This window comes from Medicago sativa, chromosome 8 (assembly GCF_051527215.1).
Source record: "Medicago sativa cultivar Bolivia chromosome 8, Bolivia_mono, whole genome shotgun sequence".
Taxonomy (NCBI): domain Eukaryota; kingdom Viridiplantae; phylum Streptophyta; class Magnoliopsida; order Fabales; family Fabaceae; genus Medicago; species Medicago sativa.
This window is the reverse complement of record NC_140756.1, coordinates 49,734,390-49,806,478: the sequence shown is the minus strand read 5'-3', so window position 1 is coordinate 49,806,478 and position 72,089 is coordinate 49,734,390. Positions and strand designations below refer to the sequence as shown.

At 35.3% G+C, this 72,089-nt stretch overlaps 3 protein-coding genes and 1 pseudogene across 3 annotated transcripts; all 4 read left to right on the top strand.

Moving 5' to 3' along the window:
* The first annotated feature begins 11,992 nt into the window (after positions 1–11,992).
* On the top strand, positions 11,993–12,090 carry LOC146899332 (small nucleolar RNA R71; annotated as a pseudogene).
* A 9,000-nt stretch (positions 12,091–21,090) lies between these two features.
* Positions 21,091–23,408, top strand: LOC146899331 (uncharacterized). Its single transcript, XM_085735329.1, has 2 exons — positions 21,091–21,492; positions 22,520–23,408. The coding sequence occupies exons 1-2, from the start codon at positions 21,255–21,257 to the stop codon at positions 23,305–23,307; spliced, it is 1,026 nt and encodes a 341-aa protein (XP_085591455.1). The 5' UTR covers positions 21,091–21,254; the 3' UTR covers positions 23,308–23,408.
* A 3,826-nt stretch (positions 23,409–27,234) lies between these two features.
* On the top strand, positions 27,235–27,755 carry LOC146899330 (uncharacterized). The gene is made up of 2 exons (XM_085736748.1): positions 27,235–27,366; positions 27,411–27,755. The coding sequence occupies exons 1-2, from the start codon at positions 27,235–27,237 to the stop codon at positions 27,753–27,755; spliced, it is 477 nt and encodes a 158-aa protein (XP_085592874.1).
* A 5,109-nt stretch (positions 27,756–32,864) lies between these two features.
* Positions 32,865–38,780, top strand: HL (HAL2-like protein). The gene is made up of 3 exons (XM_085734863.1): positions 32,865–33,374; positions 36,851–37,538; positions 38,212–38,780. The coding sequence occupies exons 1-3, from the start codon at positions 33,230–33,232 to the stop codon at positions 38,513–38,515; spliced, it is 1,137 nt and encodes a 378-aa protein (XP_085590989.1). The 5' UTR covers positions 32,865–33,229; the 3' UTR covers positions 38,516–38,780.
* Positions 38,781–72,089: the final 33,309 nt, after the last annotated feature.

The window sequence follows — 72,089 nt, the reverse complement described above, 5'->3', positions numbered from 1 at the left end:
AAGCCGATGACCGGTGGGTGAGCCTCCAACCTACCATAGAGCAAGATGATGCGAGTTATTACTTGGGCCGTGTTTAAGAGAGAGTTCCTAAACGTATATTTTCCCGAAGATATTCGCGGAAGAAAAGAGATCGAGTTCCTTGAGCCGAAGCAAGGAAACATGCTCGGTAACGAGTATGCAAAGCAAAGTTTGTGGAGCCGGCTCGGTTCTATCCACACTACACCGGGGACAATGCCGAGTTCTCTAAGTGTATCAAGTTTGAGAATGGTTTGCGTGCCGATATTAAGCGAGCCATTGGTTACCAACGATCCGTGACTTTTCTCGCTTTGGTGAGCGGATGCGAGAATCTATGAAGATGACAAGAAAGCTCATTATAAGATTATGAGTGAGAAGATGAGTAAGGGCCAACAAAGTCGCCCAAAGCCTTACGGTGCTCCCGCCGACAAAGGAAAAGGAAGAGCTAATGATGAGAGGAGGTCAAATAAGAAGGATGTTGGTGCCGAGATTGTTTGTTACACTTGTGGCGAGAAAGGCCATAAGAGTAATGCTTGTACTAAGGATATTAAACGGTGCTTTCGTTGTGGCAAGAAAGGACATACACTTGCAGAGTGTAAGCATGGGGACATTGTGTGTTTTAACTCGCAAAGAAGAGGGTCATATTGGGTCTCGGTGTACGAATCCGAAGAAGACTCGGACTAGAGGGAAAGTTTTTGCTTTGACCGGTACTCGGATCGATAATGAGGATCGCTTGATCGAGGTACTTGTTATATTAATGATACTCCCTTAGTTGCTATTATTGATACCGGTGCTACACATTGTTTTGTTGCCTTTGAATGTGCTTCTAAGTTGGGTCTTGCCGTGTCCGATATGAGTGGAGAAATGGTTGTCGAAACTCCGGCTAAGGGTTCGGTGACTACTTCTCTTGTTTGTTTACGATGTCCTTTGTCTATGTTTGATCGTAATTTTGAGATTGATTTAGTTTGTACGCCATTTCCGAGTGGAATGGATGTAATTCTTGGTATGAACTGGTTAGAGTACAACCATGTTCTCATTAATTGTTTTAGTAAGTCGGTGCGTTTCTCTTCGCCGAAGAGGAAAGTGGAGCGGAATTTTTGTCTACTAAGCGGTGAAGCAATTAGAACGCGATGGGATCTTAATGTTTTCCTTGATGGCATCCTTATCTTTGGAGAATCAAGCGAGTGGTTGATAAGTTGCAAGTGGTGTGTGATTTTCCCGAAGTTTTCCTCGATGAAATTCCCGATGTACCACCGAGAGAGAGAAGTTGAATTTTCTTTTGATCTTGTTCCGGGAACGAAACCTCGTGTCTATGACACCTTACCGTATGTCGGCTTCGAGTTGGCCGAGTTGAAGAAACAGTTGGAAGATTTGCTAGAAAAGAAGTTCATAAGACCGAGTGTTTCACCGTGGGGAGCGCGGTATTGTTGGTTAAGAAGAAAGATGGAAGTATGAGGTTGTGCATTGATTATCGACAACCGAATAAAGTAACTATAAAGAATAGATATCCACTTCCTAGAATTGATGATTTGATGAACCGAGTGGTGGGTGCACGTGTGTTCGGCAAGATTGATTTGAGGTCGGGTTATCATCGATTAAAGTAAAAGATGAAGATATGCGTAAGACGGCTTTTAGGATGCGATATGGTCATTATGAATATAAGGTGATGCCTTTTGGTGTGAGTAATGCGCCCGGCGTGTTTATGGAGTATATGAATCGCATTTTCCATGCATTTTTGGATCGCTTTGTGGTTGTGTTTATCGATGATATTTTGATTTACTCTAAGACGAGAAGAAGAACATGCGAAGAACATTTGAAAATCGTTTTGCAAGTGCCGAAAGAGAAGAAGTTGTATGCTACATTGTCTAAGTGTGAATTACGGTTGAATGAGGTAAGTTTTCTCGGGCCATGTTATTTCGGTAGTGGTATTGCGGTCGATCCATCTAAAGTTGAAGTAGTATCACAATGTTAGACTCCTAAGTCGATTACAGAGATTAGAAGCTTTTTGGGTTTGGCAGGATACTACCGAAGATTTATAGAAGGATTTTCTAAGTTAGCACTTCCGTTAACACGGTTGACGTGTAAAGGTAAAACCTTTGTGTGGGATGTTCATTGTGAGAACAGCTTTTAATGAATTGAAGAAGCGTTTGACGACGGCTCCAGCTTTGATTTTGCTAAAACCCGATGAACCTTTTGCGGTGTATTGTGATGCGTCCAAATTGGGCTTAGGCGGTGTGCTTATGCAAGATGGTAAAGTGGTTGCTTATGCCTCAAGACAAGCTTGAGAACTCATGAATGAAATTATCCTACTCATGATCCGGAGTTAGCTGCAGTTGTATTTGTGCTTAAGATTTGGAGACATTACTTGTATGGTTCGAGATTTGAGGTGTTTAGTGATCACAAGAGCTTGAAGTATTTGTTTGATCGAAGGAATTGAATATGAGACGGCGAAGATGGCTCAAATTGTTGAAAGATTATGACTTTAGTTTGAATTACCATCCGGGTAAAGCCAATGTTGTTGCGGATGCCTTAAGTAGGAAGAGTTTACATATGTACGCTATGATGGTGAAGGAATTTGAATTGCTTGAACAGTTTAGAGATATGAGCTTAGTTTGTGAAATGTCGTCTCGAAGCGTTAAGTTAGGAATGCCGAGAATTGATAATGATTTCTTAAAAGATATTAAAGATGCGCAGAAAGCCGATGTTAAGTTTGTGGACTTGTTGGTTGCTAGTAACCAAACCGAAGATAGTGACTTCAAGGTAGATGATCAAGGTGTGTTGAGGTTTCGAGGTAGGATTTGTATTCCGTACAATGATGAGATAAAGAAGATGATTCTTGAAGAGAGCCATAAGAGTAGCTTAAGTATTCATCCGGAGCTACAAAGATGTATCATGACTTGAAGAAGTTGTTTTGGTGGTCCGGATTGAAACGCGATGTAGCACAATTTGTGTACTCTTGTCTCGATTTGTCGAAGTCGAAGCTAGAGCATCGAAACCCGCCGGATTGATGACACCGTTAGATGTACCAGAGTGGAAATGGGATAGTATATCCATGGATTTTGTGACGAGTTTGCCGAATAATCCTAAGGGGAATGACGCCATTTGGGTGATTGTTGATAGATTGACAAATTCGGCACACTTCATTCCGATCAATATCGGTTTTCCGGTAGCTCGGTTGGCGGAAATTTATATTCGAGACATTGTGAAGTTGCATGGTGTTCCTTCAAGCATTGTGTCGATAGAGATCCAAGATTTACTTCGAGATTTTGGAAGAGTTTGCAAGAAGCTTTAGGCTCTAAGTTGAGATTGAGTTCGGCTTATCATCCCCAAACAGATGGTCGGTCGGAAAGAACGATTCATCACTCGAAGATTTGTTGAGAGTATGTGTACTTGAGCAAGGTGGAACTTGGGATAGTCATCTTCTCGTTGATAGAGTTCACTTATAATAACAGCTATCATTCAAGTATTGGGATGGCACCTTTCGAGGCTTTGTATGGTCGGAGGTGTAGGACTCCGTTGTGTTGGTTTGAGACGAGGTGAAAGTGTGGTTTTAGGACCGTAAATTGTTCACCGTACTACCGAGAAGGTGAAAATGATTCAAGAGAAGATGAAAGCGTCACAGAGTCGGCGAAGAGTTACCATGATAAGCGTAAGAAAGACCTTGAGTTTCAAGAGGGAGACCATGTGTTCTTGAGAGTTACTCCAACGACCGGTGTTGGTCGTGCATTGAAGTCAAAGAAGTTGACTCCAAAGTTTATTGGTCCTTATCGATATCCGAGAGAATTGGCACGGTGGCTTATAGAGTTGGCTTACCACCGCATTTATTGAATTTGCACGATGTGTTTCATGTGTCGCACTCGAGGAAGTATGTTCCAGACCTGTCCCATGTGATTCAGAGTGATGATGTGCAAGTTAGAGACAACCTTACGGTGGAGACCTTACCCTTGAGGATTGATGATCGCAAGATGAAGACGTTGAGAGGCAAGGAGATACCTCTAGTGAGAGTTGTTTGGAGTGGAACGACCGGTGAAAGCTTGACATGGGAGCTAGAGAGTAAGATGATGGAGTCTTACCCGAGTTGTTTGCTTGAGGTAAATTTTCGAGGACGAAAATTCTATAAGTTGGGGAGAGTTGTAACGCCCGTCTTAATTATTTGATTATTTAAAAATATATGATTCATGAAGTTGAGTGGTTTATATGATTTATAAATGAATTATGTGGGGTATATGTTGTTGTGAAGTTGTTATGTTGTTATGACTTATTTTATTATTAAATAAAATAAGATATGATAAAGAAAATAATAATATTAGAATTTGGGCTGTGTTGTGAGATGAGTAATTTAGTAGTGAGAAGAGTAAAAGGAGAGATAAATAGACGTACATAAGTTAGAAGAACAAGACGTACGTTTTTGGAGAAAAAGGGAGAAAAGTCGAAGAGGAGAACAAAAGAGTGAGGGCTGCGATTTCGCAATTACCGAGGTAAGGGTGAGACTAATTTTCAATATTATTAAGAATATAATTTTGTAGAATGAATTTAGCATGATTAGGTTGAGTCTTGGTGAGAATTGAAAATTAGGTTTAAGACCGAATTTGATGATTGAACCATGAAAAGATGTTAGATTGATGCAAAATTAGTGTACATACCTTAGATATTGCTTAAGATGATAATTAGATGCTATTTGGATGAAAGAATCATGAAGATAGGTGAAAAGTTGTAAATTTTAGGTTTCGGCCGTATCTGACATTCATTGCTCGCAACTCGCGAGCAAGAACACTCGCATCTACGAGCCAGGACCCGAGCTCACCACCGCGAGCAATGCAACTCGCAACCGCGAGTGACCCGTAAGCTCGCCATTGCGAGCGAATAGCTCGCCATTGCGAGCAAGGACTTAGGGACCCCGAAATGCACGCTTTGCTCGCCACCGCGAGCAAAGTTACTCGCCACCGCGAGTTAGACCGTTAGTTGCCCAAAATTGTTCCGATGCGATCCTTTCGCACGTGTAGACATGAGTTGACCTTAGAAGTAAGAAAGAGAGTTGTTTAGGATACTTCCGAAGCTCCGAAGTCCGGTCTGTGTGACCGAGATTAGTAGTGATGTTGCATGAGTGATATTATGATGCTTTATGATAATTATGTTGATGTAAATCATTCCTTAGATGATGTTAATGCATTCAATTGTTATAATATGTTGTATCTTGCCGTCGTTTTCCGTTGTTGACTATTAATGTCTTGAAGCCGCATGAGTCGATTTATGTTGTCGAATGTAAGAAGTTGTCCATGATTATGAGTTATCTAAGTTGTCCACGATGTTGTCTAAGTTGTTGGAAGGTTGAGTCCATTGCATACTCATTAAAGTTGGGGGCTTTAGGCCCGGCAACCTTTGTGCTCATTAAAGTTGGGGGCTTTAGGCCCGGCAGCCTTTGTGCTCATTTATGTTGATGATTGGTACCACATGCATTTGCATATCAAGAAGTTTCATGATGGTTTAAGTTGTTAAGTTGTTGAGTTGATAGAGTTGCATTGTCAATATGAGTTGTGTTGTCAAGTTAAGTGTTAAGTTAATTATGATTTAGTGATGATATTTAGTACCGGTATTTGATGATTGTTTTTGATTATGGAATGAAAATATGCTAAGTGTTAAATGTTGATATGTCGATAATATTTTATGTTGTTTAATGCATTTTATTGAATTATATGCTTAATGTATTGATTTGTGAAATCTCACCCCTTCGCGTATATGTTGCCTCGACCGTGGGTAATGTGCGAGGTAACAAAGATTAGAAGTGTTCGTGAGAGGACTCCTCACTTGTGTCTAGGTGCTCGATACGCAACGGGATGGGGCTTGCCTTCTTATCTATTCCTTACGTGTCTTTATGAACTTTTCACGAATAAGTATTGAACTAATTTACGAGATTTTGATAAGGCCTGCGTGCCAAGACTTTAGTATGCCGAACTATTTTCCGCCGCATGATTTTATATTTTGATGTTGAATTTGAGAGATAATTATTATTATCCATTTTATGTTTTGAAAGAAGTATGTGACATTCCGTTTGTGATTTAAATACTCGATTTATGATGAAATTTTTATGTTGGGAAAACGGGGTGTTACAGGTAAAGCAAGAACACTCAAAACACAAGAATTCACTTTCATGTACAAGAAACAACCATTTTAGAGATGACAACAAAAATTAATGTCATAATTTTCAATAAAAACAAGCCGCTTAATCATGCCTTTCGAAATAAAACATAACAAAAGAATTAAAGTTCAAGGGAGTTTGGAAACACTACGACTTAAGACACTTTATTAGCCCCCCCCCCCCCCCCCACACACACACACACACACACACACTTGGGAGAAGCATTGTCCTCAATGATTCAAGAAGAAGAAGAAGGAGGAGGAGGAGGAGGAAAGCTCACAATTTTATTGAGGTCCATAAGGTGGACCTTGGTGGTGAAGGTGTTGCATCAAGTTCCGGAGCATTTGATTATTTTCTTCATTTATTCGATTGCCCCTTTGGACATCATTCCTTAGCTTGGCCATTTCAACACCTTGTCTTTGTTGCTCGGTGCTTATTCTTTGAACTTTGGTTTTCATCCATGCCCACCATTCATCATTATAGTTTCCACCGGCTTCTTGTTCATGGTGTTGTGCACCTACTTTCTCTTCATCATCACCATCATCTTGTACCTGTGGGTTAATACCAACATAAAGCAAATTTTCCACCACCTCCGGATTAGTTATGTCCGGATTAGGTAGAATAATCAAACAAATAGCTCTAATAATTCTCCATTCATATTGGTAGTTGTGAGTAGGGTCATGGGTTCTAAGGAAGGACATAGTAGTGAGAGTATATAAGTCTAGATAATAGTTCCCCTCTATCCTTTTAATCCCTTGATTCACATTCACCCCAAACTTCCTAGTAATAAAAGTGATTATTCCACCTACCACTATATCACCTTTATCATTCGGTTTCCTTCTAGCAATTGAAACAAAATAATAAGCGAATAATAGCAAATGTTAAAATGGTGGTTATAAAGCATAGCCCACAACATAAACAACTCAACAGGTCGTCATCATTCCCTACCTCTTTCCTACTCTATGGTGTAAGCTTCCCTTTGAAGATACCTAAGCACGGGGTTGTGTTATTCAACAGCCTAATCACATGTTCCTCTATTTCTAGTTTATCCATAACATTAACATCAGGGTACCTACAAGGAGAGATAGTTCTAGAGATTAGAGATTGTACCTATTCCTTTGCTCGGGATCCTTGAGTTCGACCCCATGATTGTGGGCTGTTGATTGCTTCTTCGCACCACTTCAATTTCCTTTCCTCTTGGATGCCATTGACCTTAATTTGACTTGGTGTAGATTTGGGTTTAAATGAGGTTTAAGAGTTGAATGATGGAGACCGGTGAAAAAAATTTGGCTTTGGGTTAGGGTTAAAGGGATTACGAATTTGGTGAATTTGTGGTTTGGGTGGATGAATGTTGGTTTATGTTTGGAGATGATTTGGTTTAGAAATTGTGATTTGGTGAAGTTTGGTGAGAGTTATGGAGGAATGATGAAAGAGGTTATTTTGGTTGAATAAGGGAAGAAAAAATAAAAAAATAATTTTTTTTAAATTTTTTTTTGGGCGATGGGTTGGCACGGCAGTGCCAACTCTAAAAAAAGAGGGAAGAAATTATTTTATTTTATTTTTTTAGATTATTTTTTTAAAATAAAGGTGGGTTTGGTTTCTGGTCAAGGACTTCAAATTTCTTTCACTTTTTCGCATCATATTTGGACAAATACCTACAAAACAAATTAAAATAACACAAAACAAACAAAATAAAAGCAATAAAACTCATGGGTTGCCTCCCACGAAGCGCTCGTTTAGAGTCATTAGCTTGACGATTAGAAAGTGGTTTATCTATCCTATACCCAATCTTTCGAAAGGGATAATGACATCAAACTAACATTCTCTCCCAAATCACAGATGGCTCTTTCTATAATCTCGGATCCTATGACACATGGCATGGAAAAACTCCCTAGATCCTTAGGTGGCAATTTGTCTTGAATGATTTCAATAAATTTCCGAAACCGCTCATCTAACTTGGACCATCAAACCCCCGCGGGAAAGGAATTTTTGACTTATATGGTGCCGATACAAGTGGTTGTTTATTATCTCCTATGGCTTTCTCACTTTGAGGCTTATTACTCCCTATCTCTCCTTCATTGTTCTTAAATTTCACAATGGGGTCCTCTAATTGTTTACCATCCCTAAGAGTAATAGCACTTATAAGGCCTTTGGGGTTGGTTTCAGTTTGACTTGGAAAGACTCCGGAGGGTTGTGAGGTAGAGGTTACTTGTTGGGCTACTTGGCGTATTTGAGTCTCTAGCATTTGTTGTAAGTGCAAAATAGAATCTACTTTTGGTGAAAGCTTATCGAGAGAGTCATTCAAAATTTCAGCTTGGATTTTAAATTCTTGGTTATGCCTAGTGTTATCTAATACAAGATTTTCTAACAAAAGTTCCAAGTCGGATTTTTGAGGGACTCCTTGGTTGTTTGCAAAACCGGATGGTGTTGTTTGTTGTCCAAAAACATTTTGAGGGGTTTGAAAAAAAATTAATTGTTCCTAAACCCTTGATGAGTGCAATCTTCCAAGAATTGTTATTTTTCCTCCAAACTCACGAAATTGCTTTGATAATTTGAACTTTAAAATTCTTGTGATTCAAAATGCAATAAAGAGAATGAAAAATGGATATTTGGGCTAAAATGGATATATGGCAAAATTTTGACCTAAACATATTTTGTGGATAAAATGGAGAAATGGAATGGAAAGAAAGGGACGCCACACTTTCTAATCCAAGAAAGTGATAAGTCTATGGGATTGAGGATCACCACAAGAAAGGATTCTTGATATGATCAAAATTGGTCCAATCCAGAACCAAAGAGAAATTGCTCAAAAACACACATGGTGTAGTTTTTCACTCAAAATAGTCTTATTTTATTCATAATTTTCGTGTCCTATATATAGGTAGGAGGGACACTTGCTGAATTACAAAGGAAAAGGCAAATAACTCTTAAAATTCCTTCAGCCAAATTAATCTATCATTATTTCCTATGGCTGAAGTAAATTAACATGAATATAAGAAATGGTTACAAGACAAATCAATAAATGAGGGTGGCTGCTCTTGATGTTCATGATTATGGACGTGATTTTAATGATGATGGTGGTTTCATATGCTGAAATGAAATGCCTTCATTGTCTCATTGAAGTCTTGTCTCTTTCTTTTTCAATTCTCGTCTTCTTTCCTCCATCGATTAAATGCTCTTAATGCTTTGTTTTTCTTTTGTCTTCAGCACTCCTTTGCACGAAATAAACACACAAAACACTCCATTTAAAGCTTTGGAAGCTTTAAAATGGATTAAACACACAAAATAACCATACTTAGTGTTTTTGGGCCAATTTTTATTCATTTTTTCATGTATTTTTTTATATGTTTCCTTCCACATGCTTAATGAGCTCTTGATCTCATCATTCTTCCCCTCTTTAAGAGGATTTGACCTCAAATCCAGACCTGCATAAAATTGAAGTGAGCTATGTAGAAATTTTTTTCCTTGTGATTTTGGGACATAATCATTTTTCCAAAGAACATGACTGTTTTCTACTTGTTGAGAAAAAACTTCTTCATTTGCTTGGTTTCCTTCATGAGTTAAAGAAGAAAGGTTAGGAGATTGCAAAATATTAGAAGAATCCCAACATTTAACTACACATACCAACTTTGATGAGGGTGCTAGTGTAATAGTAGGCCAAAACTTCCTAACATTTTCCTCTTCATTTACCTTCTCACTCACCTTTTTCTCTTCTTTTTCCTTCTTGAAGTCTTTCTCATGACTTTCTTTTACAATGAGATCCTCTATTTTTTCAACATCTCTTTCACGCTTTTTATAATCATTTTGAATTTGAAGGAGCTCTTCCTCAAATGTTTTAAAAATAGCAGCAATCCCTCTCTCAATCCTTAGAGCGCTTTCTTCTTTTCTCACTCTTCTTTTCAAGATTTGATCATGACCGACCTTATCATGTGCAATAATGATTTGACAATTTTTAAATGAAAATGTGTATGTGTTGGTGTGTTGGTCATGCTTCGGTCGACGTTGTTGCTGCCATGGAAGCCCAAGTAACAAATCTCTTGTTTTGGAAGGCACCACGTCACATAGTACCTCATCTTCATATTCTCCAATTTTGAATGACAATCTCACTTGTTTGGTCACCAAAACATCATCCATGTCTTTAAATTCTGGATCCTCAAGACTATAAAGAATATATGGATCTGGATGCTCAAGAATCGGAAGTCTCCATTTCTCCACCATTGATGTGCTTGCCATATTGATCCAATATTTTCTATCAATGAACAACTCACATACTTTATCATTCACAAGACATCTTGTAAAGAAAATATTCATTTGTATGGCTTCCATGAAGGACCACTAAGAAAATAAAATGTTGAAACTTTTGATTTTTTTCTTCTTACTTTTCTTTTCAAAATGCTACGTTTTTTTTTCCACACTTTTTTTTTTGATGATTTTTTTTTCAAACAAAATAAAAACAAAGAGGATACAATGAAAGAAAGAAAAATGATAAATAACACCCGATTTGAACACGAGCTCGATTACCAAATGATGAGTGCAATCTTCCAAGAATTGTTATTTTTCCTCCAAACTCACGAAATTGCTTTGATAATTTGAACTTTAAAATTCTTGTGATTCAAAATGCAATAAAACAGAATGAAAAATGGATATTTGGGCTAAAATGGATATATGGCAGAATTTTGACCTAAACAGATTTTGTGGATAAAATGGAGAAATGGAATGGAAAGAAAGGGGACGCCACACTTTCTAATCCAAGAAAGTGATAAGTCTATGGGATTGAGGATCACCACAAGAAAGGATTCTTGATATGATCAAAATTGGTCCAATCCGTAACCAAAGAGCAATTGCTCAAAAACACACATAGTGTAGTTTTTCACTCAAAATAGTCTTATTTTATTCATAATTTTCGTGTCCTATATATAGGTAGGAGGGACACTTGCTGAATTACAAAGGAAAAGGCAAATAACTCTTAAAATTCCTTCAGCCAAATTAATCTATCATTATTTCCTATGGCTGAAGTAAATTAACATTAATATAAGAAATGGTTACAAGACAAATCAATAAATGAGGGTGGCTGCTCTTGATGTTCATGATTATGGACGTGATTTTGATGATGATGGTGGTTTCATATGCTGAAATGAAATGCCTTCATTGTCTCATTGAAGTCTTGTCTCTTTCTTTTTCAATTTCGCCTTGTTTCCTCCATCGATTAAATGCTCTTAATGCTTTGTTTTTCTTTTGTCTTCAGCACTCCTTTGCACGAAATAAACACACAAAACACTCCATTTAAAGCTTTGGAAGCTTTAAAATGGATTAAACACACAAAATAACCATACTTAGTGTTTTTGGGCCAATTTTTATTCATTTTTTCATGTATTTTTTTATATGTTTCCTTCCACATGCTTAATGAGCTCTTGATCTCATCAACCCTTGATTATTTTGAGCATAGTTTACTTGCTTAGGACTTCTAACAATACTACCTAGTTGGCAATCAATGCCAATATGACCAAATACACCACAAACTTCACAAGGAGGTGATACGGGGGCAGTGTGTGACAGCACTAGTATTTATTTTATCAAATTTTTGCGTGAGTGCGTCAACCTTAGCAGCTAGATGATCAAGGGAAGAAATTTCATACATACCTACCTCTTTTTAGAGGGTGAAGAAGCAGTGATGGCTCTCTCACTTGTCCACCGATAGTGGTTTTGTGTCATGTCCTCGATCAAAGCATATGATGTTGTGTATGTTTTTTTCATCAAAGCTTCACTGCAGCCGCATCAACATAAATTTTTGTGGTATACAAAAGACCATTATAAAAAGTGTGAATAATAAGCCACTTCTCTAAACCATGATGGGGACAAAGTCTAAGCATTTCTTTGAAACGCTCCCACGCATTATAAAGAGATTCCCCATCTTTTTGAGTGAATTGTTTTTTGAGTGAATTGTGTGATTTGATTCCTTAATTGAACAGTTTAAGAATATGGAAAGAATCGGGTAAGAAAAGCTTGCCTCATTTTGTGCCATGAAGTGATAGAACCAACTTCCAATCAATGAAACCAAGCACTAGCTCTATCCCCTAAGGAAAAAGGAAAGAGGTGCAGCCTTATGGCCTCTTGGTTTGCTTTCAAGGTTCCACCGAGTCTTAAAAAAGTTGAAACATGAAGATTCGGATCAGCTGGGTGATCCGAAAAATTGATTTTTCTGCACTAAGTAAATAAGTGCAGGTTTTATTTCAAAATGGTTTCCAACTGTTGGGTACACAATAATAGAGTATGGCTCATCCGAAGATGGGATTGCATATCCATTTCAAATGGTCCATCAACATAACTAATAAAGACACGTAACAAAATGAAGCAATGCAAAGATCCCCATCCCGTTACGTATCGAGCAACCCTAAGACACGTGAGAGATAGCCACTCATGACATCAATCAACGGCTACTTATTCTCGATCACATGCAAGTTACTCATACGAAGAGCAACATTTCCAAGCGAAGGGGTGAGATTTCACATTCAATAATAATAAGCATATAATTCTTCGACGAATTTAACAACATAAATAACAACAAATTAAGAATGTTAAACATCAATTATGCAACATAAATACTTCACTTAAATATTCATTAATCAACTCATTAAATATAATGGCAACTTGTCAACACGACAACAACTTCGAAAACTCAACATCAACAACATATGTGACGACAACTTCATCAACTTGACAACTTAACATCAACGACGTATGCAACAACAACTTCATCAACTTGTCAACTTAACATCAATGATGTATGCAACGACAACTTCATCAACTTGACAACTTAACATGCATGTGGTAGCAATCGTGGCATCAAACCCCCAACTTATAGAGCATAGGCTCTCATCGTGGTATGAATGATTAAGCATTCATTGGAGCATCAAGCCCCCAACTTTATATATTCAACAGGGCATCAAGCCCCCAACTTTATATATGAATGACTATGCATTCAACAAGGCATCAAGCCTCCAACTTTAATGAGTATGCATGGACTCAACATCTTACAACGTAGACAACATGAACGTCTTATATGACTCCAATAATTTGGATCAACATCTCACATCTTAGACCGACACATGCAGCTTTAATCAATAGTAAACGGCAACATGGCAGCACATCAATAATCTCAAGATATAACAATATCAAAATGTAATCATCGTCTCAAAACATCACTTATAATTCACATAATGCATATACGATTATATATATCATCAGTAACAACATTAAATCATCTTATAACAACTTCATAGATCATCATTAATATTATATTCAAACATCGAGAATTTATCATATAACATCGTATTCAAACATCAACAATTCATCATATATCATCGTATTCAAGTATCAACAATTCATCATGCATCTTTGTAAGAACATAAATAATCATGCACAACATATTTTCATGTCAAACCAAGGCTACTGGAAAGATATCACAATTATCAACAACTTTCATGTTTACAACAAAGATCAATTCAAAACAGAAACATATGAACAAAACGCAAAAACATGAAACGAGAGAATGCTGTCACCGTGCAATTTTGCTAAGACCTCCTTGGAGTATTTTCATCATATCTCAAAGACCAAACATCATTTTAACGTCAAACCAAACCCACTGGAAAGATAACATAATTATCAACAATTTTCATGTTTACAACAAAGATCAATTCAAAACATAAACATATGAACAAAATGCAAAAACATGAAACAGAGAATGTTGTCACTGTGCAATTTTGCTAAGACCTACTTGGAGTATTTTCATCATACCTCAAATACCAAACATCATTTTCACGTCAAACCAAAGCCACTAGAAAGCTAACAAAATTATCTAAAACTTTCATGTTTACTCCTAAGATCAATTTTGTACCGATCATTACCAGTTTTCATTTCAAATTCCGAAAAGTTGTGCTGAAGTCCATAAAAATTCACCGTGACCTACGTGCAGTAATTTGACCATAACTCAAGTTCTATAAATCATTTTGAAGTCAAACCAACGGAATTAGAAAACTAACATTAATACCTACAACTTTTTTGTCTACACCTAAGACCAATTCTTCACCGATCAATACCAGTTTTCATATCCAAATTCGGGACATAGATGAAAATAATCGAAAAAATCAACTCGATATTATTCAAACTTCACATTCATTCAAAATCATCACAATCAACAACAACAACTCAACATAATTCATACCCAATTCATAATATGACATTAACTACAACAATCATCAACAACCACAACTCATAATCATGAATCCAACCACAAATCAACAACAACATAACATAAATCATCAATTGAGCATAATTCATCAATCAAATTGCAATTCAAAACCCTATCTTCATTTCAAACCCTAACTTCTCTAATCATCAAAATAAAACAACAACAACAAACATGTTAAACCCTATTTCAGAACCATATACTTATGATTAAAGAAGGTTAGTCCCACCCTTACCTTAGATTGATTAGCGGCAAGGTCTACAGACTTCTCCTTCTCGACTCTTCTCTTCTCTTCTCTCTAAACCTTGTTTTTAATTAAAAGAAAAGAATAAAAATAAAAGAGCCTTCGGATTATTGGTTCATCATAACGACAAATCCTTCACAAACCAAACCATTAAACCTAGAACCTTATGTTAGACCTAATTTCTAAAGACAAGTTTCTCTTTAGCCTTTCACATCTCCTTTCGGTCTCGGTGAGTGTGTTCCTCTAACAATCACGCCTATTTTCACGGTTGATTGTTATTAGAATCCTTTAAGTTCGAAACTTTATATGTCTCAAGGTTTGCTAGACTATTTTCATGTTTCGCAATCCTTGTCTAAATTCACTTGTTCGAATATCAAAACTCCACTTTCATTTTATGAATTAATATTTGAGATGATGAATTAACAATTATCAAACCCTCCACTTTCGCTTCTACGGTTTGATAATGGTTAATTCATGTTAAAAAAGATGAATTTAGATTGGAAACTAGGATTACATAAAATTAAGGTTTAGGGCTTGGTTTGATTAGGATTATGTTATTAGACTTATCCAACAATCCCAAGACTTGAGAAGTCTACTCACTCACGTTCATTGTAGACATAAAAGAGAAGAAGAAGAAGAACATAAAAGTAAATAACAATAAAATAAAGGTGAACTTTTATTCCAAGAACAAAAGATGAATTGTTATGATAGCTAGCTACTCTATTTATAGTCTATAACGACTTAAATCCTAAGCAATACATCACTAGAATGTTCCACAAGAAACTAATAGGTAGCTTGTCTTTAAAGCAAAAGCAAGCAAAAGGCAAATCGGGGGCGTGTCAAGCTTCTATTGGTTGGCTTCATATTTTTGTATCAAATCTTTATATTTCGGTGAAGGATCTTCAAATTCTTTGCATAAGATATTTTTGTATGAGATCTTCATATTTTTGGCATGAATTCTTGCACAAGATATTTTTATATGAGATCTTCATATTTTTGGCATGAATCAGCTCCAATTCTCATTTCTTTTGCTCCAAGACTCCATTTTTCAAATATTTGTTCCTAAAATAAAATAACTTGCAATTGAAGTAAAATAGTTCTAGAAGGAAATAAAAACATATTAAATCTAAATAAAATAAACTTAAATATTAATTAAAAGACACTAATTAATGACTCATTATTGACCCGTCATGATTCATGCCTAAAGGAATTTTGCAGGTTGAAGGAAGCTTTGGTCACTTCCCCTATCGTGGCTTTCTCGGCCTTAAGTCTTTCGACTTGTCGGACTCTATCTCGCTAACCGTGTCATATCCCTAAGATATTGAGTATCCAATTTCTTTCGAACGAGAATAATCAAGGCCACCGGCAGCCATTTTGACCAATTCATGTACCGGCACCGAAGTAAAACATCTAGCCTTAAAAAGACGAAATCTGTTCGGATAATCGTCGATTGACTCGTGCATTTTTCATCGAACGCCGGCAGTTCTTTTAAACTAATTTTAGATTGACCCATGTAGAATTGTTCATGGAAAGCTTTTTCCGATTGGTTCCAACTAAAAATAGAATGTGGAGGCAATGTAGTGAACCAAGTGAAAGCATTCTTTGTCAAAGAACTTGCGAAATATCTTAATTTCAAATTCTCATTATTTGCCATCTCACCGGCCTCCATAAGATATCGAGCAATGTGTTCGACCGTCTTATTCATTAGTTTCCCCGGCGAATTTAGTAAATTTGGGGATTTTCCAATTTTTCGGCAAATCGGTTTCTTATACATATTCGGATAAGGCCGACACAAAATTGGGCCTATGTAATCCCATATTGAAACCGTTTTGGGCTAACAAAGCCTCGACAACATTAGCTATGTTATTATGGCCCTCGTAATTGTTTCAACGAGCTTGCATGACCACTTGGTCTGCATCTTGGTGCCTATTTACTACTATTGGTATCCTTTCGGCTCCTCTTGGACCGGTTGTTGCACTCTTTGTGGTTGTGTTTGGTTTTCAGGCACTTGGTTATTTTGGCTAAAGGCAGGGTTTTCTACTGAACCAACGTTTAGATTTTGAGTCACCGGTGTATTTCGCGGCTGCAGAGCACCAAAGAAATTGGCTATTCGCTCCATCCGGCCATACGGTGCTTGGTAACCGTTATTCGTATCTCAAATTAATCGATTAATTACTACACCCATCCGTTGTGTCACTCGGATTGGCCATTGCGTGATTGGCCTCTTCCATTTGTTGCCTTAAAGCAACCAAGGAGGCGTTAGTTAGTGACCGTTGGGGCGTTGCTAAAGGAATGCTCACCCCGGGAGTAAACAATTGGGGGATTGATACGTTTAAACTTTGTGAAAACGAAGACGGGTTCGTATATAGGCCTTGCATCAAGGAGGTTGGCATGCCATATTGCATATTACGTCGACTTGTGCCAAGAGTTCAAAATCCTTGGTTCGATGTATTTCCAGATGTTGGAATGGCCTCGTGAAACCCGTGTGGCCATTGTAGCCGTTGGAGCGGCTTCGAGTAGTTTGTGCGGTCATCGTAGCCGCCGGAATGGCACGAGTCATTTGTGCGGCCATCGTTGATCCCACTAGTTTTATGACGGTTTCTATGACACTAGTTGGGATCGATTGCATACCACTTGATGATACGGGTGGGTTGGTTGCTGTCCCCGACGAATCGGCCGCATTCGATGCCGCCGTGCTCAAAGCGGGAGGAGGACGCGACATCTCCGAAGTTGCTTTTTATTCCTTAAGAGCATGCACAACGCAAACCAACAATGTTAATCGAACAAATTTCACGAGGAAACTTCAACAAAAAAGCACAAAAAGGTCCCACTCGGGCGTGCCAATTTGTTTACACTAATTTTTGGCAAAAAACCGCCGGTTTAAAAATAGTTACTTGCAAGATCAACCAAGAAATCTTAAGGACATATTGTGCTTTTATTGTTTCCCGTAAAGTTATTATTGTTCTTCAAAGAACCAAATAAACGAAATAAATAAGGCAATCGAATTCAACTCAGTTGAATTCAATCGAATTCAACCCATTTGAATTCAATCGAAATTTGTTAAGTGAAAGTAAGATGAATTGCTCAAAAGAAAACGAGTAAAAATGTAAAGACATTTAAGAAAACATGATTAAATTGCATTGATTGAATGTAAATTGGTACACGATTCATACATTGCAACTTGTGACTCGTTTCTCGCTTCCATACGAATAATTTGAGTGTAAATTTTTGTATGATTGAATTGTGACCACTTTTCCTTGGAAAAACTACTATTTATACATATAGAAATAACTACCTAGATTCGAATTCAAACCTATAACTGCAGTAACTAACAGGTCTTATTTATTCGATTTGAATTTTGAACGCGTCTTGGAAATGTCCGTCGCTTATCCTTATCCGAAATGTAAACTCGCCCTTCAATATCTTTTCGTTCGTCGAAATCGAAACACGTGCTTTCGGCAAGCCCAACTTTGATAAAAGTATAAGAGCAATCCTTTATTCCGTCAATCACAAGGTCAACTCAATTTGATTGCATTTATTAATAGCCTTTTAAAAATATATGCTAACAGAGAGAAAACTCGAAAGTGAAATAATTATAAGTATAAAAAATATATTTAACCAAATATAGAATAACATCAATAATAAATATAGGAGGGTAATCCTATTTTATTTTTTTAATTAAAATTTAAAATATAATTTTTTTAAGAAAAAAATAATATATAGTTTGTTTAGATACAAATATACAAGAGAGAGATTTGAAAAAAGTTATACACACACACAAAAAAGAGAGATTTTCTATTCCTTTTGATTTTTTGTTCCAAAAATCTTTTTCTCCCCAAGATACTTTATGTAACACCCAAAGCCGACAAGGGCGAGGAGTGGTCGCCGGTGCACAAGGCACGACAATGAGCAGCTCTCGACCGCTTCTAGACGAACCAAATCACACCGGAGAGGTCGTGCGGGTATGAGACAACATGGTTGAAGGAAGACTTATAAGAATTGTTTGGTACTACCTATATCAACAAGATGCATCTTCTTTTTGGTAGCCCATTCCATAAGAACTCCCACAGCTTAAACGTGCCTGTCTTGGAGTAGTCTTTGGATGGGTGACCTACCGAAAAGTTTTCCGATAAGCGTGCGAGTGAGGACAAAACACATTGAAAAGACTTGTGTTGGTTTGTAGGGTCAGTCGACAATGCTTAAAGTCGTTTAGGATGTTACACTTTATCTCTCTCGAAATAAACAATGTCAATAGTTTAAATGTTGTACATAATATTTTAATAATTTTAAAGCAAAATAGATTTTTATCCACCTTTTCTTCTTGTTGAACATTCATGGAGACTTTTATTTTTTTTCCATGAGAATTGTTCTTTTAATTTGCGCTTAATTTTTTTTAACAATATTACAATCTTGTTTAAAGAGTTATACTCTCCATTGATCTATTATTATAGATAACAAAATTTTGTTTTAATTAAAAAACAAACTTGAATTTTCGAAATACATAACATCAATCAGTTTTGCATAAAAAAGAGTAAGCATAAATAAAAATGGTATAATTAACATATTATACGCTTAAAATATCAAAACGACGGTTAAATAAGAACACAAAATCAAACATCAAACAACTCTTAAAAAAGAAACTGGAGTAATAGGAAATAAAAGAAAGAGATTTGGAGGGAATTGAAAGAAGAAAAAAATGAAAGAGAGGATGCGGCTTGTAAATTGTTTTTTTTTTTTTTTTTGAAAGAATGCGGCTTGTAAATTGTTGTTAATGATAAAACTAATCTTACTTTAATCTATACTATATGTAAAGAAAACATCCCATTCAGCTCTTTTGTGCTGAATTTTTCTTTCCAAAAATGCCCTCAATTTTTAATAGAAATAACACCTAACAAATAGATAAGAATAAATTTAAATATTAAAATTAAAATGTAATAAACACAAATGTTCAGTTTTTTCATTTATCATTTAAAAAGTGTAACAAACTAGTGATATCTATACTAACTTTTTTCATTATCCCAATTATACCCTTAACCAACAATTTTTTCTATAACAAAGATTGTTGTTGGTGTCATTAAAAAATAAGAATATTCGAAAGCAACAAACATTTATATTTTGACTTTTAATCAAAATTAAAATTTCTTAAAAAAAAACCGTTCATAATTTTCAAACGTTATTGCAATAAAAAAGAGCTGAAAGACGGGCACGTGAGTGTTCATCTTTTCACTAGTATAGATAGTAGAAGTAGCTAATATTGTTCCTAACGAGGTAGTTACTATTTTAATTGGATTTAAATATTTTTAATTAATAATTTAAATAATATTATAAAAGGAAAAATATATGCTTTAAATGAAAGTGTTTTTTCGTGGTGGTCGGGATTTGAACCCCGGACCTTGCATGTTGTTCCTTCAATTGAGTTAAGCTCTTTTATTATGATTTTTTATTTTTGTGAATTGAAGGGAAGTTGAATGTATAAGAGGATACCAGTTTTAAATTGTTGTAATAATTAGATCAAGTTTCATAATTAGAACACACAAGTACTTTCAAATTAATATAACAAATACATACTTTTTTTTAATATATATCGCCTCGAGTAATATATAACTGAAAGTATAATCTAGGGAACGTATTAAATTATGGAACGTATTAAATTAATATTTCTCAAAAAAAAATATTATTTTTAACAATTACTTAGTATGAAACTTGAAAGAAAAAAAGACCAAATTTTCTATGAAAAATTAAGTATTGCGTTAACATTTCTGGGCTACCATTACCCTAGCAACATTTTCGAATCTTTACTAGGTGAAATATTAAAAAAACTAAGTCATTCCTTTATCACAAAAAATAAAATAAAAATCAGTATATGATTTCATCTAGTAACAACCTTATAATATGCTAAAACCTTTCTAACACTGTTGCAACCAGTTGTCTTTCTTAGATCTTAGACATCCAATTAAAAATAAATATATCTTAGACTTCATTAGCTTGCGCACTGAAGCCTTGGCCAGTATAGGTGTTTTTTTTTTTGTGGTGGCCGAGGTTCGAACCCCAAATCTTGCATATTTTATGCATTATCCATACCAACCGAGATAAGCTCACGAGGACATAATAGTATAGGTGTTTAATAAAAGAAGAGGATAGATGGCTTAAGAACCGAGCATGCCTTTTGTTAATAAAAGAAAAAGTGAAAAACTCTTCACGAGTTTCCTCCGTCTCTCATGGCTAGTAGACCAGACTTAGCGGTGTGTCAATGACCTGTATATATGTTGTCTCTCTCAATAGAAGCACTCAAGAACCCTTTACCCCTATTTAAAGGCACCTATAGGTCAACTACCACTCACTCCATTATAATGAAAATATTAATTAATTGACAAGATATATTATATGATACAGATAAGGAATCATGAAATTCAACCCATACATTTCATGGGGGAAATGGTTTTAGACAACATAGACTAAACTTCACGAAATAAAAATCGCTGCCAAATGGTAGAATTGAATTATAAAAGTAAGAAAGACATTGCACTTTGTTTTCTATAAATATAGGGTCATATTAAAGTAGAGAAAAGAGAGCAAATAAAGAGTGATTGTTTCCTTTGCATTAGAGGAAAGTAATGGATGTCACAAGCATGAATTTGTTAGTATTTGTCTTGCTTATGTTTGCATTCAGCGAAATGCAAACGATTGCAGGAGCAAAAATTGACAATGTGAGCTGCAACTTTCGGAAGAGTCCATGCTTTGCTAAGAAAATACAATGCCCTGCTGAGTGCCCTCTTAAATCACCCTCTGACACAAATGCCAAAATATGCTCTCTTGACTGTGCTTCTCCTGTTTGCAAAGCTCAATGCAAACGTAAGTTCTCTATTCTATTGTCATTTCCTTTGAAAGGATCGTTATTTATTTATTTATTTATTTATTTATTTATTTTTGTCAAGTAGTCTTATGGTCTATAAATTCACCTTTAAAGTAAAAAGGGAAAAATATGAATTCGGGGTTTGAACACTGACCTCCACATTGTTATGCTCACACGGAGAAGGGTCTTTATTCATTATTGTTTTTATTTAAATATCAAAATACATATATTGTATGTGACACAATTTCTATCTCTCATTTACCGTTTATGTTAGACAACTTACACATGTAAAAAGTACAAATTGACATTAAAATATTGATTTCAAATAACCATTTCTCTTTTTTTTTTTTTTTTTGAAAGAAAATAACCATTTCTCTTATTCTATATATTTAGCATTACAAAACTTTTCTGTTTGCAAAGTCATAACTTTTTTTCATGCATTCATGAACTTTGTTTAGAGTTTTAGGAATATGTAATTTTATTCCCCCAATTTTGATTGTTTAAATCAAGGCTACATATATTTCTTTGATGAATCGTGTTATTAGTATGGGGTGTTTAGTCTCAATATTAATGTTTTGTTCGGATGCAAATATAGTGAAATAATAAGATGACAATTCTATGATTAAATTAAAACTGGAAAAAATATTTTCTCAGATCGGAGTCCATATATATTAAACACTTGAACTAATTGGCTAGACTTTATTCCTTACATCAATAGTGAACAGTCCCACATTATAATAAAGATTTAAAAAATAATACTTGAGAGACATATCTCACTCTATAAATCAATTTTGTGGAGTTAAATTAGGTTTAGTCCAAATTTTAAGATGATATCAACAATATTCATTGAAATGTCGAGAGCGTGAGAAGGTGTATTAAAAGTCTCATATTTGGCTTCTGAAAATAAGGTTGAGTTAGCCCCAATTTTTAAAACTATGATAGAATAACAAGTTCATTTCTTCAGTGAAAAAAACTTAAAAAATTAACAAGTTTTCATTTCTCTATTTGAAAATTTATTAACAACAGATAGCAAACCAAACTGCAATGGCCGTGGATCAGCATGCTTGGATCCTCGCTTTGTTGGAGCAGATGGAATAGTTTTCTACTTTCATGGAAGATCCAATGAACATTTCACCTTAGTATCCGATCCAAATGTCCAAATCAATGCACGTTTCATTGGCCTAAGACCAGAAGGTAGAACAAGAGATTATACATGGATTCAAGCACTTGGAATTATTTTTGAATCACACAAGTTCACTGTTGAAGCAACCAAAACAACAATATGGAAAGATGAAATCGACCATTTGAAATTCTCTTACAATGGAGAAGAGCTTCAAATTCCACAAGGTTACCTCTCTACATGGGAAATACCAGAAAAGAAAATTAGTGTAGAGAGAACATCAAACATTAACAGTGTTGTTGTTAATGTTCAAGGAGTTGTGGAAATATATGTGAATGTTGTGCCTGTCACTAAGGAAGATAGTAGAATCCACAACTATCAAATTCCTGATAGTGACTGTTTTTCTCATTTGGAGGTTCAGTTTAAATTCTATGATCTGTCTTCGAAAGTTGAAGGTGTTCTTGGAAGGACTTACCAGCCAGATTTTGAGAATCCGGCAAAGTTAGGTGTGGCAATGCCAGTGGTTGGAGGGGAAGATAGATATAGAACTTCATCACTTCTTTCTGCTGATTGTGGTGCATGTTTATTTGCTTCTGGTGAAGATTCTGAAACGAAGAACAACGTGATTGAATATGGTTTGATGGATTGTAGAAGTGTTGCCAACAGTGGGAATGGTATAGTTTGTAAAAGATAAATGTTTGATAAGATCTTGTTTTCTGTGTTGTTGTATCAATACAAGTGTTCAGCCCATGGATTTACCTTAAATAAAAATTTCTATGTTTTATTTGTGGGAAATGCTAAAATTTAACACCTTGCTGTAAAAAAAAAAAAGTAAAACAATTTATTGCCTTGACTCATAGTAGAATGGCATCTCAAATTTGTATAAACAATGAAGTTTTACTGTTAGTATTAGTAATTTGTAATTGGCCCATTAGTCATTAGTCGGACCCATTAGGTTAGAATAGCCTATATAAACATGTTAGTGGTTGTACATTATTTTATCTACGAAATATAATATTCGGTTTTCACATGGTATCGTAGCCGCCGATCTTGGGGAGCGTTGCTTCCGCATAAACCCTAACCGCCGTCTTTGCGGTTGCTTTTTCTTTTTTCGCCTTAATTACGATTTATTGTGAATTTACGCCTTCATTGTGGGCTCTTTGAGATCCTAAAAATAGTGTTCGTCGAAATCATCGTTCACCACGGTATTGTTCATACCGTAGACACTCGTTCATCGTTCATTGTTTGTCACGATACTGTTCACTCCGAGTGCATTGTTCATACCGTGCACACTTGTTCCTCATATAAAAGAAATTATTTTTATATTTTGAATAGATTGTGTTTTCTTTTCAATCCAAGCACATTGGAAGCTCTTTATCGTTTTTCGTTGGCTATTTGTTCTTTTGTAAGACATTAGTCAATATGTGAAAAGGAGAACTGATTCAACCCTTTACTCGAGACGAAATAAAAAAGGTGAGATCTTTTCTTAAGGAATTGGATAAACTAACATGTACATCTCTAGCATACACAGGTACATCTCTTTCTCCACTTCCACTTGGTAAGTGTAACGGCCCGATTTTTCGTTAGATTTATTTTATTATTTATTCATGTATGTTATATGTGCTCATATGTGATTGTTTGCCTTCTGTGTGTATTTTTGGTCGGGAATTGTAGAATTCGTGGGTTAGAAGGGTATTTTAGTCATTTTGGACTTAGGGGTATTTTGGTCATTTTGAGAGTAAGGGTAATTTTGTAATTTTGTTGAGGATTATTTTTAGTGCTTAGTGAGATTAGTGTTATTTTACTAAATTACTAGAGAGAGCGTAGTAATTATTTATTTTCCGGTAAGTGACCGTTAGTATTACATTTTTACCGTTAAGTGAGAAGTAACATTTTGGGTTAGAATAGTAATGGGTTAGAACCATTAAGGCATTGTGAGTTGAGCCCAATTAGATAGAACCTATATAAACTCTAGTTAGTAGAGAGAATAGGGTTTTACCAACATTTTCACAATTGGGAAGAGATAGAGATAGAGAGAAGATAAGGGTTTGAAGAGGAGATCTAGAGGAGGCTAAAGGGGGCTAGAGATTCAAGTTTTGGGAGCTAAAGTGAAGCCTTAGAGTTGATTTTGAAGAATTAAGGTAAGGGGGTTAATCTTTAATCATAATATAGTAGTTTAACTTCTACCCTAATTCTTTGCATAATTGTGGTTAAGTGCTTAATTTGATCTTGGTTGTAGAATTTCGTGCTTAATTTTGTTGACATGATTATGTACATGAATTGAATGATAATTGAGTTGTTGTTGTTGAATTTGTATGTTAAAAATGGGTATATATGAACATGATGGGTTTTGGGTGAAATTGATGATGAATAATGTTGTGGTTGTTGAATTGTTGATGAAATCATGTTCAAATGTTGTTGTTGTTGTTGGTTCAACATGTGTTGTTGACGAATTGATGCATTGGGTATCATGATTTGATGAATTGGTGATGAGAATTGTTGTTGTTTTTGAAAGTTGTAAAAGTTTGGTGAGTTGATGAATTTTGATGATTTGATGTTGCAATCTCAAAACTTGTGTATGTTTAAGTGTTTTGAAGTGTATATGACCTATAAACATCTTTGGGATTAAGTTTTGGGGTTCGGAATGATCAAAATTGGGATTTTGGGGTGAAAAGGGGTTGGAACCCGTAATCGAGTTTTGAACTTCGGTGTAGGATGCTTAAGCATGCTTAGGACGCTTAAGCGACCCACCAGCCGTGCCAATAGCGAGCCAAAAGCGTGTTAAGTCCGTATTACCGGAAGTTGGATGCTTAAGCGTGAAGAGGACGCTTAAGCGTGCAGCTCCAGTTCAGCCATTTTTATTTCTTCGCTTCGTGCACTTGGGGACCAATCCGGGCTTTCTAAAATGTTTCTTTTGACTTGTTTAACCTCTCGTTTACACAATTAAACCTACCGGAACTTCATTCGAATCAAATTGGACTTGGATTTGTGAAATTCTCTTAACTTTTGAAAAATGGTCCAAGAACGTCGATTTTCCGGAAACTCGTTTTTCTTCGGAAATTGAAGTAGGATTAAGGTTGTATAATGTTTATATGATTTCTAAAAATGGTTGTGATTGGTTTCATCAAGTCTTAACATGTTTTGCTTTGAAAATGGGATTCTTTTGTAAAAATGACAAAGTGAGACGAACTTTGTGATTTTCATGATTTCGTCGTTTTCAGCCGTGAAACGCCAAGGTATCCTCTACTGAACTCATATGTGGCCTAGAGGTATGCTTAGTTGAGGCATTGGAACTTGTTTACTTGGTTTTGGCTCAATTGCTTAATTATTTCTAATGTTGTGATTTTGAGAGACGAACTTGTTGAAAATGGTTCTTTTAAACCGATTACCTTATAAATCTTTCATGAATGGTTTTATATGATTAATTGAGGATATGTGGATGATTGTTGAAGGTTGAATATGATATTTATCATGAAATGATGTGTTGTGCCATTTTACTTAATTATGAAGTATATGGAATGTGGAGGTATATTGTGAATTGATGTAGATGTATGTTGATGATAATGTGATGATGACTCTTAGTTGAATTATGATTTGATTGATTGTGTGGACATGAATACTTGATAATGCAATTGTTGTTGAGTTGATTAATGTAAAAGGAGATGGACTTTTACATTGTTGGTGATATAATTGTTGGAGTTTTTGCATTATTGGGTCTTTACTTGTATGTCCATGCATCATAATCATATTGAGTCATATGTTGAAATGTAAAGGAGATGGAATTTACATATGTGTATTGTAAGAGGAGATGGACTCTTACATATGATGTTTTTGTTGCATCATGGGTGACGACCTTGAGATTTGGTACCACATGCATATATGTGTCGAGTATAGGCGCATTGCATATTGACATGGTGTCTTGTTGTGGTATGTGAACGTTGTTTGTTGGTGATGAACATGTTTGATGAGTGCTAGTTGTGATGTTGAATTTGTTGTTATGAATGTAATTATTGATGTTAACTATTCATGCAAACTATTTGAGATTTGAATTGGATTATTTATATCAAATTGTGATTTGTTGATTATGATTAATGTAATGCTTACCCCCGGTGGTTTTTGCCGCCTACTCCGTTCGTATGGATGGGTAGACGTTGTGCAGAGTAGTTGCTTTGGTGAGTGCTTGGATAGCAGGAGCTTTCTCCGTTATCATTTTTGGCGTCGTAGTCTAGGGCTCGATTAGGTTGAGCTCGGTGTCCTAGTTTTGTTGGATTATTTTATTTTGAGGTGTACTCATTGTTGAGATTTGGAGAATTTTATGTTGATGTTATTTGACGGAGATATATGTTGTATCTCGTCGCGATCGTTGAGATATGTTATATATATATATATATATATATATATATATATATATATATATATATATATGCATGTATGTTTGGATTTTGGATGTTTCCGTAGACGTAGCGTCTATTTCTTGAATATTTGTTATATTCACTTGTTTTATCGCTTTAATAGAAATAGGGCGTTACAAGTAAGTCTCAATTTTCTCGTTGGATTTAATGCTTCAGATAAACTATATAACCAGGTGTAAGAGGTGGAGTTCTTACGAAGCGAGGGGAACATGTATGTTGCGGAGTACGCCGCTAAGTTTGAGGAGCCGTCGAGGTTTTGTCCCTATATCAACATCGAGGATGCTATGGTGTCAAAGTGTGTGAAGTTTGAGAGTGGATTGAGGCCCGAGATTTATCGGTATGTCATTTTCATGAGATCCGTGATTTTGATACTTTGGTGCATAAGTGTCGGGTGCTTGATGACGCAGGGAAGGCTAAGGTGAATTACTACAAGGCCGTGAATGATAAGAAAGGGAAAGGTCATGGTTTTGGGAAGTCGTATAGCAAGGTAGGACACAAGTCGTTTCGAGTGCAAAGAGAAGAAGATTGTGTGCACAATTGTGGTGAAGCAGGTCATATCGGTACAAAGTGTACCAAGCCGAAGAAGGCGGTGGGAAAAGTGTTTGAATTGAATGCGGAGGAGATGGAGCAGCCGGATAATCCGATTAGAGGTATGTGCTTTATCAATAGTACTCCATTGATTGCAATTACCGATACCGGTGTTACGTACACATTCTTTTATCTTGTTTAGTTGTGCGGAACGTTTGAATTTGGTTTTAACTCGATGTTGAGAGGGATGGTCATTGTAACAACCCGATTTTCGTTAGATTTATTTTAATTGTTTTTATGTGTGTTTGTATGTGCTCGTATGTGATTAATTGTCTATGTGTGTATTTTGATGGGTTTGGTGTTAGAAGGGTATTTTAGTCATTTTGGACATAGGGGTATTTTGGTCTTTGAGTGAGCAAGGGTAAATTAGTAATTTCACCGTGAGGATTATTTTTAGTGCTTCTAGTGAGAACCATTATTTTTACTAAGTTACTAGTGAGCCGGTAATTTTTCCTTAACTTTTAGCCGTAGGCGAGTAAATACTTTGTGGATTAGTTAGAAAATTGTTTTTCCGACATTGATAACTTCACAATGACACAAGAAAATTACCTTAAAGCCCCCGCCGGTAGTTAACCGCTGCGGAAAAATTGCTTTTCGTTTCCAATTCTCATCTTCCACCCACCTACCTCTCATCTTTAATCACGGTCATTGGATTCCCCAACATCATATCATCCAACCATTCACATCCCGCCACATAATCACTCGCACTCTCTCTTCCTTTTTCCCACTTGCTATGTTTCATCAAATCTAGCACCAATTCATCAACACAAAGACAAAGTAGCAGTTACTCGTGCTTAAAGAAAACGAGAACAAAATCAACAAAGCAACAATGGAGATGATGATTCCTAATAAAGTCAAGCCATGCTATTTCCTATGCCGGTCTACTTTCCACACCTACTAGTGGACACCGATCGCATGCGTGTTGCTTGAACCCTTCTTGGATTATTGCATTAAACTTATTATGTGGCAAATTTTATTTTAAAAATAAAAAAAGTTGGTGAAATGATTATGAAGGTTGCTACGTTTTTGGCATGATGTTTACATGTCTTAAAGATGTATTCCATAGATTTTATCAAGTAGTTCAAAATAAAAATCTTTCTATTGAACGATTCGTGTAGAAGATTCTTGGTGTTGGTATTTTGTGTTGGAGAAGCCACTTTATTCGTTCTCAAAATGAATTTGATGCTCCACGGTAGTTAACTACCGTTGGACCTTTTTTTGTGCCGAATACTTGGAACGGTAGTTAACTACTGCCGGATAAATTCGTAGGTAGTTAACTACCGCCGAGGGTAAAAACGTCATTTACATGTGTCATTGTGAAGTTTTGTATGTCGAAAAGCAATTTTCGATTAGTTATTGAGGGTCTTAAGCCCATTAAGACTTTTTAAGGGTTAAGTCCATTAGTGTGGACACTATTTAAGCTTTAGTCTTTGTAGAAAAATAGGGTTCACATTCATTTCATAAGATTTTGAGAGAGGTAGAGAGAGAAAGAGCAAGAGGTAGAGAAAAAGGGTTAGAAGGGAAAAACTTGAAGATCAAGGATGTAATAGAGATTCAAGGGATAGAGAAAAAGGGTTAGAAGAGAAAATCCCATTGTTTTATGTGTGTTTTATTTATGCTCGTACGTGATTAATTGCCTATGTGTGTATTTTGACGGGTTTGGTGTTAGAAGGGTATTTTGGTCATTTTGTAGGCAAGGGTAAATTAGTAATTTTACCATTTAGATTATTTTGTAGTGCTTGGAGTGAATAGTTAGTTTACTAAGTTATTAGTGGGTTGTGGTAATTAATTAAGAGCCGGTGAATAATCATTATTTTTACCGTTAGTGAGTAGAAACTTCGTGGATTATTTAGTGAGTGAGTTGAGCTCATTAAGACATTAAGGGTTAATCCCAATAGTGGTGAGCCTATTTAAACCTCAGTCATTGGGAAAATTAGGTCACCTAGTATCATTTGTTCATTCTCACAAAACATTTTGAGAGAGGTAGAGAGAGAAAGATCTAGAGAGAGGGTTTTGAAGAGAGAAGAACTTGAAAAGCAAAAAGAGGGTAGAGACTCAAGGGATTGGAGCTAAAGTGAAGCACTAGCTTAGAGTGGTGAAGATTTAAGGTAAGGGGGCTAGTTTTCATTCATAATCCTTTGTATAATCTCTTTTCCTTCTCAAGTTCAAAAGTGCTTATTTGTGAAGAGTGATTATTGTGATTTTAACTAGTGAAATTCGTGCTTTTGCTTTGATGCAATGTTTAAGTATGTGAATTTGATGATAATTGTGTTGTTGATGTTGAATTTGCATGCTTGGAATATGTATATGGGTATACTTTGTGTTTTACTCAAATTTGATGAAGAATGATATTGTTGTTGTTGGTTTGTTGATGAATTCATGGTTAATCGATGTTGTTGTTGATGATTAATGCCATGGGTAATCATAATTGTGAAGTTGTGGTGTGAATTAAATTGCTTTGGAAAGTTTTATGAAAAAAGGATGAATTGATGATTTGTGATAGAATAATGTTTTGATTTCAAGTTTAATATGGTTTTGATTGCCTTTTTATGTACATAAACATATAGATAAACTTTGGAGACAAATTTTAGATTAAGGGGATCAAAATTGGGGTTTTGGGGTGGAAAATAGTGGAATCCCGAGAGGGAAAACACTAGGAACAGGTTACCGTTCGACGTTTCCCGCCCGAGCGACAAATGGCGTGCCCGACGAGATTCGCGAAACATCTAACCCCGTTTTTGTTGTTTCGGGCATTTGGGGGCCGATCCGAGCTTTCTTAAATGCTTCTTTCAACATGTTTAACTACTGTTTTCACTCTTTAATCTACTGGAACATCTTATGGATTGGATTGGACTTGATTTTGTGATTTTGAACTAAACTTTTGAAAAATGTCCAAATGCGTCGATTTTTCCGAAACTCATTTTTCTCAAGGAAAAAGGGTAGGGATAAGATTGTATACTTATTGTATGATTTCTAAAAATGGTTGTGATTGGTTTCATTGAGTTCTAACTTGTTTTGCTTTGAAAATGGAATGCTTTTGGAAAAGTGATAAAGAGATACGAAATTTGCATTTTTCTATGATTCCGTTGTAATTAGCCGGTGAAACGCACATGTATACTCTACTGCACTCATATGTGATCTAAGTGTATACATAGTTGAGGCATCGGACCTTATTTAGTTGGTTTTGATTTATTTATCTCAATTATTTTTAAAGTTGTAAAATGATAGACGAACTTTGTCGAAAATGATCTTTAGACCGAATATCTTTGCAAATCTTTTGTGAATAGTTTTATATGATCATATGAAGATATGTGAATGATTGATGGGTGTTAAATATGATGTTTATCATAATGTGTTGTATTTTCTCCTTTACTTGAATTGTGAGAAATTGTATGAAGTTGTTGTGATGTTGGTTGATAGTTGTGATGATGATTATGTTGATGATAATATGGTGATGACTCTTATTTAAATTATGACTTATTGATTGTGTGGACGTAAATACTTGATAATGCAATTGTTTTTGAGTTAATCAATGTAAAAGGGAGGTGCACTTTTACATTGTTGTCGTTGAATGTATATGTGATGTGATTTTGCATTGCGAGTCTTTGTCCGTATGTCCATGCATCATAGTCATATTGAGTCATATGTGTAATAGGAGGTGTATCTTACATATGATGTTTTTGTTGCATCATGAGGTGACGACCTTTGTTGTTGTTGATAGTACCGCATGCATCTAGAAGAGTCTAGAACATTGCATGCATTTGAATGGTTGATGAGTTGTGTCATAATTGAATATGTGACTTGGTGAATTTGTGCATTGGTGAAATTTCTCGAATGTTGTGATTATGTGGATTAGTGTATATGTACATTGGTGGACTTTGTTGATGGTTGTGAATGATTGAACTATGCTCTAATTGCATGTCTTACTTGCTTGTGCTTATACACTTGGTGAAATCTATTTGATGATAATTATTTGAATAATTTGAAGTTGAATTATCAATTATGTAATTGATTGAAATGCTTATCTTTTCATAATTGTTTATGTTGATTATGATTGATGTGAAGCTAACCCCGTGGTTTTGACCGCCGACCTCGTTTGTATGAATGGGTAGACGGAGTGCAAGAGTAGTTTTGCTTGATTGGTGAGTTGCTTGAGGATAGCGGGAGCTTCCTCTATTTATCCGTTTCGATGTCTTAAATTAGGCTATGATCTAGGATGTCAGGTCATTATGTTCATTTTGGATATGGTTATGTTGTTGAGATTTTACCCATTTGTCGGGATTTGGAGATTTTATGTATCGATGTATTTGGAGTTTATGACATGTATACTTGGAGATGTATGTCGTATATCCGCCGCGTAGTTGTTTGAATTTTTATGCATGTTATATTTTTGGAGAACTTTTGGAGACGTGATGTCTATTTCTTGAATAAATGCTTTATTCACGTGTTTTATCGCTTTAATAGAAGTAAGGCGTTACAATCATCCCCATGTCGATGATCCTCCTTGCCGCTTGAAATCCCGTTGTCCATCCCGCCCTTGCTCCACTTGTCCCGACCCCCCCCCCCCCCCCCCCCCCGTTTCTCGCCACCCTCGCTTGGCCCCCTTCCCCTAGATGTTCTCTCTAGCGGTGAATGGGATTGCCGGCGCGGTTTCCCGCCTCTCACTCTCTATGTCTCGTTGCGCTCTCTCATCTCATTGTTCTTTTTAGAATTACTTTGGAGGATTTTATTATCTCGTTGTTGAGATATTGTGATATTATATTCCGCCGCGATGTTTTGAAAAATTATTTATGCATGTTGGGGCTTGTAGAAAAAGTAACATCTAAATCATTTGCATGATTTATATTATTTGCGTGATTTATCGCTTTAATGGGTTAGAGTGTTACATAATCCATACCTTAGTATCTTACTTGTCACATATTTGAATACTCTATATTCGATAAAACAATGAAAGAAAACATTTTTTTTATCTTTCATCTCTCCCAAACGATTAAATAATTCTTTCATTTTCTACTCTTTGGGTTCAATTTCTTTCCATCTACTTTCTTTTCCAAACCAAACAATGTGTAAGATATAATATATTCAAATGAATCTACCCACATTACTGTCCAGGCACATTGTCCATTAAATAAGTAAACTTTCCATTTCTTTTTACAAACCAAACAACGTGTAGGATATTAAAATAAATTTCTGTGTTTTGCAAGTACAATATATTTATATTAAATTAATTTCTTTTCTTTTTAAAAAAATTGAAAACGCAATATTGAAGATTATGAATTCTGTCTTGGACAAACAATTGATTAGACTGAGAGAGTGAGATCTCTAAATCCAAATCCGAGGGAGAGCGACAGTAGTAAATATTTGAAATTCTGACGTGGAGGAATCGTGGCTGCACTGTAGAAGCAAAGAACAAGTTGAATAACTAACTGCGAAGAAAAAAGTGTTTGTTTGATCCTTCAAAAATAAAAAAAAAATAAAAGTGTTTGTTTGAAAATGTGATTTTCTTTGGGAGTGTCCCAATCCTTGGCAGTGTTTTGTTGAATAAACATGCGTATACCGTTTCGCTGAAATTGAAACTGAACCCTCAACACAACAGTTTTGCGTCTTGGCTACGTGATGGAGGGTGAAAAATACGCCAGAGAATTAGAGATAGCTGTGAGGATTGTCCACGTGGCATGTGCTCTGTGTGGGAGGGTGCAGGAGAAGCTCCTTGCGACTGAGGTTGTTTCCAAGGATGATGATTCTCCTGTTACTGTTGCAGGTTTTTTATTTTTCAATTTTAATCTTTATTTATGGTTATTGTGAATTCATAATTTGTTTTCGTTTATTGGTTGTGGGAATGTCTGCATTCTAATGATCATACAATAGTGAAATCAAAATGTGCTATAGCCTATAGGTAATGCACCGCCTTATGGATCAGATTCATATGTGATGGGATTGAAAAAATTACAAAACTTGTTTTTATAAGTGATCCCAAACATTGTCACCAAGGTTGTCAAAATCGGGATTTTACTTCAGGTCGAAAGGAAATAGTAAAATCCTGGATTCTACTATGGATTTAAGTCGGTGAAGGTGAAGAAAGTCGCAAAATCCTGATTTTAGGATTTAAGTCGAGATTTTGACAACAATGATTGTCACAAGTGTTTATGTTAGTAGGTAAGCTCAAATAAGCAAATTCAAATAAACCCATATTAGAGAATCATTCACGTATTGCAAATCTCTTTTGCTTTTGGAATAATTTCAAGTTTTAAGGGCTATATAGCATGAGAGGACTTGTTAGAGATGTGATACGGAATATTATAAGTATCCAAGCTAGTGAGGATCCTTCCTTTTAATTCTAACTATCTAAGCTACTTAAATACTCTACGTACCGACCATCCCATACTACCAGCGCTAATTAATGGCAGCCATGATGGAATGGCGTGGCGGGATTTTTGACACCCGTCATAAGCATTTTGTAAAGTGACGATGCAGACCACAATGGCATGTCTGTATGGTGGGTTTGGCCTTCATCTACATGACTGCATATCACTCAATGTGGGGCTTGGGCATGCCATTATACCCAAGCCCCTATAATAATCAATCTTGTGTTTTCACCTAAAATCTCAATTTTGAAGAAGTTGGATTCTGAAAATATGACGATTCATTTTTTAAATCAATCTAGTTAAGTATTATGGTTCTTAGTGAAATTAAAATTATCAGTGAATAAATCAGCTGAAGTCTAAAATTGGGTTTGCTTGAGCTCTGATTTGACAGCATTGTTGCGCTAAATATCTTATAGTGTGATACATTCATTTTGGGGCCATAATATTCGACATTGGTTTGGTATTTGCATCATAGTGAAACTTCTCCATCTATTTTTTATCTTTGTTAATGCTGTAATTTTAATTGCATTGAATGTTTTGCCAAAAATAGTAAGTCCATAAGAATACACATGCAATGCAAATATTTTGTCAAAGATCCCTTTTGGACTGAAGATTGATCAATGCACCATAACTACTTCATTTGTAGATGTTATGATACTGTCGCAATAACTAACTAACTATCTTAAAAGCTTAAGCTATTAGGATAATGTATATGTATGGGTTTCATAAGTTTTAAGCTCTGATATCATTTACTTGAGATACAGATGTAATGTACCTGCAGGTGATATCACTAGTTATACAATCTGTAATTGTGAAATGGTGGTTGAAATTTGAAATTATGTTAGTTTACCACAACTACTATAACCGTACACCGTCTATATGATGCATTTCTTGCATCACAGGATTAGATTTCCTTGACCTTATTTTAAAACCGGAACTGGTGAGAGATATATGATGTTCTTATACCGACATAAGGATTCAGCTTGGCATATCCAACATTTTAATGGACAGGAAAGCAATATCTTCGTTCGCCCATAGTTATCCAGCTGGACTGGAATAGGAAATTTATATTTTCATCATATATGACAGAATTATTACCGTAAAAGTTACACATAAATCATATCTCCCAAAAGAATTCTCCTGTCTTGGATGATTTCTGTGTTGGAACCAAGCATTGAATTTGATGGAACCCATAAAATCAAGATAACGAACTGTATATTATTGAATGATAAAATGGGGAGCTTTAGAGCTCTACAATGATGGAATAACAAAAGAAATGATAAACCAGAGTGTGAACACTCCTACCAGAGCACAATGCTCCTAACCAGAGAGAAACTCTCTTAATTAACTCTAACAATATTTCTCAATGACTTATTACTACCCTTCACTCCCTTTTATAACATAATATTCCCTAAAATCAAGGAAAGTGCTAACTAACTCTCATTCCCTATGTTTCTACAATCTTCTAGAAAGAGTGTTCGTGTAAATACTGATCTTAGTGTTCTATCAGAATTCATGATGCAATTAATTGTAGGAGCTGTGCAAACCAGTAGCTGAATGTATCTAGATGCTTGGCCCATTGACATAATTTGAATTTTTACATAACAGTACAAAAACTGTCATATGGTTAAATGTATTGGGTTCATCATGCAAAATAACAGGTAGATAGAGAGAGAGGTTAATCATAAAATTCATTCAAGAAGGATGGAATAGAAGTGGAAGAATACTTTCTTGTGTTATTTTAGATAGAAAGGTATCAGTTAGATTTAAATAAATTTATACAACACAACTTTAAGATCTACATTATTGTATAGGATTAACTGTTGGATTGTAAAGAGTCATGCAAAATGTAGACCCAATATTGCCCAGATGAAACAGTTGTAATAGATGAGTTATACACTAGGTAGGAAAAGGAATGAAAACACTAGAGAGAAAGTCAGGGTAACACCTATGATAGAAAATATGGACGGTCCCGTCTTGGTTTGTTTGGGCATGTGTGGAGACAACTCGTATCCCAGTATAGATGATAGACCAAATAGAGGATAGTCTAATGATTAGAGGTAGAGAGATAGACTAATGGATAACTATAAACCAAACCGTTGAGAAGTATTTTGATTTAAATGGTTTATTATTAGACATGATTCATGACAAGACATTAGAGCGGTTTCATTTGATTTTTTTTTTTTTTGAGGGAAGAGCGGTTTCATTTGATTAACAGGCCTTATTTAATGAGAAAAGACTTGGGTTGTTGCAGTTCAAAAACCATCACAGACAGTTGTACTGGTGCAATCAATGTACCAATTACATATAAAAGGGTAGCTGATTCATTTTGCTGTTAGAATTTGGTATGATAACTTTGCAAAGGAAAATTTATTAAGATGACAATGGTTTGTAATTTCCTCTCTTGGATGTTGTTGTCTTGTTGTGTCTTTTCTTACTTTTCATGGTCTCCCATTCATGGTAACAATGTCTCTTTTTGGTAATCCATTATTAGTTACTGAACATCATGTTTACAATGTACCTCGATACTCTCAATTATTGGTTTTATCTTTAAGGTCAATATGAAACTGGCTTGATCATCCTGTAGTGTTTTTAGTATTTCACTTTTATTGAGTATATATGGCTTAAAATCTTTGAATGTCAGTTGTCATTTTCAAGTTGCTACTATCCTTCGATTTCTTAACCTTTTTTCTCGCTTATAAATGTGAATGGAAACTAGTGATATTAGAAATGGAGATAGATATATTACACTTCTATTAGTAGTAAAAGTTTTCTTCCTTAGCAATGTCTCTATGGTACTAGATATTTTTGTTTTTCGGTGCAATTATTGTTTGAAGTTATTTGACTGCTTATTTGTTTCATATCTCTGCAGACTTGAGTGTTCAAGCAATCACTAGTTGGTTACTATCGAAAACATTTGGGGTTCAGAATGTGTCAATTGTTGCGGAAGAAGATGTAGAAACTTTCACCAAGGATGATTCAACAGGCTTACTGGAAGCTGTTGTGGATACAGTCAATGAGTCTTTAGCTTTTGCATCCATGTATGGTCTCCAAAGTCCAGACATAACTCTTGGGACATCAGAAGTTCTCGCGGCCATTGGCCGCTGCAGCTCAACGGGAGGTGCTAGTGGAAGGCATTGGGTACTTGACCCTGTTGACGGCACATTGGGATTTGTACGGGGCGATCAGTATGCGGTTGCTCTAGCTTTGATTGAGGATGGAAAAGTTGTTCTTGGAGTTCTTGGGTGTCCCAATTACCCAGTGAAGACAGAATGGCTAAATTATCAGTACCAGTATCATCAAACAACGATATCGCAAACATCAACAACTCTTGATGCATGCGGAAAAGGATGTGTGTTGTATGCAAAGAGAGGCAGTGGTGAGGCGTGGTTGCAGTCGTTGATTCCTGAAGATAGGACGTTAGAATGGCCAAATTGTGCTAGGCCTATTCGAGTTTCTTCCATTGATGATCCGGCATTGGCAACTCTATGCGAACCAGTAGAAAGGGCAAACTCAAACCATTCCTTCACAGCTGGCCTTGCTCACAGTGTAGGACTAAGGTATAATATTTCTCTTTTTTTTTCCCGTCAATTGTTCTGCAACTGTACATATTTCAGACATCTGATTTTCTAAAAGTACATCAAGATAATTAGCAATGCAGACTGCAATGCATTTAAACAGTGTCTTGTTTGAAGATTAAGGATAAACAGCTTAATTAACCACTTATTGATATAAGTGCGTATGCATAAGCTGAAAACAACGTACGAACATTTTCTTAGCTCTTTCTATAAGCTATTTCAAAGAGTCTCACAAGTGTTCATGTTAGCAGATAAGCTCAAAGAAGCCTATCAAAACAAGACCCGAGGTAACAAATAGGGTCCGTACAACTAAAATTATACATATATAATATAATATAATTTCAGGCATTTAATTATTGTACTTTCGATAGGAACAATATGGACCCTAAAAAAAAAAAAAAACTGGGACGACTTTCATATCTACTGGACATAGGAAGCTATGAAAGATAGGAATCATAGACCAGGCACCTTCCTTTGCTAGGCAATTGTAATCTGTTTTGAGTTCCTAATCTGTATTCTCTGAAATTCCTTGTTTACACTATCTTCCAAAACATAATCTAAGTTTATTACACATATTTTTTATATACATATTTCTCTCTTCCTTTAACACCATTGTTGGAATTGAAATGCTCTACACTCTCAAAATCTGGTACAGAAAACAGCCCTTACGTGTCCACAGTATGGTAAAGTATGCAGCAATAGCAAGGGGAGATGCCGAGATATTCATGAAATTTGCAAAGTCAGGTTACAAAGAAAAGATATGGGATCATGCTGCCGGTGTTGTGATTGTTGAAGAGGCCGGTGGTGTGGTAACCGATGCCGGAGGCCGACCTCTAGACTTTTCAAAGGGAACGTACTTAGAGGGTCTTGACCGAGGCATAATTGCATGCTCTGGTGTCACATTGCATGAAAAATTGATTGATGCTGTTTATGCTAGCTGGGACTCCTCAAATTTATGAGGCTTTTTTACATATTGCAAAAAAATTTGTATTCAATTTAGCAGCTAATTTTTCAGTATAATCATTGGAAATTGTATAAACTGAATATATAGTTTTTTTTTTTTTTTCTGAGAGGAACTGAATATATAGTTATCTTATAGCATAATTCGTCCATGTGCCAATATGGAATGAAGAAGATTAAGGATATTGAAAGTAGGGTGATGAATTGTAAAAGGAAGAGCGATTCTATTTATCCAAATCAATCAATTAATACATTTTGAGTAAATCACCAAATAAATTTGTGAATACTAGTATGGAGCCCGTGCCAAGCACGGGTAAAAAACCACTATTAAGAAAATAATTTAGTCACAATGAAATTAATAAAAGGATGATGATCCATTGTTATAGTCATTTTAATCACAATGTGACGAACTCAACTTTGAATCCCGTCCTAAGATACGTAGACTTTTTTTCTCATTTTTTTTTGATAAAATAGTCTAATGGCTAGATTAGGTTCACGTCCCTAGGGTTTTTGAATAGTAATTATACTTAAAGAATATTAATCTTTTTAAAATAAAAAGATGTTAATTATATTAAAAAACTTTATTCATAAATATTCATCCCCGTGTATAAGGTTTGATTTATATAAAAACAAAATAACGTTGCTAATTTTTAAATAAAAAGATGTTAATATTTTATTTCTACTAAAATATAAATTCAAGATTATTTTATAAAGTATTAGTTACAAATGGGATCGAGTCTAGTTGATTGGTGGAAGAGTGTAGGATTATTCAAACCTTTTGAACCTTTCATTCTTCTTCGGGTCCAATGGTTAATATAGATGAGTGATTTTAATGGAGGGAAGGGAAAGGATGAGAAATATTTTAATGGTTAATATAGATGAGAGATTTTAATGGAGGGAAGGGAAAGAATTTTAATGGTTAATATAGATGAGAGATTTTAATGGAGGGAAGGGAAAGAATGAGAAATGAAATATTTTAATTTTTTTGTGGTGGTTGGGATTTGAACCCCGGACCTTGCATATATTATGCATTGTCCCAACCAACCGAGATAAGCGCGCTCATGAGGACAAAAATATTTTAATTAAATATATGTTTGATTTAAAAGAGGAAAGATTAGGGACGGGAATGAGGTGGGAAAATCTTAGCTAAATACATGCATGATTCATAAGAGAATATGAGATTTTAAAATTAAACTACCTCTTTATCCTTAATGTCTTTAATTTTAATCGACTTCCTCTTCTCCAATGTTTCTACCTCGCTTATTCCATCCCTCGTTCAACTGTCCTCTCTTCCTTCTCTACCACCCATCATGCTCTCTCTCCCATCACACACCGCCACCCTTTCAACTTCTTTTGATCATGTTGTCCTTTTTTTATTTTGTTCCCGAATGATTCCAAAACGTGAATTTTTATTTCGCTCATATTTCAAAAGATAGTTGCTACTTATTATGAAATATTCCAATTCCAAACTCCGAGAATGGCAAATTAATCAGCCTAGTTTGGCAAGGCAATGAACTAAAACGTGTTGTGCTCTCTTCAATTGTCTCTTTCCATTACAATTTGAGCAAGTTCTAGGACAATTTGTATGAACAACATGATTTTCTCGATAAGTATTAATTTAGCCACCCCTTATCAATAATTTTTTTTTTTAAAATCAAGAGATATTGTGATTGTTGGTTTAATAATATAGTTAATATCATTTTTGTTATTAAGCTTTTGAATGAGATTTAATCTTATCCTTGGATAAGATAATTAAGGAACTTGCAAATCTTGGTAACAGAAAAAACAAAATAGATAGACGTTGTTGTATCGTTAATTCATAGATGGCATATAGATATATTGCTCATGGTCTTTTTATACAACAATGCAACCATTGCTTATATCTACCAAATTTGTCAAATTACAGGCAACCATTTAATAAAATAGAATCCACGATGAAATTCTAAATATAATATGTTTGTCTCACATTTAAAATGATCGATTGTACTCAAACTTAACTTTTAAAATGATTATTATAAGGGATAATTACATTGACCTCCCTTCAGGTTTCTTTAAATAACACAAAGACCCCCTCTAGTTTAAAAATGAACATTAACCTCCCTTATTTATTTTTTGAAGTGACAAGAACCTCCCTTCTAAGTTACTCTCGTGAGTGCTCTGTCAACAAAACTCACAAGGCTCACAACAAACGAAGTAGCTCCTCCCTTAAGGTTCAAGACCGCAATTTAGGATAGGTATTTGCTTCTTCCACAGGAGCTAAAAGTAATAATTATTGTTAGTGAGAACTATTGGCAGCGTGTGTTTTTTGCTTCTTCCATATCTCGTTAGCAAATTGAGAGAGTTCTCTCCAAATCAAATTTACTGTCATCCTTTTTCTAATTAAAGGAGGATTAATCTCGATATTGTTAGGGCACAATTCCTCAAACATTTACGACCATTTCCCCTAATAGAGAGGATAAAATATTTATATTTATTATTAGGGATTGTCCAATTGCCACTGCTATACGATTTTGATGACTAGATGTAAGGTTTAAAAAGGTATTAGATGCGTAAACTAGTGGTGCAAGATATTTTTTACATAACGAGTTGGTCAAAGGGAATATGATAATGGATTATGTAAGGGGAGATAAGAATCGTTAAGAGAGAAACCCGGGAGCTTCATGCTAGACGGCGTTAAATCACGTAGGGGAGGTGCATGTTTTTTCAAAACTAAAGGGGGTCTATATGTCGTTTAGGAAAATCTCGAGGGAGGTCGTTGTGTAATTTTCTCTTATTATAATGGTACAATTTTATGATTTAAACCGATTATTTTAGGTCTAACTAAAAACTACTCTATATCAACATTTTTTTTATATTAATTGATTATAATTTATAAATTAAAAAATTGCCATTTTAAAATAAGTACTCCTCCCATACAAACAAAATTTCCGGGGAGAACTTGTGGGAACAAATTTTTGTCAAGCTTTATTTATCTTTGGCCAAACTCAAATTACCATGGCCCTTTCTATATGAACTGGAGAGTTAAAAAAAAAATTGTAACTTATAAATTCTCATACAAAAATTTCCTTTTTTGGTTATAATAAATTATAAATTCATACAATTTTATAATTGCACTACCTCACAACGAATTTATAAAGATTTTGTACATCGCTAACACGGGAGTGGTTATGGTGCATAAATCCCAACATAATTGCTTCCTACACCCCCAAACGCGAAAACAAACCGAATCATCACCGTCGTTCATCATCATCACCACCGGATTCTTCAATCTCAACATCAACACCGTCGTTCATCATCATCACCGTCATCATCACCGTACCGGAATGCCAAAACCATTTTGCTGTGGAAATGGTTTACGTGAGTTGTACTCCAAACCCATTTTGCTATGGAAACGGTTTCGAGAATCTTCAATCTCATCATCAACACCGTCGTTCATCATCATCACCGTCATCACCGTACCGGAATGCCAAAACCATTTTGCCGTGGAAACCCATTAGATGTACTTAATGGTTTCCGGCGGTTGTACTCCAAAACCATTAGATGTACTTAATGGTTTTCTTTGATCCAAATAGGTGCAATTGAAAACGAGAACCGCCGAAAATCGCACTCTATAAAGGTACGATGAGCTTCACGGGTGAAATTGGAAACAGAACCGCCGAAAACAAAATCGAAGGAGTAGCGGTGATCGGAGTAAGCTTCGTTCAACTTCAATAACCGAAGTTTTAGTTGAAACCGAGCCGAAACCGGTGCAACGACAGATGGAATAGCATCGGGAACTTCAACGAAGGAGAAGCAAGGTGGCCGTCTCCGTCACCGGAGTCGGAAGTTTCGTTCGGCTTCGGTCGCCGGAGAAGGAAGTGTTGGAACAATCGACATTGGGAATGATGGAGCAGTGGTGACGGAGGAGATGCATGCACAGCGGAAGAGGACGGAAGGATTGGTGCTGCAACGGTGATTTAAGTTTGTTGCGGTGGAGACTTGGCGATGATGAAAACGGTTAGAGGAGAGAGAACAAAGATGAGAAATGGAAAATTCTAGAAGGAAATGAATTCAATTGTGTGTAGAATGGAAAAATTGAGTTTATGCATGGTGCATAAGGAAATGACTTATGCACCATAACTTTGCCCTGCTAACACAGGTCTCTTACAATTATAAAAGAAATTGAATGCTAATTTGGCTATAATAAGATTTTAGTAAATTATTACTAAAAGAAACATTGTTTGTCGAGGGAAGGAGAATATAGACCGATTGAAGCACTCCCAGATAGATAAAAAGAAGTTAGAGAATTGGTCTCTTATATATTTATGGTACTAAAGATGTAGATGAATAGATAAATTATTGCCAGCAGGAACAATTGGCTGACTACAATGTATTGGTGAGACAATTCTTTATTTTTCTTTGTCGCAGTAATATGCAACACTTTATATCATATGTTGCACGAAATTTCCAATGAATTGTAGAATCATGGTAAATGAGAGCAAAAAAATGTACTTCATATTATATACATAAATCAATCATCTCTTTTTACCATGATAACACTGATTCTTCTTTAAGAAATCAAATAATAATTCATTACCAACTGATTTCTAAGCACAATCAACACTCTGGAAAAAAATAATACATAAATTGAATAATCAATTAACATGGTTAAAATAATAATTTGGAGCTGCACTAATTATGATATTCCTTGAACTTAATCAAATTTTTCTACTCACCACTCAAAACTTCGTTACCCTATATGAAACCTCAAACCCGAAAATAAAATGACCAGATTCATTAATAAGTTATATGTTAAAGGTATATTCTAAAAATCATACATTTAGTCTGTTCTACATTTCTTAATTTTCAAGTTCTATCAAATGGAGGTTCAGTTTAAATTAAAATAAATTAAAAAGAATACACGAATGTAACTTAGCAAACTAAGGAATAATAAACACAATCATGGCACGATACAGGTTTTGCACATAAGAGTTTTTTAAAAAAGAATTTGATTGTAATAATGTTCTAGTGAAGGTTACTTGGAACATCTATAATGATAGTAAACTAAAAAGAGTCTTTAAATGGGCCTCGTATGTACTCGTAACTTATTTATACCTTTTTAATGAGAGAATTGAATAAGGAATCGATGACTCCAATGGTAGTAAACTAAAAATAGTCTTTAAATTGGTCCCACTAATATGTACTTTAATGTGTGCATTTAGAAAATTAATAAAAAGAAATTGAAAAGAGCAAAAATCACATGAATTTGAGATGGTGAGACCGACTTTTATATATACTCTTTCTTATTATGATTGTGGGAGCCGTTATTCGTTGAAGAGATAGTCCTTACATAATTATCGGTAACTACCGTATACCCATTTTTTCCTTCCTCCTACGGGGTCCTTAATAGATTGAGGTCCTTGTCAAGTAAATGACTCTCCATTGAAGATGCTCTGTATCCAAATCACATTATCATCTCTATTTCCCCCACGCTATATTTTTAATCCCATATAACATCATATAACACCGACTATGGACACAAGTAAATGATAGGGTACACAAAGGCGGATGGTATAGTCGCGTTTGGATGGCCTTGGATAGGCTACCCAATTTTCTTTGGTTCATTTAATTTTTTCATAAGTTAATGTATTTTTATATTTAGCTATACTAATAATGTAGATTTAGTTACCCCAGGTAGTTTATTTGTGAAAAGTATTAGTAGACATATGTTCCTTTGTTTTTACCAATCACATATTCACACAAAAATATAGACGAAAAATAACTACGTAATCCAATACCAAACAGAGCAAGTCTTCCATAGTCACAAGACTATGGACACAAGTTTAAAAACACTCACCTTCTTAAAAAAAAAAAAAAAGTTTAAACACACTCACATAAAAGCAAAATATAAAATTAACTTTATCATTACTTTTGAAATAATTAAAAGAATAAGATGTGGAATTTATATTTTGTGAGTGTGCCTAAAAATTTTGTATTTGGGCTTGTGACTATCTAAAAATAATCCTGCCAAACAACTATACCCAACAATAATAAAATAAATCAAGGGGAAATATAAATTATACGAAAAATATAGAGCATGGGACTTTCATGCACGAAAGTGAAGAAAAAATCAAAACAAACCGGAAGTCAAACATTATATATAGAGGGAAAAAGTAAAAGCAATAGAAGCTCTGGAATTTATTTTGGTAGAGAAGAACCCAACATTAGAAATTAGAAAGAAACATGATGCGGTTTGCTTTCACCTAGTCATTATTTAAGGTATTACAAACATTTAAATCCCAAAATTAAATGCCAATAAAAATTCTCATTTACTTCTGAATATTAAAAAAGCCAGATTTAAAAAAATTGAGATTCCTTTAAAATTTTGTCAAAAAAAGTAATTACTTTAAAGGGCTAATTAAATAAATGGTCCCTATAAATATTCAGAATTTTGTTTTTAATCCCTACAAAATAAAATCCACTTTTTAGTCCCTATAAAATTTTCCATCAACAATTTTACTCCCTATAAAAATTTTCATCAGCATTTTTAGTCCCCGTCAAATTTTTTCATCAGCATTTTTAGTCCCTAAAATGCTTAAGGAAATGTCACAGGGACTAAAAAGAGTGATTTTATTTTGTAGGACTAAAAACAAAACTGTGAATATTTATAGGGACTAAAAACTTAATTAACCCTACTTTAAATTATTTATAATATTTACGTTACATTCTTTTTATATAAATATTTCTTTTAAATTCATATGAGCCATTGATTGTATTTTTTTAATTTATATTAATTTGTTTTAGTTTAATTAGTGGGTATCATTATAAATATGACACTTATGATTAGAACCTTGAGGTTAAGCCACATAAAATTAGATATTAAATATTTGCTTATGGATCCCTAAAAAAAATATTTGCTTATGGGAAAAGTCCCAATTGTAGTTTGCATCTACATTCTACGTTTTTATCACGTTGTAGTAACTTTGCTGAAGACAATTTTAAAAATAAAGATTTAATGGATCATTTCCATCTACTTTAAAAATATTATTAAAATGAATCAATTACATTAAATTGTATTTACAATCCATCAAATGTATTAAAAATGAATAATATTTACATGGACCATTCTCAAAAAAGATAAATGATTTATTGAAATAGTAAGATTGAAGTAACAACATTACATTATACCAAAAATACAATTAAAATATTCAAATTTCACAAAGAGAAACAATTCGAGATTCGGGAATGAAGACACAGAGAAAAATTTGGCCAAGATCATTGTTTTTTTAAAAAAAATCAAGATTTAAATAAATAATTTTTTTTCTAGATTTCAAAAAGATGGTAAATTTTTAATTTAAATTTTTTTTTTTTGTAAAGAAAACAAAAGAGACTTGGCGGCGTTCCCTTGATCTTGCGGAAGACCATATATTATTGATGGTCCTTCTCTCGCTTCTAAGGAGTTGCCTTATTAAGAGGTTCATAGATCACTCTTCTCTCTTCTCTACTTCTCTATGATTTTAAACATAAACCTTCCACCTTCATTCTCTTTTCTGGAAGAACTCAAGTTGTGTCTTGTAATATGTGTAAATATATAAGAATTAGATAGATATAAATGTTTGATGGAAATTTTTTCAAATCACAAATCTTAACCTGTGTGGAACTAAAAATCATGTAATATGTGTCAATATATAAGAATTAGATAGATATAAATGTTTGTTGGGAATTTTTTCAAATCATAAATCTTAACCTCGTGTGGAACTAAAAATTCAGATTATACTCATGTCTAGTGATCATGCAATAAACCAGTATTTGAAGAAACCACGGAGTTAGATATTGAGTTATACATTACCCTTTTTATTGTCTTTATCAGACTTATAGATGAAAGTACGACACACAATAGTGTGGATTTTGTTGGCCCTATAATATGTGATAAACAGTTTAAATCATAAGATATAATATATAGATAGTATTAATATTCACCTAAAAGGGTGGTTTAATCCGTGATTATATCCAAAGAAAATTAAAGGGTGGTTGTCGCCGGACACAACTCGGACAAAACACACACAAATAATGAAAACAGCAACATTGGGTACACAAAATATCAACAATATGTGTAGAAAAAATATGAAACAACAAACATCCCTTGTCAATTGGGTTAGTTTCATAGATGATTTCGATTTAGGGAGGTATATCTAGTTGATTTAATATAAAAAAAAAGGGTAAAGAATTCATGCAGAAAAAAATAAAGATGGAAGGTTTTGTGAAACGACTTCAAAATTGTGTAAAAACTATCAACAATGTTTGCATTATATAGTAGTAGAAAATTATGGTTTTGAAGGGAATTGAGCAATTTCAATTTTAGTAATTCGAAATTGCCATTGAATGCAATCATGTAATTATGGTTTACATTCAAAAATAATGTAATTATGGTTTACGTTGACATCGCACATTGAATGTAATCATATACACATTGCTTGGTTTTTTTTGTAGACCGAAAATAATGTAATTAGGAGACCGAAAATTACTTTTTTTTGTAGACATAGGAGACAAAGAATTATTACGAGTGTTAATGTATTTAAAAAATTCATCTCATATATTAATTGCTGCTTATTTTGTTTTGATTTCATTTTTAGAAGGTAATAGAATTTAAAGATACTACTGTATTTTAATAGTGTTGGTCAAAATATGAAGTTCGTTCATTGCTTTGATGACAATATTGAATGCGGATTATATCTTGTGATCTCATTTAGTCAACTATTTTAGAAAGTGCAATATGATCATGATCATATTGAATCGAAGCATGTAGTAGTTCCTAGGAAATATCAACTATTTTAAAAAAGATACTACCGTATTCATTTAGTCAACTAATTTACGGAATTCCCTCGTTTTTGACCCTTTTTCTTTCACTAAAAAGGGCATAAGGTGGCCTAGCCTTATTGAATCGAAGCATGTAATAGTTCCTAGGAAATATAACAAGCATATCTACGACTTCCATGGTTGATTTTAGAGTTTTCAAAAACGGCCGAAATGGGGGTTAAGTGAATTTCCTTGTTAATTTACGGATTTCCCTCGTTTTTGACCCTTTTTCTTTCACTAAAAAGGGCATAAAGTGGCCTAGCCTTATTGAATCGAAGCATGTAATAGTTCCTAGGAAATCTAACAAGCATATCTACGACTTCCATGGTTGATTTTAGAAGTTTTCAAAAACGGCCGAAATGGGGGTTAAGTGAATTTCCTTGTTAATTTACGATTTCACTCGTTTTTGACCCTTTTTCTTTCACTAAAAAGGGCATAAAGTGGCCTAGCCTTATTGAATCGAAGCATGTAATAGTTCCTAGGAAATCTAACAAGCATATCTACGACTTCCATGGTTGATTTTAGAGTTTTCAAAAACGGCCGAAATGGGGGTTAAGTGAATTTCCTTGTTAATTTACGGATTTCACTCGTTTTTGACCCTTTTTCTTTCACTAAAAAGGGCATAAAGTGGCCTAGCCTTATTGAATCGAAGCATGTAATAGTTCTTAACAAATCTAACAAGCATATCTACGACTTCCATGGTTGATTTTAGAGTTTTCAAAAACGGCCGAAATGGGGGTTAAGTGAATTTCCTTGTTAATTTACGGATTTCCCTCGTTTTTGACCCTTTTTCTTTCACTAAAAAGGGCATAAAGTGGCCTAGCCTTATTGAATCGAAGCATGTAATAGTTCCTAGGAAATCTAACAAGCATATCTACGACTTCCATGGTTGATTTTAGAGTTTTCAAAAACGGCCAAAATGGGGGTTAAGTGAATTTCCTTGTTAATTTACGGATTTCACTCGTTTTTGACCCTTTTTCTTTCACTAAAAAGGGCATAAAGTGGCCTAGCCTTATTGAATCGAAGCATGTAATAGTTCCTAGGAAATCTAACAAGCATATCTACGACTTCCATGGTTGATTTTAGAGTTTTCAAAAACGGCCGAAATGGGGGTTAAGTGAATTTCCTTGTTAATTTACGGAATTCACTCGTTTTTGACCCTTTTTCTTTCAATAAAAAGGGCATAAAGTGGCCTAGCCTTATTGAATCGAAGCATGTAATAGTTTCTAGGAAATCTAACAAGCATATCTACGACTTCCATGGTTGATTTTAGAGTTTTCAAAAACGGCCGAAATGGGGGTTAAGTGAATTTCCTTGTTAATTTACGGAATTCCCTCGTTTTTGACCCTTTTTCTTTCACTAAAAAGGGCATAAAGTGGCCTAGCCTTATTGAATCGAAGCATGTAATAGTTCCTAGGAAATATAACAAGCATATCTACGACTTCCATGGTTGATTTTAGTGTTTTCAAAAATGGCCGAAATGGGGGTTAAGTGAATTTCCTTGTTAATTTACGGATTTCACTCGTCTTTTGACCCTTTTTCTTTCACTAAAAAGGGCATAAAGTGGCCTACCCTTATTGAATCGAAGCATGTAATAGTTCCTAGGAAATCTAACAAGCATATCTACGACTTCCATGGTTGATTTTAGAGTTTTCAAAAACGGCCGAAATGGGGGTTAAGTGAATTTCCTTGTTAATTTACGGATTTCACTCGTTTTTGACCCTTTTTCTTTCACTAAAAAGGGCATAAAGTGGCCTAGCCTTATTGAATCGAAGCATGTAATAGTTCCTAGGAAATATAACAAGCATATCTACGACTTCCATGGTTGATTTTAGTGTTTTCAAAAATGGCCGAAATGGGGGTTAAGTGAATTTCCTTGTTAATTTACGGATTTCACTCGTCTTTTGACCCTTTTTCTTTCACTAAAAAGGGCATAAAGTGGCCTACCCTTATTGAATCGAAGCATGTAATAGTTCCTAGGAAATCTAACAAGCATATCTACGACTTCCATGGTTGATTTTAGAGTTTTCAAAAACGGCCGAAATGGGGGTTAAGTGAATTTCCTTGTTAATTTACGGATTTCACTCGTTTTTGACCCTTTTTCTTTCACTAAAAAGGGCATAAAGTGGCCTAGCCTTATTGAATCGAAGCATGTAATAGTTCCTAGGAAATCTAACAAGCATATCTACGACTTCCATGGTTGATTTTAGAGTTTTCAAAAACGGCCGAAATGGGGGTTAAGTGAATTTCCTTGTTAATTTACGGATTTCACTCGTTTTTGACCCTTTTTCTTTCACTAAAAAGGGCATAAAGTGGCCTAGCCTTATTGAATCGAAGCATGTAATAGTTCCTAGGAAATCTAACAAGCATATCTACGACTTCCATGGTTGATTTTAGAGTTTTCAAAAACGGCCGAAATGGGGGTTAAGTGAATTTCCTTGTTAATTTACGGATTTCCCTCGTTTTTGACCCTTTTTCTTTCACTAAAAAGGGCATAAAGTGGCCTAGCCTTATTGAATCGAAGCATGTAATAGTTCCTAGGAAATCTAACAAGCATATCTACGACTTCCATGGTTGATTTTAGAGTTTTCAAAAACGGCCGAAATGGGGGTTAAGTGAATTTCCTTGTTAATTTACGGATTTCACTCGTTTTTGACCCTTTTTCTTTCACTAAAAAGGGCATAAAGTGGCCTAGCCTTATTGAATCGAAGCATGTAATAGTTCCTAGGAAATCTAACAAGCATATCTACGACTTCCATGGTTGATTTTAGAGTTTTCAAAAACGGCCGAAATGGGGGTTAAGTGAATTTCCTTGTTAATTTACGGATTTCCCTCGTTTTTGACCCTTTTTCTTTCACTAAAAAGGGCATAAAGTGGCCTAGCCTTATTGAATCGAAGCATGTAATAGTTCCTAGGAAATCTAACAAGCATATCTACGACTTCCATGGTTGATTTTAGAGTTTTCAAAAACGGCCGAAATGGGGGTTAAGTGAATTTCCTTGTTAATTTACGGATTTCACTCGTTTTTGACCCTTTTTCTTTCACTAAAAAGGGCATAAAGTGGCCTAGCCTTATTGAATCGAAGCATGTAATAGTTCCTAGGAAATCTAACAAGCATATCTACGACTTCCATGGTTGATTTTAGAGTTTTCAAAAACGGCCGAAATGGGGGTTAAGTGAATTTCCTTGTTAATTTACGGATTTCCCTCGTTTTTGACCCTTTTTCTTTCACTAAAAATGGCATAAAGTGGCCTACCCTTATTGAATCGAAGCATGTAATAGTTCCTAGGAAATCTAACAAGCATATCTACGACTTCCATGGTTGATTTTAGAGTTTTCAAAAACGGCCGAAATGGGGGTTAAGTGAATTTCCTTGTTAATTTACGGATTTCACTCGTTTTTGACCCTTTTTCTTTCACTAAAAAGGGCATAAAGTGGCCTAGCCTTATTGAATCGAAGCATGTAATAGTTCCTAGGAAATCTAACAAGCATATCTACGACTTCCATGGTTGATTTTAGAGTTTTCAAAAACGGCCGAAATGGGGGTTAAGTGAATTTCCTTGTTAATTTACGGATTTCACTCGTTTTTGACCCTTTTTCTTTCACTAAAAAGGGCATAAAGTGGCCTAGCCTTATTGAATCGAAGCATGTAATAGTTCTTAGGAAATCTAACAAGCATATCTACGACTTCCATGGTTGATTTTAGAGTTTTCAAAAATGGCCGAAATGGGGGTTAAGTGAATTTCCTTGTTAATTTACGGATTTCCCTCGTCTTTTGACCCTTTTTCTTTCACTAAAAAGGGCATAAAGTGGCCTAGCCTTATTGAATCGAAGCATGTAATAGTTCCTAGGAAATCTAACAAGCATATCTACGACTTCCATGGTTGATTTTAGTGTTTTCAAAAACGGCCGAAATGGGGGTTAAGTGAATTTCCTTGTTAATTTACGGATTTCACTCGTTTTTGACCCTTTTTCTTTCACTAAAAAGGGCATAAAGTGGCCTAGCCTTATTGAATCGAAGCATGTAATAGTTCTTAGGAAATCTAACAAGCATATCTACGACTTCCATGGTTGATTTTAGAGTTTTCAAAAACGGCCGAAATGGGGGTTAAGTGAATTTCCTTGTTAATTTACGGATTTCACTCGTTTTTGACCCTTTTTCTTTCACTAAAAAGGGCATAAAGTGGCCTAGCCTTATTGAATCGAAGCATGTAATAGTTCCTAGGAAATCTAACAAGCATATCTACGACTTCCATGGTTGATTTTAGAGTTTTCAAAAACGGCCGAAATGGGGGTTAAGTGAATTTCCTTGTTAATTTACGGATTTCACTCGTTTTTGACCCTTTTTCTTTCACTAAAAAGGGCATAAAGTGGCCTAGCCTTATTGAATCGAAGCATGTAATAGTTCTTAGGAAATCTAACAAGCATATCTACGACTTCCATGGTTGATTTTAGAGTTTTCAAAAACGGCCGAAATGGGGGTTAAGTGAATTTCCTTGTTAATTTACGGATTTCACTCGTTTTTGACCCTTTTTCTTTCACTAAAAAGGGCATAAAGTGGCCTAGCCTTATTGAATCGAAGCATGTAATAGTTCCTAGGAAATCTAACAAGCATATCTACGACTTCCATGGTTGATTTTAGAGTTTTCAAAAACGGCCGAAATGGGGGTTAAGTGAATTTCCTTGTTAATTTACGGATTTCACTCGTTTTTGACCCTTTTTCTTTCACTAAAAAGGGCATAAAGTGGCCTAGCCTTATTGAATCGAAGCATGTAATAGTTCCTAGGAAATCTAACAAGCATATCTACGACTTCCATGGTTGATTTTAGAGTTTTCAAAAACGGCCGAAATGGGGGTTAAGTGAATTTCCTTGTTAATTTACGGATTTCACTCGTTTTTGACCCTTTTTCTTTCACTAAAAAGGGCATAAAGTGGCCTAGCCTTATTGAATCGAAGCATGTAATAGTTCCTAGGAAATCTAACAAGCATATCTACGACTTCCATGGTTGATTTTAGAGTTTTCAAAAACGGCCGAAATGGGGGTTAAGTGAATTTCCTTGTTAATTTACGGATTTCACTCGTTTTTGACCCTTTTTCTTTCACTAAAAAGGGCATAAAGTGGCCTAGCCTTATTGAATCGAAGCATGTAATAGTTTCTAGGAAATCTAACAAGCATATCTACGACTTCCATGGTTGATTTTAGAGTTTTCAAAAACGGCCGAAATGGGGGTTAAGTGAATTTCCTTGTTAATTTACGGAATTCACTCGTTTTTGACCCTTTTTCTTTCACTAAAAAGGGCATAAAGTGGCCTAGCCTTATTGAATCGAAGCATGTAATAGTTCCTAGGAAATATAACAAGCATATCTACGACTTCCATGGTTGATTTTAGTGTTTTCAAAAATGGCCGAAATGGGGGTTAAGTGAATTTCCTTGTTAATTTACGGATTTCACTCGTCTTTTGACCCTTTTTCTTTCACTAAAAAGGGCATAAAGTGGCCTACCCTTATTGAATCGAAGCATGTAATAGTTCCTAGGAAATCTAACAAGCATATCTACGACTTCCATGGTTGATTTTAGAGTTTTCAAAAACGGCCGAAATGGGGGTTAAGTGAATTTCCTTGTTAATTTACGGATTTCACTCGTTTTTGACCCTTTTTCTTTCACTAAAAAGGGCATAAAGTGGCCTAGCCTTATTGAATCGAAGCATGTAATAGTTCCTAGGAAATCTAACAAGCATATCTACGACTTCCATGGTTGATTTTAGAGTTTTCAAAAACGGCCGAAATGGGGGTTAAGTGAATTTCCTTGTTAATTTACGGATTTCACTCGTTTTTGACCCTTTTTCTTTCACTAAAAAGGGCATAAAGTGGCCTAGCCTTATTGAATCGAAGCATGTAATAGTTCCTAGGAAATCTAACAAGCATATCTACGACTTCCATGGTTGATTTTAGAGTTTTCAAAAACGGCCGAAATGGGGGTTAAGTGAATTTCCTTGTTAATTTACGGATTTCACTCGTTTTTGACCCTTTTTCTTTCACTAAAAAGGGCATAAAGTGGCCTAGCCTTATTGAATCGAAGCATGTAATAGTTCCTAGGAAATCTAACAAGCATATCTACGACTTCCATGGTTGATTTTAGAGTTTTCAAAAACGGCCGAAATGGGGGTTAAGTGAATTTCCTTGTTAATTTACGGATTTCACTCGTTTTTGACCCTTTTTCTTTCACTAAAAAGGGCATAAAGTGGCCTAGCCTTATTGAATCGAAGCATGTAATAGTTCCTAGGAAATCTAACAAGCATATCTACGACTTCCATGGTTGATTTTAGAGTTTTCAAAAACGGCCGAAATGGGGGTTAAGTGAATTTCCTTGTTAATTTACGGATTTCACTCGTTTTTGACCCTTTTTCTTTCACTAAAAAGGGCATAAAGTGGCCTAGCCTTATTGAATCGAAGCATGTAATAGTTCCTAGGAAATCTAACAAGCATATCTACGACTTCCATGGTTGATTTTAGAGTTTTCAAAAACGGCCGAAATGGGGGTTAAGTGAATTTCCTTGTTAATTTACGGATTTCACTCGTTTTTGACCCTTTTTCTTTCACTAAAAAGGGCATAAAGTGGCCTAGCCTTATTGAATCGAAGCATGTAATAGTTCCTAGGAAATCTAACAAGCATATCTACGACTTCCATGGTTGATTTTAGAGTTTTCAAAAACGGCCGAAATGGGGGTTAAGTGAATTTCCTTGTTAATTTACGGATTTCACTCGTTTTTGACCCTTTTTCTTTCACTAAAAAGGGCATAAAGTGGCCTAGCCTTATTGAATCGAAGCATGTAATAGTTCCTAGGAAATCTAACAAGCATATCTACGACTTCCATGGTTGATTTTAGAGTTTTCAAAAACGGCCGAAATGGGGGTTAAGTGAATTTCCTTGTTAATTTACGGATTTCACTCGTCTTTTGACCCTTTTTCTTTCACTAAAAAGGGCATAAAGTGGCCTAGCCTTATTGAATCGAAGCATGTAATAGTTCCTAGGAAATCTAACAAGCATATCTACGACTTCCATGGTTGATTTTAGAGTTTTCAAAAACGGCCGAAATGGGGGTTAAGTGAATTTCCTTGTTAATTTACGGATTTCACTCGTTTTTGACCCTTTTTCTTTCACTAAAAAGGGCATAAAGTGGCCTAGCCTTATTGAATCGAAGCATGTAATAGTTCCTAGGAAATCTAACAAGCATATCTACGACTTCCATGGTTGATTTTAGAGTTTTCAAAAACGGCCGAAATGGGGGTTAAGTGAATTTCCTTGTTAATTTACGGAATTCACTCGTTTTTGACCCTTTTTCTTTCACTAAAAAGGGCATAAAGTGGCCTAGCCTTATTGAATCGAAGCATGTAATAGTTCCTAGGAAATCTAACAAGCATATCTACGACTTCCATGGTTGATTTTAGTGTTTTCAAAAATGGCCGAAATGGGGGTTAAGTGAATTTCCTTGTTAATTTACGGATTTCACTCGTCTTTTGACCCTTTTTCTTTCACTAAAAAGGGCATAAAGTGGCCTACCCTTATTGAATCGAAGCATGTAATAGTTCCTAGGAAATCTAACAAGCATATCTACGACTTCCATGGTTGATTTTAGAGTTTTCAAAAACGGCCGAAATGGGGGTTAAGTGAATTTCCTTGTTAATTTACGGATTTCACTCGTTTTTGACCCTTTTTCTTTCACTAAAAAGGGCATAAAGTGGCCTAGCCTTATTGAATCGAAGCATGTAATAGTTCCTAGGAAATCTAACAAGCATATCTACGACTTCCATGGTTGATTTTAGAGTTTTCAAAAACGGCCGAAATGGGGGTTAAGTGAATTTCCTTGTTAATTTACGGATTTCACTCGTTTTTGACCCTTTTTCTTTCACTAAAAAGGGCATAAAGTGGCCTAGCCTTATTGAATCGAAGCATGTAATAGTTCCTAGGAAATCTAACAAGCATATCTACGACTTCCATGGTTGATTTTAGAGTTTTCAAAAACGGCCGAAATGGGGGTTAAGTGAATTTCCTTGTTAATTTACGGATTTCACTCGTTTTTGACCCTTTTTCTTTCACTAAAAAGGGCATAAAGTGGCCTAGCCTTATTGAATCGAAGCATGTAATAGTTCCTAGGAAATCTAACAAGCATATCTACGACTTCCATGGTTGATTTTAGAGTTTTCAAAAACGGCCGAAATGGGGGTTAAGTGAATTTCCTTGTTAATTTACGGATTTCACTCGTTTTTGACCCTTTTTCTTTCACTAAAAAGGGCATAAAGTGGCCTAGCCTTATTGAATCGAAGCATGTAATAGTTTCTAGGAAATCTAACAAGCATATCTACGACTTCCATGGTTGATTTTAGAGTTTTCAAAAACGGCCGAAATGGGGGTTAAGTGAATTTCCTTGTTAATTTACGGAATTCCCTCGTTTTTGACCCTTTTTCTTTCACTAAAAAGGGCATAAAGTGGCCTAGCCTTATTGAATCGAAGCATGTAATAGTTCCTAGGAAATATAACAAGCATATCTACGACTTCCATGGTTGATTTTAGTGTTTTCAAAAATGGCCGAAATGGGGGTTAAGTGAATTTCCTTGTTAATTTACGGATTTCACTCGTCTTTTGACCCTTTTTCTTTCACTAAAAAGGGCATAAAGTGGCCTACCCTTATTGAATCGAAGCATGTAATAGTTCCTAGGAAATCTAACAAGCATATCTACGACTTCCATGGTTGATTTTAGAGTTTTCAAAAACGGCCGAAATGGGGGTTAAGTGAATTTCCTTGTTAATTTACGGATTTCACTCGTTTTTGACCCTTTTTCTTTCACTAAAAAGGGCATAAAGTGGCCTAGCCTTATTGAATCGAAGCATGTAATAGTTCCTAGGAAATCTAACAAGCATATCTACGACTTCCATGGTTGATTTTAGTGTTTTCAAAAATGGCCGAAATGGGGGTTAAGTGAATTTCCTTGTTAATTTACGGATTTCACTCGTCTTTTGACCCTTTTTCTTTCACTAAAAAGGGCATAAAGTGGCCTACCCTTATTGAATCGAAGCATGTAATAGTTCCTAGGAAATCTAACAAGCATATCTACGACTTCCATGGTTGATTTTAGAGTTTTCAAAAACGGCCGAAATGGGGGTTAAGTGAATTTCCTTGTTAATTTACGGATTTCACTCGTTTTTGACCCTTTTTCTTTCACTAAAAAGGGCATAAAGTGGCCTAGCCTTATTGAATCGAAGCATGTAATAGTTCCTAGGAAATCTAACAAGCATATCTACGACTTCCATGGTTGATTTTAGAGTTTTCAAAAACGGCCGAAATGGGGGTTAAGTGAATTTCCTTGTTAATTTACGGATTTCACTCGTTTTTGACCCTTTTTCTTTCACTAAAAAGGGCATAAAGTGGCCTAGCCTTATTGAATCGAAGCATGTAATAGTTCTTAGGAAATCTAACAAGCATATCTACGACTTCCATGGTTGATTTTAGAGTTTTCAAAAACGGCCGAAATGGGGGTTAAGTGAATTTCCTTGTTAATTTACGGATTTCACTCGTTTTTGACCCTTTTTCTTTCACTAAAAAGGGCATAAAGTGGCCTAGCCTTATTGAATCGAAGCATGTAATAGTTCCTAGGAAATCTAACAAGCATATCTACGACTTCCATGGTTGATTTTAGAGTTTTCAAAAACGGCCGAAATGGGGGTTAAGTGAATTTCCTTGTTAATTTACGGATTTCACTCGTTTTTGACCCTTTTTCTTTCACTAAAAAGGGCATAAAGTGGCCTAGCCTTATTGAATCGAAGCATGTAATAGTTCCTAGGAAATCTAACAAGCATATCTACGACTTCCATGGTTGATTTTAGAGTTTTCAAAAACGGCCGAAATGGGGGTTAAGTGAATTTCCTTGTTAATTTACGGATTTCACCTCGTTTTTGACCCTTTTTCTTTCACTAAAAAGGGCATAAAGTGGCCTAGCCTTATTGAATCGAAGCATGTAATAGTTCCTAGGAAATCTAACAAGCATATCTACGACTTCCATGGTTGATTTTAGAGTTTTCAAAAACGGCCGAAATGGGGGTTAAGTGAATTTCCTTGTTAATTTACGGATTTCACTCGTTTTTGACCCTTTTTCTTTCACTAAAAAGGGCATAAAGTGGCCTACCCTTATTGAATCGAAGCATGTAATAGTTCCTAGGAAATCTAACAAGCATATCTACGACTTCCATGGTTGATTTTAGAGTTTTCAAAAACGGCCGAAATGGGGGTTAAGTGAATTTCCTTGTTAATTTACGGATTTCACTCGTTTTTGACCCTTTTTCTTTCACTAAAAAGGGCATAAAGTGGCCTAGCCTTATTGAATCGAAGCATGTAATAGTTCCTAGGAAATCTAACAAGCATATCTACGACTTCCATGGTTGATTTTAGAGTTTTCAAAAACGGCCGAAATGGGGGTTAAGTGAATTTCCTTGTTAATTTACGGATTTCACTCGTCTTTTGACCCTTTTTCTTTCACTAAAAAGGGCATAAAGTGGCCTAGCCTTATTGAATCGAAGCATGTAATAGTTCTTAGGAAATCTAACAAGCATATCTACGACTTCCATGGTTGATTTTAGAGTTTTCAAAAACGGCCGAAATGGGGGTTAAGTGAATTTCCTTGTTAATTTACGGATTTCACTCGTTTTTGACCCTTTTTCTTTCACTAAAAAGGGCATAAAGTGGCCTAGCCTTATTGAATCGAAGCATGTAATAGTTCCTAGGAAATCTAACAAGCATATCTACGACTTCCATGGTTGATTTTAGAGTTTTCAAAAACGGCCGAAATGGGGGTTAAGTGAATTTCCTTGTTAATTTACGGATTTCACTCGTTTTTGACCCTTTTTCTTTCACTAAAAAGGGCATAAAGTGGCCTAGCCTTATTGAATCGAAGCATGTAATAGTTCCTAGGAAATCTAACAAGCATATCTACGACTTCCATGGTTGATTTTAGAGTTTTCAAAAACGGCCGAAATGGGGGTTAAGTGAATTTCCTTGTTAATTTACGGATTTCACTCGTTTTTGACCCTTTTTCTTTCACTAAAAAGGGCATAAAGTGGCCTAGCCTTATTGAATCGAAGCATGTAATAGTTCCTAGGAAATCTAACAAGCATATCTACGACTTCCATGGTTGATTTTAGAGTTTTCAAAAACGGCCGAAATGGGGGTTAAGTGAATTTCCTTGTTAATTTACGGATTTCACTCGTTTTTGACCCTTTTTCTTTCACTAAAAAGGGCATAAAGTGGCCTAGCCTTATTGAATCGAAGCATGTAATAGTTCCTAGGAAATCTAACAAGCATATCTACGACTTCCATGGTTGATTTTAGAGTTTTCAAAAACGGCCGAAATGGGGGTTAAGTGAATTTCCTTGTTAATTTACGGATTTCACTCGTTTTTGACCCTTTTTCTTTCACTAAAAAGGGCATAAAGTGGCCTAGCCTTATTGAATCGAAGCATGTAATAGTTCCTAGGAAATCTAACAAGCATATCTACGACTTCCATGGTTGATTTTAGAGTTTTCAAAAACGGCCGAAATGGGGGTTAAGTGAATTTCCTTGTTAATTTACGGATTTCACTCGTTTTTGACCCTTTTTCTTTCACTAAAAAGGGCATAAAGTGGCCTAGCCTTATTGAATCGAAGCATGTAATAGTTCCTAGGAAATCTAACAAGCATATCTACGACTTCCATGGTTGATTTTAGAGTTTTCAAAAACGGCCGAAATGGGGGTTAAGTGAATTTCCTTGTTAATTTACGGATTTCACTCGTTTTTGACCCTTTTTCTTTCACTAAAAAGGGCATAAAGTGGCCTAGCCTTATTGAATCGAAGCATGTAATAGTTCCTAGGAAATCTAACAAGCATATCTACGACTTCCATGGTTGATTTTAGAGTTTTCAAAAACGGCCGAAATGGGGGTTAAGTGAATTTCCTTGTTAATTTACGGAATTCACTCGTTTTTGACCCTTTTTCTTTCACTAAAAAGGGCATAAAGTGGCCTAGCCTTATTGAATCGAAGCATGTAATAGTTTCTAGGAAATCTAACAAGCATATCTACGACTTCCATGGTTGATTTTAGAGTTTTCAAAAACGGCCGAAATGGGGGTTAAGTGAATTTCCTTGTTAATTTACGGATTTCCTTGCCAAAATGGGGGTTAAGTGAATTTCCTTGTTAATTTACGGATTTCACTCGTTTTTGACCCTTTTTCTCTCACTAAAAAGGGCATAAAGTGGCCTAGCCTTATTGAATCGAAGCATGTAATAGTTTCTAGGGAATCTAACAAGCATATCTACGACTTCCATGGTTGATTTTAGAGTTTTCAAAAAAGGTCGAAATGGTGGTTAAGTGAATTTCCTTGTTAATTTACGGAATTCCCTCGTTTTTGACCCTTTTTCTTTCACTAAAAAGGGCATAAAGTGGACTAGCCTTATTGAATCGACGCATGTAATAGTTCTTAACAAATCTAACAAGCATATCTACGACTTCCATGGTTGATTTTAGAGTTTTCAAAAACGGCCGAAATGGGGGTGAAGTGAATTTCCTTGTTAATTTACGGAATTCCCTCGTTTTTGACCCTTTTTCTTTCACTAAAAAGGGCATAAAGTGGCCTAGCCTTATTGAATCGAAACATGTAATAGTTCTTAACAAATCTAACAAGCATATCTACGACTTCCATGGATGATTTTAGTGTTTCCAAAAATGGCCGAAATGGGGGTTAATTGAATTTCCTTGTTAATTTACAGATTTCACTCGTCTTTTGACCCTTTTTCTTTCACTAAAAAGGCATAAAGTGGCCTACCCTTAATGAATCGAAGCATGTAATAGTTCCTAGGAAATCTAACAAGCATATCTACGACTTCCATGGTTGATTTTAGAGTTTTCAAAAACGGCCGAAATGGGGGTTAAGTGAATTTCCTTGTTAATTTACGGAATTCCCTCGTTTTTGACCCTTTTTCTTTCAATAAAAAGGGCATAAAGTGGCCTAGCCTTATTGAATCGAAACATGTAATAATTCCTAGGAAATCTAACTAGAATATCTACGACTTCCATGGTTTATTTTAGAATTTTTAAAAAAGGTCGAAATGGTGGTTAAGTGAATTTCCTTGTTAATTTACGGAATTTCCTTGCCAAAATGGGGGTTAAGTGAATTTCCTTGTTAATTTACGGATTTCACTCGTTTTTGACCCTTTTTCTCTCACTAAAAAGGGCATAAAGTGGCCTAGCCTTATTGAATCGAAGCATGTAATAGTTTCTAGGGAATCTAACAAGCATATCTACGACTTCCATGGTTGATTTTAGAGTTTTCAAAAAAGGTCGAAATGGTGGTTAAGTGAATTTCCTTGTTAATTTACGGAATTCCCTCGTTTTTGACCCTTTTTCTTTCACTAAAAAGGGCATAAAGTGGACTAGCCTTATTGAATCGACGCATGTAATAGTTCTTAACAAATCTAACAAGCATATCTACGACTTCCATGGTTGATTTTAGAGTTTTCAAAAACGGCCGAAATGGGGGTGAAGTGAATTTCCTTGTTAATTTACGGAATTCCCTCGTTTTTGACCCTTTTTCTTTCACTAAAAAGGGCATAAAGTGGCCTAGCCTTATTGAATCGAAACATGTAATAGTTCTTAACAAATCTAACAAGCATATCTACGACTTCCATGGATGATTTTAGTGTTTCCAAAAATGGCCGAAATGGGGGTTAATTGAATTTCCTTGTTAATTTACAGATTTCACTCGTCTTTTGACCCTTTTTCTTTCACTAAAAAGGCATAAAGTGGCCTACCCTTAATGAATCGAAGCATGTAATAGTTCCTAGGAAATCTAACAAGCATATCTACGACTTCCATGGTTGATTTTAGAGTTTTCAAAAACGGCCGAAATGGGGGTTAAGTGAATTTCCTTGTTAATTTACGGAATTCCCTCGTTTTTGACCCTTTTTCTTTCAATAAAAAGGGCATAAAGTGGCCTAGCCTTATTGAATCGAAACATGTAATAATTCCTAGGAAATCTAACTAGAATATCTACGACTTCCATGGTTTATTTTAGAATTTTTAAAAAAGGTCGAAATGGTGGTTAAGTGAATTTCCTTGTTAATTTACGGAATTTCCTTGCCAAAATGGGGGTTAAGTGAATTTCCTTGTTAATTTACGGATTTCACTCGTTTTTGACCCTTTTTCTCTCACTAAAAAGGGCATAAAGTGGCCTAGCCTTATTGAATCGAAGCATGTAATAGTTTCTAGGGAATCTAACAAGCATATCTACGACTTCCATGGTTGATTTTAGAGTTTTCAAAAAAGGTCGAAATGGTGGTTAAGTGAATTTCCTTGTTAATTTACGGAATTCCCTCGTTTTTGACCCTTTTTCTTTCACTAAAAATGGCATAAAGTGGCCTAGCCTTATTGAATCGAAGCATGTAATAGTTCCTAGGAAATATAACAAGCATATCTACGACTTCCATGGTTTATTTTAGAGTTTTCAAAAACGGCCGAAATGGGGGTTAAGTGAATTTCCTTGTTAATTTACGGATTTCCCTCTTTTTTGACCCTTTTTCTTTCACTAAAAAGGGCATAAAGTGGCCTAGCCTTATTGAATCGAAACATGTAATAGTTCCTAGGAAATCTAACTAGAATATCTACGACTTCCATGGTTTATTTTAGAATTTTTAAAAGCGGCCAAAATGGGGGTTAAGTGAATTTCCTTGTTAATTTATGGATTTCCCTCGTTTTTGACCCTTTTTCTTTCACTAAAAAGGGCATAAAGTGGCCTAGCCTTATTGAATCGAAACATGTAATAATTCTTAACAAATCTAACAAGCATATCTACGACTTCCATGGTTGATTTTAGTGTTTCCAAAAATGGCCGAAATGGGGGTTAATTGAATTTCCTTGTTAATTTACAGATTTCACTCGTCTTTTGACCCGTTTTCTTTCACTAAAAAGGGCATAAAGTGGCCTACCCTTATTGAATCGAAGCATGTAATAGTTTCTAGGAAATCTAACAAGCATATCTACGACTTCCATGGTTGATTTTAGAGTTTTCAAAAACGGTCGAAATGGTGGTTAAGTGAATTTCCTTGTTAATTTACGGAATTCCCTCGTTTTTGACCCTTTTTCTTTCACTAAAAATGGCATAAAGTGGCCTAGCCTTATTGAATCGAAGCATGTAATAGTTCCTAGGAAATATAACAAGCATATCTACGACTTCCATGGTTTATTTTAGAGTTTTCAAAAACGGCCGAAATGGGGGTTAAGTGAATTTCCTTGTTAATATACGGATTTCCCTCGTTTTTGACCCTTTTTCTCTCACTAAAAAGGGCATAAAGTGGCCTAGCCTTTTTGAATCGAAGCATGTAATAGTTTCTAGGACATCTAACAAGCATATCTACGACTTCCATGGTTGATTTTAGAGTTTTCAAAAAAGGTCGAAATGGTGGTTAAGTGAATTTCCTTGTTAATTTACGGAATTCCCTCGTTTTTGACCCTTTTTCTTTCACTAAAAATGGCATAAAGTGGCCTAGCCTTATTGAATCGAAGCATGTAATAGTTCCTAGGAAATATAACAAGCATATCTACGACTTCCATGGTTTATTTTAGAGTTTTCAAAAACGGCCGAAATGGCGGTTAAGTGAATTTCCTTGTTAATTTACGGAATTCCCTCGTTTTTGACCCTTTTTCTTTCACTAAAAATGGCATAAAGTGGCCTAGCCTTTTTGAATCGAAGCATGTAATAGTTTCTAGGACATCTAACAAGCATATCTACGACTTCCATGGTTGATTTTAGAGTTTTCAAAAAAGGTCGAAATGGTGGTTAAGTGAATTTCCTTGTTAATTTACGGAATTCCCTCGTTTTTGACCCTTTTTCTTTCACTAAAAATGGCATAAAGTGGCCTAGCCTTATTGAATCAAAGCATGTAATAGTTCCTAGGAAATCTAACAAGCATATCTACGACTTCCATGGTTGATTTTAGAGTTTTCAAAATTGGCTGAAATGGGGGTTAAGTGAATTTCCTTGTTAATTTACGGATTTCCCTCGTTTTTGACCCTTTTTCTTTCACTAAAAAGGGCATAAAGTGGCCTAGCCTTATTGAATCGAAACATGTAATAGTTTCTAGGACATCTAACAAGCATATCTACGACTTCCATGGTTTATTTTAGAGTTTTCAAAAACGGCCGAAATGGGGGTTAAGTGAATTTCCTTGTTAATTTACGGATTTCCCTCGTTTTTGACCCTTTTTCTTTCACTAAAAAGGGCATAAAGTGGCCTAGCCTTATTGAATCGAAACATGTAATAGTTCCTAGGAAATCTAACTAGAATATCTACGACTTCCATGGTTTATTTTAGAATTTTTAAAAGCGGCCAAAATGGGGGTTAAGTGAATTTCCTTGTTAATTTACGGATTTCCCTCGTTTTTGACCCTTTTTCTTTCACTAAAAAGGGCATAAAGTGGCCTAGCCTTATTGAATCGAAACATGTAATAGTTCTTAACAAATCTAACAAGCATATCTACGACTTCCATGGTTGATTTTAGTGTTTCCAAAAATGGCCGAAATGGGGGTTAATTGAATTTCCTTGTTAATTTACAGATTTCACTCGTCTTTTGACCCGTTTTCTTTCACTAAAAAGGGCATAAAGTGGCCTACCCTTATTGAATCGAAGCATGTAATAGTTTCTAGGAAATCTAACAAGTATATCTACGACTTCCATGGTTGATTTTAGAGTTTTCAAAAACGGTCGAAATGGTGGTTAAGTGAATTTCCTTGTTAATTTACGGAATTCCCTCGTTTTTGACCCTTTTTCTTTCACTAAAAATGGCATAAAGTGGCCTAGCCTTATTGAATCGAAGCATGTAATAGTTCCTAGGAAATATAACAAGCATATCTACGACTTCCATGGTTTATTTTAGAGTTTTCAAAAACGGCCGAAATGGGGGTTAAGTGAATTTCCTTGTTAATTTACGGAATTCCCTCGTTTTTGACCCTTTTTCTTTCACTAAAAATGGCATAAAGTGGCCTAGCCTTTTTGAATCGAAGCATGTAATAGTTTCTAGGACATCTAACAAGCATATCTACGACTTCCATGGTTGATTTTAGAGTTTTCAAAAAAGGTCGAAATGGTGGTTAAGTGAATTTCCTTGTTAATTTACGGAATTCCCTCGTTTTTGACCCTTTTTCTTTCACTAAAAATGGCATAAAGTGGCCTAGCCTTATTGAATCGAAGCATGTAATAGTTCCTAGGAAATATAACAAGCATATCTACGACTTCCATGGTTTATTTTAGAGTTTTCAAAAACGGCCGAAATGGGGGTTAAGTGAATTTCCTTGTTAATTTACGGAATTCCCTCGTTTTTGACCCTTTTTCTTTCACTAAAAATGGCATAAAGTGGCCTAGCCTTTTTGAATCGAAGCATGTAATAGTTTCTAGGACATCTAACAAGCATATCTACGACTTCCATGGTTGATTTTAGAGTTTTCAAAAAAGGTCGAAATGGTGGTTAAGTGAATTTCCTTGTTAATTTACGGAATTCCCTCGTTTTTGACCCTTTTTCTTTCACTAAAAATGGCATAAAGTGGCCTAGCCTTATTGAATCAAAGCATGTAATAGTTCCTAGGAAATCTAACAAGCATATCTACGACTTCCATGGTTGATATTAGAGTTTTCAAAATTGGCTGAAATGGGGGTTAAGTGAATTTCCTTGTTAATTTACGGATTTCCCTCGTTTTTGACCCTTTTTCTTTCACTAAAAAGGGCATAAAGTGGCCTAGCCTTATTGAATCGAAACATGTAATAGTTTCTAGGACATCTAACAAGCATATCTACGACTTCCATGGTTTATTTTAGAGTTTTCAAAAACGGCCGAAATGGGGGTTAAGTGAATTTCCTTGTTAATTTACGGATTTCCCTCGTTTTTGACCCTTTTTCTTTCACTAAAAAGGGCATAAAGTGGCCTAGCCTTATTGAATCGAAACATGTAATAGTTCCTAGGAAATCTAACTAGAATATCTACGACTTCCATGGTTTATTTTAGAATTTTTAAAAGCGGCCAAAATGGGGGTTAAGTGAATTTCCTTGTTAATTTACGGATTTCCCTCGTTTTTGACCCTTTTTCTTTCACTAAAAAGGGCATAAAGTGGCCTAGCCTTATTGAATCGAAACATGTAATAGTTCTTAACAAATCTAACAAGCATATCTACGACTTCCATGGTTGATTTTAGTGTTTCCAAAAATGGCCGAAATGGGGGTTAATTGAATTTCCTTGTTAATTTACAGATTTCACTCGTCTTTTGACCCGTTTTCTTTCACTAAAAAGGGCATAAAGTGGCCTACCCTTATTGAATCGAAGCATGTAATAGTTTCTAGGAAATCTAACAAGTATATCTACGACTTCCATGGTTGATTTTAGAGTTTTCAAAAACGGTCGAAATGGTGGTTAAGTGAATTTCCTTGTTAATTTACGGAATTCCCTCGTTTTTGACCCTTTTTCTTTCACTAAAAATGGCATAAAGTGGCCTAGCCTTATTGAATCGAAGCATGTAATAGTTCCTAGGAAATATAACAAGCATATCTACGACTTCCACGGTTTATTTTAGAGTTTTCAAAAACGGCCGAAATGGGGGTTAAGTGAATTTCCTTGTTAATTTACGGATTTCCCTCGTTTTTGACCCTTTTTCTCTCACTAAAAAGGGCATAAAGTGGCCTAGCCTTATTGAATCGAAGCATGTAATAGTTTCTAGGACATCTAACAAGCATATCTACAACTTCCATGGTTGATTTTAGAGTTTTCAAAAAAGGTCGAAATGGTGGTTAAGTGAATTTCCTTGTTAATTTACGGAATTCCCTCGTTTTTGACCCTTTTTCTTTCACTAAAAAGGGCATAAAGTGGCCTAGCCTTATTAAATCGAAGCATGTAACAGTTCCTAGGAAATATAACAAGCATATCTACGACTTCCATGGTTGATTTTAGTGTTTTCAAAAATGGCCGAAATGGGGGTTAATTGAATTTCTTTGTTAATTTACAGATTTCACTCGTCTTTTGACCCTTTTTCTTTCACAAAAAATTGCATAAAGTGGCTACCCTTATTGAATCGATGCATGTAATAGTTCCTAGGAAATCTAACAAGCATATCTACGACTTCCATGGTTGATTTTAGAGTTTTCAAAATTGGCTGAAATGGGGGTTAAGTGAATTTCCTTGTTAATTTACGGATTTCCCTCGTTTTTGACCCTTTTTCTTTCACTAAAAAGGGCATAAAGTGGCCTAGCCTTATTGAATCGAAACATGTAATAGTTCCTAGGAAATCTTACTAGAATATCTACGACTTCCATGGTTTATTTTAGAATTTTTAAAAGTGGCCAAAATGGGGGTTAAGTGAATTTCCTTGTTAATTTACGGAATTCCCTCGTTTTTGACCCTTTTTCTTTCAATAAAAAGGGCATAAAGTGGCCCAGCCTTATTGAATCGAAACATGTAATAGTTCCTAGGAAATCTAACTAGAATATCTACGACTTCCATGGTTTATTTTAGAATTTTTAAAAGCGGCCAAAATGGGGGTTAAGTGAATTTCCTTGTTAATTTACGGATTTCACTCGTTTTTGACCCTTTTTCTCTCACTGAAAAGGGCATAAAGTGGCCTAGCCTTATTGAATCGAAGCATGTAATAGTTCCTAGGAAATATAACAAGCATATCTACGACTTCCATGGTTGATTTTAGTGTTTTCAAAAATGGCCGAAATGGGGGTTAATTGAATTTCCTTGTTAATTTACAGATTTCACTCGTCTTTTGTCCCTTTTTCTTTCACTAAAAAGGGCATAAAGTGGCCTACCCTTATTGAATCGAAGCATGTAATAGTTCCTAGGAAATCTAACTAGAATATCTACGACTTCCATGGATTATTTTAGAATTTTTAAAACCGGCCAAAATGGGGGTTAAGTGAATTTCCTTGTTAATTTACGGAATTCCCGCGTTTTTGACCCTTTTTCTTTCAATAAAAAGGGCATAAAGTGGCCCAGCCTTATTGAATCGAAACATGTAATAGTTCCTAGGAAATCTAACTAGAATATCTACGACTTCCATGGTTTATTTTAGAATTTTTAAAAGCGGCCAAAATGGGGGTTAAGTGAATTTCCTTGTTAATTTACGGATTTCACTCGTTTTTGACCCTTTTTCTCTCACTAAAAAGGGCATAAAGTGGCCTAGCATTATTGAATCGAAGCATGTAATAGTTTCTAGGAAATCTAACAAGCATATCTACGACTTCCATGGTCTATTTTAGAGTTTTCAAAAACGGTCGAAATGGTGGTTAAGTGAATTTCCTTGTTAATTTACGGAATTCCCTCATTTTTGACCCTTTTTTTTTCACTAAAAAGGGCATAAAGTGGCCTAGCCTTATTGAATCGAAGCATGTAATAGTTCCTAGGAGATATAACAAGCATATCTACGACTTCCATGGTTGATTTTAGAGTTTTTAAAAACGGCCGAAATGGGGGTTAAGTGAATTTCCTTGTTAATTTACGGATTTCCCTCGTTTTTGACCCTTTTTCTTTCACTAAAAAGGGCATAAAGTGGCCTAGCCTTATTGAATCGAAACATGTAACAGTTCCTAGGAAATCTAACTAGAATATCTACGATTTCCATGGTTTATTTTAGAATTTTTAAAAGCGGCCAAAATGGGGGTTAAGTGAATTTCCTTTTTAATTTACGGATTTCACTCGTTTTTGACCCTTTTTCTATCACTAAAAAGGGCATAAAGTGGCCTAGCCTTATTGAATCGAAGCATGTAATAGTTCTTAACAAATCTAACAAGCATATCTACGACTTCCATGGTTGATTTTAGAGTTTTCAAAAACGGCCGAAATGGGGGTTAAGTGAATTTCCTTGTTAATTTACGGAATTCCCTCGTTTTTGACCCTTTTTCTTTCAATAAAAAGGGCATATAGTGGCCCAGCCTTATTGAATCGAAACATGTAATAGTTTCTAAGAAATCTAACAAGCATATCTACGACTTCCATGGTTGATTTAAGAGTTTTCAAAAAAGGTCGAAATGGTGGTTAAGTGAATTTCCTTGTTAATTTACGGAATTCCCTCGTTTTTGACCCTTTTTCTTTCACTAAAAAGGGCATAAAGTGGCCTAGCCTTATTGAATCGAAGCGTGTAATAGTTCTTAAGAAATCTAACAAGCATATATACGACATCCATGGTTTATTTTAGAGTTTTTAAAAACGGCCGAAATGGGGGTTAAGTGAATTTCCTTGTTAATTTACGGATTTCACTCGTTTTTGACCCTTTTTCTCTCACTAAAAAGGGCATAAAGTGGCCTAGCCTTATTGAATCGAAGCATGTAATAGTTTCTAGGAAATCTAACAAGCATATCTAAGACCTCCATGGTTGATTTTAGAGTTTTCAAAAAAGGTCGAAATGGTGGTTAAGTGAATTTCCTTGTTAATTTACGGAATTCCCTCGTTTTTGACCCTTTTTCTTTCACTAAAAAGGGCATAAAGTGGCCTAGCCTTATTGAATCGAAGCATGTAATAGTTCTTAAGAAATCTAACAAGCATATCTACGACTTCCATGGTTGATTTTAGAGTTTTTAAAAATGGCCGAAATGGGGGTTAAGTGAATTTCCTTGTTAATTTACGGATTTCCCTCGTTTTGACCCTTTTTCTTTCACTAAAAAGGGCATAAAGTGGCCTAGCCTTATTGAATCGAAACATGTAACAGTTCCTAGGAAATCTAACTAGAATATCTAGGAAATCGAAACATGGTTGATTTTAGAGTTTTCAAAAACGGCCGAAATGGGGGTTAAGTGAATTTCCTTGTTAATTTACGGATTTCCCTCGTTTTTGACCCTTTTTCTTTCACTAAAAAGGGCATAAAGTGGCCTAGCCTTATTGAATTGAAGCATGTAATAGTTCCTAGGAAATCTAACTAGCATATCTACCACTTCCATGGTTGATTTTAGTGTTTTCAAAAACGGCCAAAATGAGGGTTAAGTGAATTTCCTTTTTAATTTATGGATTTCACTCGTTTTTGACCCTTTTTCTTTCACTAAAAAGGGCATAGAGTGGCCTTGCCTTATTGAATCGAAGCATGTAATAGTTCCTAGAAAATCTAACAAGCATATCTACCACTTCCATGGTTGATTTTAGATTTTTCAATAACGGCCGAAATGGGGGTTAAGTGAATTTCCTTGTTAATTTGCGGAATTCCCTCGTTTTTGACCCTTTTTCTTTCAATAAAAATGGCATAAAGTGGCCTACCCTTATTGAATCGAAGCATGTAATAGTTCCTAGGAAATCTAACAAGCATATATACGACTTCCATGGTTGATTTTGAAGTTTTCAAAAACGGAAGAAATGGGGGTTAAGTGAATTTCCTTGTTAATTTACCGATCACTCGTTTTTGACCCTTTTTCTTTCACTAAAAAGGGCATAAAGTGGCCTAGCCTTATTGAATCGAAGCATGTAATAGTTCCTAGGAAATCTAACAAGCATATATACCACTTCCATGGTTGATTTTAAAGTTTTCAAAAACGGCCGAAATGGGGATTAAGTGAATTTCCTTGTTAATTTACGGATTTCACTCGTTTTTGACCCCTTTTCTTTCACTAAAAGGGGCATAAAGTGGCCTAGCCTTATTGAATCGAAGCATGTAATAGTTCTTAAGAAATCTAACAAGCATATCTACGACTTCCATGGTTGATTTTAGAGTTTTTAAAAACGGTCGAAATGGGGGTTAAGTGAATTTCCTTGTTAATTTACGGATTTCCCTCGTTTTTGACCCTTTTTCTTTCACTAAAAAGGTCATAAAGTGGCCTAGCCTTATTGAATCGAAGCATGTAATAGTTCCTAGGAAATCTAACAAGCATATATACCACTTCCATGGTTGATTTTAAAGTTTTCAAAAACGGCCGAAATGGGGGTTAAGTGAATTTCCTTGTTAATTTACGGATTTCACTCGTTTTTGACCCTTTTTCTTTCACTAAAAGGGGCATAAAGTGGCCTAGCCTTATTGAATCGAAGCATGTAATAGTTCTTAAGAAATCTAACAAGCATATCTACGACTTCCATGGTTGATTTTAGAGTTTTTAAAAACGGTCGAAATGGGGGTTAAGTGAATTTCCTTGTTAATTTACGGATTTCCCTCGTTTTTGACCCTTTTTCTTTCACTAAAAAGGTCATAAAGTGGCCTAGCCTTATTGAATCGAAACATGTAACAGTTCCTAGGAAATCTAACTAGAATATCTACGACTTCCATGGTTTATTTTAGAATTTTTAAAAGCGGCCAAAATGGGGGTTAAGTGAATTTCCTTGTTAATTTACGGATTTCACTCGTTTTACACCCTTTTTCTATCACTAAAAAGGGCATAAAGTGGCCTAGCCTTATTGAATCGAAGCATGTAATAGTTCTTAACAAATCTAACAAGCATATCTACGACTTCCATTGTTGATTTTAGAGTTTTCAAAAACGGCCGAAATGGGGGTTAAGTGAATTTCCTTGTTAATTTACGGATTTCCCTCGTTTTTGACCCTTTTTCTTTCACTAAAAAGGGCATAAAGTGGCCTAGCCTTATTGAATTGAAGCATCTAATAGTTCCTAGGAAATCTAACTAGCATATCTACCACTTCCATGGTTGATTTTAGAGTTTTCAAAAACGGCCAAAATGAGGGTTAAGTGAATTTCCTTGTTAATTTATGGATTTCACTCGTTTTTGACCCTTTTTCTTTCACTAAAAAGGGCATAGAGTGGCCTTGCCTTATTGAATCGAAGCATGTAATAGTTCCTAGAAAATCTAACAAGCATATCTACCACTTCCATGGTTGATTTTAGATTTTTCAATAACGGCCGAAATGGGGGTTAAGTGAATTTCCTTGTTAATTTGCGGAATTCCCTCGTTTTTGACCCTTTTTCTTTCAATAAAAATGGCATAAAGTGGCCTACCCTTATTGAATCGAAGCATGTAATAGTTCCTAGGAAATCTAACAAGCATATCTACGACTTCCATGGTTGATTTTGAAGTTTTCAAAAACGGACGAAATGGGGGTTAAGTGAATTTCCTTGTTAATTTACCGATCACTCGTTTTTGACCCTTTTTCTTTCACTAAAAAGGGCATAAAGTGGCCTAGCCTTATTGAATCGAAGCATGTAATAGTTCCTAGGAAATCTAACAAGCATATATACCACTTCCATGGTTGATTTTAAAGTTTTCAAAAACGGCCGAAATGGGGATTAAGTGAATTTCCTTGTTAATTTACGGATTTCACTCGTTTTTGACCCCTTTTCTTTCACTAAAAGGGGCATAAAGTGGCCTAGCCTTATTGAATCGAAGCATGTAATAGTTCTTAAGAAATCTAACAAGCATATCTACGACTTCCATGGTTGATTTTAGAGTTTTTAAAAACGGTCGAAATGGGGGTTAAGTGAATTTCCTTGTTAATTTACGGATTTCCCTCGTTTTTGACCCTTTTTCTTTCACTAAAAAGGTCATAAAGTGGCCTAGCCTTATTGAATCGAAGCATGTAATAGTTCCTAGGAAATCTAACAAGCATATATACCACTTCCATGGTTGATTTTAAAGTTTTCAAAAACGGCCGAAATGGGGGTTAAGTGAATTTCCTTGTTAATTTACGGATTTCCCTCGTTTTGACCCTTTTTCTTTCACTAAAAAGGGCATAAAGTGGCCTAGCCTTA

What these genes read in the sequence shown, in the direction of transcription:
- LOC146899331 (XM_085735329.1), top strand. Translation starts at nt 21,255, where the DNA reads ATGGATGTCACAAGCATGAATTTGTTAGTATTTGTCTTGCTTATGTTT. An exon ending in TTGCAAAGCTCAATGCAAAC is followed by an intron (nt 21,493 to 22,519) that starts GTAAGTTCTCTA and finishes TATTAACAACAG; the next exon opens with ATAGCAAACCAAACTGCAAT.
- LOC146899330 (XM_085736748.1), top strand. Translation starts at nt 27,235, where the DNA reads ATGTATGTTGCGGAGTACGCCGCTAAGTTTGAGGAGCCGTCGAGGTTT. An exon ending in GGCCCGAGATTTATCGGTAT is followed by an intron (nt 27,367 to 27,410) that starts GTCATTTTCATG and finishes TTGGTGCATAAG; the next exon opens with TGTCGGGTGCTTGATGACGC.
- HL (XM_085734863.1), top strand. Translation starts at nt 33,230, where the DNA reads ATGGAGGGTGAAAAATACGCCAGAGAATTAGAGATAGCTGTGAGGATT. An exon ending in TTCTCCTGTTACTGTTGCAG is followed by an intron (nt 33,375 to 36,850) that starts GTTTTTTATTTT and finishes ATATCTCTGCAG; the next exon opens with ACTTGAGTGTTCAAGCAATC. An exon ending in GCTCACAGTGTAGGACTAAG is followed by an intron (nt 37,539 to 38,211) that starts GTATAATATTTC and finishes AATCTGGTACAG; the next exon opens with AAAACAGCCCTTACGTGTCC.